Source organism: Amborella trichopoda, chromosome 2 (assembly GCF_054954075.1).
Source record: "Amborella trichopoda isolate Santa Cruz 75 chromosome 2, AtrichopodaSantaCruz75HAP2 v2.0, whole genome shotgun sequence".
Classification (NCBI taxonomy): domain Eukaryota; kingdom Viridiplantae; phylum Streptophyta; class Magnoliopsida; order Amborellales; family Amborellaceae; genus Amborella; species Amborella trichopoda.
In genome coordinates, this window is record NC_142337.1 from 50,346,448 (window position 1) to 50,418,536 (window position 72,089).

A 72,089-nucleotide genomic window follows, 5' to 3' on the forward strand; every position below is an offset into this window, starting at 1 on the left:
ATATCCTAAACAACCTCATTAACTGCATTTTGATGGATATATATTTCAGTCAGTAATACCAACAAAACAAAAAATTCAAAAAAAAGGTCATCCAAATTCTATTATAGGGAAGATTATTATTCCACACAATCTGATTGCCCCTGAGCTCAAAAGAATCAGATAAAACAACATTGGGATTATCCATCCTTTGGAACACAAGTGGAAAAACATATTTCAGAGGTGAATAACGGAACCATTTGTGATTCCAAAAGGAGATATTGCTTCCATCGCCTAAACTCTAATAGATGTCCCTGTGAATCAGAGATTTACAAGAATGAATAGATCTCCAGCAGTAAGATATCCCCCTATTTCCATTCCTCGACCCAACCCACTTTCTAAATCTATCATCTCCATATTTCGAGGTAATCACTTTTATACCAAAGATGATATTTTAAATTTAAACTTCTCCACCACCAGAGTAAAGCTTGGTTTACAAGTTTAGTTTTCCTTATCCCTAAACCACCATCCCTTTTAGGTGTGCACACCAGATCCCATCTAAGAAGATAGTACTTTTTATTATCCAGGAGGGACCTCAAAGAAAGTTCCTCATTAAAGTTTCTATTTTCCTAGCCACCAAAGAAGGGATTTGCAAAATAGACATTTTGTATATTTGTAAGTTCGACAAACATGCCTTTACCAAAGTTATTCTTCCACTCAAAGAAATGTATTTATATTTCCACAAATCAAGCTTTATTTGGAGCATTTGGATAACTTTATCCAAGATAGCTAAAGGGAGTCGACCATTCAACATTGGTAAACCCAGATACGTGATTATAAAATTATCCACCTTACATCCCAACATCTCAGCAATTTTTCGGAACTCAACATCACTACAATTAATGCCAACCACTGTAGTTTTCTCAAAATTAACCTTGAGACCTATGACAACCTTACAACATCTTAAAAGAATAGTAATAATTTGATCTACCTTAGCATCACAGAACAATAAAGTATCATCTGCATATTGCAAAAATAGTGAATAGAAAATGTCCCTCATTTGGCATATGGAAGCTCGAAATATGCCCCCTTCTTTCGACATTTATCATAAGGCTGAAGCATTCTGCATAAATAGTGAATAGAAAAGGGGAAGAGGGTCACCTTGACGAAGACCCCGAGGCGCATTAAAGCAACCAGTTGGACTCCCTTTATACATAAGGGTAAAATGTGTTGAGGACAGGCATCCAAAAATTCAATTTCTCTACTCACCAAAACCCATGTTCTTCATAATTTCCAAAAAAATGCCCCATTCAACCTTGTCATATGCCTTTTTCATGTCCAATTTAATGACCACACCAGCACTACCACTAAGAACTTTTAAATGTATACACTCCTGTGCCACCATAATACTATTTGAAATCAACCTATCCTTGATGAAAACCTTACTGTGGATCCGAGATAATAATCGGTAGTACCATCTTTAGCCATTCCGCAAGAACCTTAGTCACAATTTTATAAAGACTTGTAAGAAGACTAATGGGTCTAATGTCTCCAAGATCAGCAATGAATAACTTCTTAAGAATCAGTGCAATAAAAGTGGAATTGATGCCTTTAAAAAATTCTCCTCTCCTAAGGAACCGCCTAGCCATTTTCAACAACTCTCTACTAATCAAATTCCAGAACTTATGGAAAGAGATTAGAGGAAATCCGTCAGGCCCAGGTGCCTTATTGCCTGGCAGAGAAAAGATTGTTTTTCTTTAACTCATCCATATAGATATCTCTCTCTAGAAAAGTTATTAAATTTGACAGTAAAACTTTGAACCCACCCTATTTGACCGATGGGTAAACTTCACATATGAAGAAAATGCTTTTTGCAAATGATTGGTGATAACATTAGACATCCCATTGCTCTTATCATGATTTACTCCATGGATCAATAGACTAGAAACATCTTTTTGTTCACTTCGTGCATTCGCTATGGCATGAAAAAACTTGGTATTTAGATCCCCCCTTCCTTCGACCATTTCACTCTAGACCTTTCTAAGCTCCTATAACTCATTTGTTTAGAACATCTCTCCATTAGCAACTCCTGAGACAAAACTCAAGAATTTTGCACTATTAAATCTACCTCCTCTATGTTTCTTAGCACTTCCTCAATTTTTCCTCCGACATAATATCTCTTTTCTTTTTTTCCAAGCAATAAGCTTATGCTTTACATTTAAGAGCGTATTGTGAAGTTGGAAATCCAAAGAGCTAAAGGAAATAGTATTCGCTCAAGAGCTTTTAATAATGTCAGTTACTTCCTTCTCCAGTAACCACCCAATTTCGAGCCTAAAAAGTTTAGGTCCCACAGAGAGAACTTTAGAGCTAAGCATAATAGGGTTATGATCAGAAGGCAACCTAGGTAAAGCTTTAACAGAGGCAAGAAGGAAAACTTCTGACCACTCTCCTAAAACCAAAAACCTTTCAATTTTAGACATTGACAAATTCGAAGTATTTCCATTAGTCCACGTAAAGACTGTTCCTGAAATAGGCAGGTCTAAAAGAGCATGCAACTCAATAAATCTATTAAAAAGACGCATAGCACACGTAAAGGGCCCACCATGACTGCTTTCATCCGGCCATATGATAAAATTAAAATCCCTCTTAAACAAATCGGATGGTCAAAATTATGAAGGAAATCCGACATATCACGAATAAAAATTTCTTTCAAAGCATAAATTTGGGGTATATAAACATTCATCAACCCCCATTAGAAATCAACATCTGGCCGCACAAAACCTACCATAAAAAAGTTTTCTTTTCTAACAAAGCAAAAAGATTGTAAAACTGATGGATCCCACAAAATCCATAGTCCCCCAGAAGCCCCAACCGAGTCAATCCCAACAAAATCCACTGACCCAAAACCCCCAATTTCCCTCACACCAGACAAACTAGGACTTGAAAGTTTTGTTTCCTGCAGAATTAGAACAATAGGCTTAAACTTACAAACAAAAAATAGGAAATCTTTCTTCAGTTTGAGGTCGCCCAAATCTCTTAGATTCCATGATAGGATAATCACTAAAAATGTTTAATAGAGGAGGAACCTGGGCCGTCCTTGCTCGTACCGAAGTAAGCTTCTTCCAAGAGCAACGCTTCCTCCATGGCCTCATCAAATGCCTCTTCCATAGCCGTCGATGAATGTGAAGAAGAAGAGCTCACCTCAATAATCTGTTCATCATGGATGACGACTCCTTTAGCAGCACCACCTGTAGGACGAAATCCCCGAGCTTGCAAGCTCGTAGACGACCTCTTACCCTTAACCGAGCTTTAGCCTTTAATTTTCTTCTCACCCCCTTCCTTAGTAGGAGTCTACCCATTAGCACTGAGCTTCTCCTTCCCAATAACTTGGTTTTCCTTTTTTCCGCCTTCTTCTTTTCTATAATTTCTATGAATACCACCCTTATCGGTATTTCAAAGTCCATCCCACTATAAAAAACAATTGAGGCAACTTTGTCCCTTTTCAGGTCTTCCTGAAGCACGTCCTCTGAACTCAAATTAACTGGCATTACCTCTGGAACAGGAGCGTTTCGAACTTCTACCATAGGGTTGACAATGACCATATGAAGTAGCATAGGTCTATCTTCAACTTGGATAACATTCAGAGGGGTGGAATCATCGGCTTCCACCATGGCTAGCCCAGTGTCCTGTACCATGGCATCAGTATCAGAAAGTTGTTTCATGCAACGGGGAACACATTTCTACATTTGCGGTCCCCGTGGTATAAAGCAACCATCTTAAAGATAGATGCCAATAGGTGGTCCATCTAAAAACAATTGAAACTAATGGTCCAAATATTTCTTAATAAATTATTTTTTAAAATTTTTAAAATTTTTAAAATTTTTAAAATTTTTAAAATTTATTTATTTTTCAATTTTCATATTCATGATCTCCATGTTAGCGATTACATGTCCTTAAAAATTAGGTAAAAAAAAATCCATCTCAAAAATTGATTTTTAAGACGTGACTCATTTCTACATTGACTTGTAGAAACCATGTCCTTATTATATTGCATTGAGCGACAATCTCAAATATTGTTTTTGCTTATTCTTTTGGATCCCGTCAATCCCTGGATATAGAAGTTATTGGGATGTGATAGTATTCACATCGTGTCAATGCTAGACCGATGCACAAGTACGCATCAACAATTCTGACTGAATGTAGCCCCATTCAATAGCCACAATGTAATATTTTTCTTAGTTTTTGAATTTATTTTTACAAATAATTTGGGAGTAAATAAATCAATGCACTATGCACCCAATAAAAATGATAAAAATATATTTTCAACAAAACATGTCCAAATTATCCTTAAATGTTTCATGTGTATTTTGGTCAAATTTTTTGTTCAAAATATGTTTTTGTTATTTTTATTTGGGATTATATGCAATGAGATCATTTACCTATCGCACATCGAGGTCACAATTGCTTATAACCGTCTGATGTGAAATTTGATAGCTTGAGTGTGTCACAAAGTTTGAGAAAAATTCTTTTGAACTTTATGCTTAGTCAACGGAATAAATGCAACCACCCAATTTTACATCCAAATATCAAGATTAATTGTAACCACATTGTTCAAAAGATAAATGGTCTCATTATATACTTTTCTTGTATAAAAATGGAGCAGACGTTGGAAGGCCCTCATAAAGATTTTTACTACTAAACATTTTTTCAGACCATCATAATCCATCTCAAAAATTGATTTTCAAATCGTGACTCATTTCTACATTGACTTGTAGAAACCATGTCCTTATTATATTGCATTGAGCGACAATCTCAGATATTGTTTTTGCTTATTCTTTTGGATCCCGTCAATCCCTGGATGTAGAAGTTATTGGGATGTGATAGTATTCACATCGTGTCAACTCTAGACCGATGCACAAGTAAGCATCAACAATTCTGATTGAATGTAGCCCCATTCAATAGCCACAATGTAATATTTTTCTTAGTTTTTGAATTTATTTTTACAAATAATTTGGGAGTAAATAAATCAATGCACTATGCACCCAATAAAATTGATACAAATATATTTTCAACAAAACGTGTCCAAATTATCCTTAAATGTTTCATGTGTATTTTGGTCAAATTTTTTGTTCAAAATATGTTTTTGTTATTTTTATTTGGGATTATATGCAATGAGATCATTTACCTATCGCACATTGAGGTCACAATTGCTTATATCCGTCTGATGTGAAATTTGATAGCTTGAGTGTGTCACAAAGTTTGAGAAAAATTCTTTTGAACTTTATACTTAGTCAATGGAATAAATGCAACCACCCAATTTTACATCCAAATATCAAGATTAATTGTAACCACATTGTTCAAAAGATAAATGGTCTCATTGTATACTTTTCTTATTTATTTTGTGCACCCAATAAAAATGGAGCAGATGTTGGAAGGCCCTCATAAAGATTTTTACTACTAAACATTTTTTCAGGCCATCATAATCCATCTCAAAAATTGATCTTTAAGTCGTGACTCATTTCTACATTGACTCGTAGAAACCATGTCCTTATTATATTGCATTGAGCGACAATCTCAGCTATTATTTTTGCTTAGTCTTTTTGGATCCCGTCAATCCCTGGATATAGAAGTAATTGGGATGTGATAGTATTCACATCGTGTCTACGCTAGACCGATGCACAAGTAAGCATCAACAATTCTGATTGAATGTAGCCCCATTCAATAGCCACAATGTAATATTTTTCTTAGTTTTTGAATTTATTTTTACAAATAATTTGGAGGTAAATAAATCAATGCACTATGCACCCAATAAAAATGATAAAAATATATTTTCAACAAAACATGTCCAAATTATCCTTAAATGTTTCATGTGTATTTTGGTCAAATTTTTTGTTCAAAATATGTTTTTGTTATTTTTATTTGGGATTATATGCAATGAGATCATTTACCTATCGCACATCGAGGTCACAATTGCTTATAACCGTCTGATGTGAAATTTGATAGCTTGAGTGTGTCACAAAGTTTAAGAAAAATTCTTTTGAACTTTATGCTTAGTCAATGGAATAAATGCAACCACCCAATTTTACATCCAAATTTCAAGATTAAGTGTAACCACATTATTCAAAAGATAAATGGTCTCATTGTATACTTTTCTTGTTTATTTTGTGCACCCAATAAAAATGGATATACTCCCGAAATTTTGTACATGAAAATTTTCAATAAAGATAAAATTAAATTCGTCATTGGATTTTGCTCGATAGAGCATATGAGCTGCTAGAAGGGCCTTCTACCGTCCACATGATGTGGATGAGTCATATGTGCATACATAAAGGAAAATCTTTATATAAAGGGTAGGCCCTGAACAATCAAATTAAGGCGTACCTCAAAAGTTCACTAGAAAAGGTTATTTCGATGTCAAAAAACCATCAAATCGACATCTCGATCTTGAGATGTATAGACGTGAATAAAAAAAGTTTCAAGTTGGGGAAATAGTGGATCTTGTAATGCATTTTTTGGGCCTTCAATTTTTAATATTTCCGAGGGCCTCCATAAAATATTTTTTCAGGCCATCCATAAAGATTTTTACTACTAAAAAATCATCTTTCAAAAATATTTACGGTTACACCGTACTTTTGATTGTTTAGAGGTATTTTAATTGCAACAGACGTTGTACAACGATTTAACACCCTGCATAACACGTTATAACTTCTAATTATAGATAATTTCGAGAAACATAAATATGAAAAATTATAGTAACCCTCCGAAATGAACTTTTTAGACATCCTTGATCTTACCTTCTAATACTTTTAGTATGACACTAAAGATTCAAACGCTATTTTTTTGTATTTACCTTCATAAAGTCAATAAAATTAGGACTAAAACGTCCCTTACCATCTCTTGCTTTACCTGTCCTCTCTCTGGGTCTCTTTTTCCTTCTTCTCTACCCACCATCTGTCCACTCTCTCTTTCTATCTCCACCTTCTCTCTCTACCCCCCTCACTCTCTCTAGTTCCATGATGGGCTACAAGACGCACCTCGCTCCCCTCACAGAGGGTCCATCCGACCAAGATGATCCCCAAGACCACGCCCCTTATGCATGCAACTAACTCAAGAAGAAGCAGGGCACGGCACGGCACCTCGTCGTCTTGGATGGAGTGGCTGAGAGAGTAGTTTTTTCCTCTCACTCCTACTCGTGTTTAATCACTCTTCTCTCTCTCTCTCTCTCATACATGTTCGTAGCTGTAGTTTTGCAGGTGTGTTCTTCGGCACAAAACATAATCGGGCAATTTGAGGCGGCATCATACCGCAAAATGGCGGAGGAGGCCGTCAAGAAACATGTACGCAACGGGAAAAGTGAAGATAGAGAGGAAGAGAAAAAGCGAGTGAGAGATAGAGGGGGTAGAGAGAAAGAGTGAGTCATACTAAACCACGGCTTTTTATGTGACCCCGCCCTCATATAGAGTATACCTTTGAAAATTGTAGCGGCATTTTGGTCACTCAATTTTACTTTATTTTTTATTTTCCCAGGTGCACCCTAATTTATGATGGGCCGGCTAAAATCTCATCCAAAAATAATTTGGAGAAAAAAATAAAAAATAAAATAGTGTTTGGCGTGACATTGGGGTATGAACCGTTGTAGCTATTAGATTTAGATCGAACAATTAAAAATTGGGGTCGCATATAACTTATTATGACCTTCTTATATCGAAGGTAAATGACCTCATTATATATAATCCCTATATTGGGTGGTTGTAAAGTGTCATTTACTAGACTCAAAGTTCAAAAGAAAGTTTCTCGAATATCATTGCACAACTCAAGCCATCCAATTGGATATCTAATGATTACAAGTAATTGTGACCTCCTTATAATAAAGATAAATGTCTCGTTGTATACAATCTTCATTTCTTTACTTTGGTTGAAATTTATTTATAGAACTTTAAGAATATTATTAGTGGATTTGTAATTTCAAATTATAGCATCCTTCATGGAAGACCTAATATGTTGGTAACGCTCTTAATCCTTATATTGTAGGATATTATAGAATCTAATAAAATTTTAATTATGGAAGTTGGTGTACTACGTTTTGATAGTAGGATCAAATCATATCATTTTATATCCAAATGACCATCTAATATATGAATCATCAAGGGTATGTTTGATAAAATTGAATTGTAATATATAGATTTTCTTAAAATTTTAATAAGGGTGCAGTTTCTATAAGGTTGCATCTTTAAACAATCCAATTAAAGTGTACCTTAAAATATTATTATAACATGTAATTTTTTTGTACAAAATACTTAGTATTATCTTAAAATCTATTTTCATACCTAATTAGAAAATTTTCAATTCCAAAAATGGTTAAAATCAAGTAGATCTATAAATATATAAAAATCTTGAAAATGGACGTTCTAGATAATGTGTTGCAAGATGCACTATTTTTGGGACTCAAAAACGTTTTTTTTCATATTTATGCATCTCGATATCGAGATGATCGATTAGAGGGTTTTTTCAACAATAAAACAACATTTCCGATAGATTTTTGAGGTGCATATGTGATTCTACATTTTAAGGTTGCAACCTTATATAAACTTTTCCCTTTTGATAAATCTGTTAGTGGCATTTCATATATTTGGATCATATGTTATCCAAATTTATGTTATCTTGTATATGCTTTTGGATTGTAAAGACGATAAGCTTTTGAAACTTCACTGTATCCAACAAAGATATATTTTTCACCTTTTTCATTAATTTTTTTTCTATTTTGAGAAATACTTTTCCTATAAGCAATACATCCAAAAACTCTAAAATAATTTACATTTGATTTTCTCTTATACCATGCCTCAAAAGGTGTTTTATTTTGGAGAGATTTTGTAGGAGACCTGTTCAGGATTTATTAAGACGATTCTTACCTTTCAACATACTCCAAGCCATTTCGACTATTGTTCTGTTCATTCTTTCTGCTACTCTATTTTATTGTATAGTATAGGATGTTGTCAACTCTTTTTTAATTCCATTCTTTTGCAAAAAATCCAAAATTTTATTGATGTAAATTCTCCTCCTCAATCTGTTCTCAAGGCTTTTTAATGGAAAATCACTTTGTTTTTCTGCATCAGTTTTAAACTGAGTAAAAACTAAAAATGCTTCTGATTTTTTAGCCAAGAAATATACCTACATCATTTTAATATAATCATCAACAATTAAAAGAAAATATCTTCTCTTATTAAAAGTTGTTGTTTGAGTCAGTCGGCAGATGTCTGCATGGACCAGTTCCAATGTAGCTCTTGCTCTCCAAGATGACTCTGAAAATAGCAATCTGTGTAGTTTTTCATAGATACACCTTTCACATTTTTTTCTTTCTTCATTTATTGATGGTAGTCCAATTACTATATCCTTCTGACTCTTCAATTTCAAACTTTGAAAATTTAAATGCCTGAATCTTAAATGCTACAAGTAAGATTTATCAATATTTTCAGGAGTAATGATCTTATGAAACCATCCCATACCCATGTATGTAGGACCCCAAAAGATCACCATTAAAGTTGATATAGATCTCTAGAAAAGTTATCACATGGGTGTAGGACTTGATTTTTCTAGAGAATTGTGTCAAATTTAATGATGATCCTTTGGGTACACACATAGGTGTGGAAGGGTCTCATAGGATCATTACTCTATTTTCAAAACTCAATGGCTAATTTTCACATGACGACATCACCATAGGAAAAACTTTATTTGGGGTCGCTACAGTCTGTTTATTTTTCTTATAAAAAATCACACATTCATCTCTATTGAAATTAACTGAATATCCTTTTTTCATCAATTGACCAACACTTAAAAAGATTTTGAATCAAGCCAAGAACATAAAGAACATCAGAAATTTATTTAGGATTACATCATTTTGGTTTTACTGCAATTACTTATTTTCCTTCAACATTTTGGAGCTTCCCATCACCAAGCTGGACTTGAGAAGTGACTTTTTCATCTATCTCAACAAAACTGTTTCGATTTCCTGTCATATGATTGCTACAAGCACTATCCAGATACCAAATATCATGTGAATTCTGTCGAACATTCATGCATGAATAAAACATATGGCCTGTATTATTATTTTTTTCAGAAAAATGTACTTCATTTTTTTGTTAAAACCAACAATCTCTTTGAGAATGATTGGGGCGTCTACATTTCTGACATTTATATCAGCAATCCTTGGATTTATGCCCTGAAGTTTTGCAAATAATACAGTAAGATTCATATTTATCTTTTCCATTTGGATTTATGTGGTAGTGATATTATTTCTTCCTCTTCCTTGGCCTTTGAAAATTTTTTGCCTTCCACGTCCTCTTTGATAAGTTTGAAATGTTTCATTTTCTTTATTTTCTTCAATATTTTTCTTTTTTGAAGTTGTCATTTTTTACTGAAAAGCTTGTTCTATATTCTGGTTTGAAAATATGTTCATTCTTTGCTCATATGCTTCATGAGACGCACTTGATTCTTGTAATGAAAATTTAGATAAATCTTTTAACTCTTATATGGCTGCTACAACATGGTCAAACTTTATAAACAAGCTTCTCAAAATTTTCTGAAATATGTTTTTTATCAAGAATATCATCTCCATAACATCTAATCTGATTTATTATTCCAGCAACTCTAGTAAAAAAAAGTTATGAACATCTTCACTATCTTTCATCATTAAATTATCAAATTATCTCCATAAATTTAGAGTTTGATAGAAATCACTTTTTCGGATATCTAAAATTCATTTTTCAAAATATCTCAGGCTTCTTTTGATTTTGAAGCAATTTTTATTCTAAGAAAGATAGATTTACGTACAGCTTGCTGGATGAAGAGAAGAACTTTTGTATCTTTCTTTTTATTTTCCTTGTATTCATTTTGCTTTGCTTACGTCCACGAATCAAGTGTTGCTGCATTTTCTGATACTGCATAACCTTCTTCAACAACATCCCACAGATCTTGTGAGATAAAGAGAGTATTCATTTGGAGGCTCCATGAGTCGTAATCTTCTCTATCTAGAATGGGTATTAGATTTTGGATATAATTCATACCCGAGGTTGATGCTCTAAGTAAAATGGTCTTTTAGGAAACAAAAATCCGGCTCTGATACCAAATGTTGGAAATTTGCGGAAGTGTTGATATCATAATTTGATCAAAAAACAGCGAATAAAATAATAAGGATGAAGAGGAAGCAGTATTCACGTGCAAAAAAAATTTACTATTGTATTTGAAGTAAAAGATATGACATGTTACAATGAAATGGTGTAATCTGGAATACCACACTCACATTTTACACCCTTTTTTTTTTCCACTCTTTTCTTTTTTTTTTATATACACACCTCACACTGCCCATTTCACACTTCACCTTGATATGCACGAGGTCCTTTCTTTATAGGGGACATTCCATGGACCATGGACCGCCCTTTCATGTCGGTTTTACCACCGCCTTTCTTTGTTTCCTTAATGCACCCACTCTTTTTTTAATGTTGGAAGGGAACATTCTAGAGAGAGAAGAGAGGCGGTGATGGGTTGTAGAGAGAGGGACAAATTATTTTTTAACACATTAGAGTCCTCACCATCGAAAAACACTCATGGACATTGACTCGACCAGTGCACAAAGAAAGATTAGGTTCATGAGAAACAAGCAAACGATTTCCAAAAGAGTCGTTCCACAGATACAGTTTTTCAAACTTCCAGAGAGAACGGGAAATGATTTCAAGTTTTGAAAATAGTGCATCGTTTCACACATTATCTTGATATTTATTTCCAATATTTCCAAGTATTTTATAAATTTGCTTGATCAATGCCAATTTGGAACTTTAAATTTCATAAAATAGCCCCAAAAAAGGCTTTCAAACTATTACAAAAGTTTTCGATATATAAAACTACATCTTTCAAAATGACTTGAAAATGCTTTCATTGTTTAAGGTTGGCGCCTTAAACAAATTGCGCTGTTTTATAAGGGATTGTACCTTTGATATAAGGAAGTCATAATTACTTACAAACATCTGCTGTGAAATCTAGTAGCTTCAGTGTGTCACAAAGTTCGAGGAAATTTATTTTGAAATTTGTTCTTAGTCAATGAAATAAATTTAGCCATCTAATTTTACATCCAACGATCTAGATTAATTGTATCACTTTGTGCTAGCATTTTTTTTTCCCTACGTGTACATGGGTGAAAATGAATATATTTAATACAAGAAAAGTTTATACAAATTCCCAACCTTTCTATTTAAGGAGAGAGGAAGAGGAAATATAAGAGAGAGTGACAGAGAAGAGGTGGGCTTAAAAACAAAGATTGAGAAGATTTATGGAAGGGAAGATAGAGAGAGTGCGTGGATAAGAGATTTATGGATTGAGAAGGGAATTTTAAGGACAAAGAAGACAATGAACTTTGAAAAAGTAAATTTTGTATATGAATTTTTTTGTTGCACGATGTGATGAAAATTGCATAGATCTGAAATTTCCGTCACTTATTAATTAAATCCGAAATATCAATTTTTTTTTTTTTATGAAATTTGGTGTGTTTCAACGATGATTGAAGACTTTACCATGCATGTGTGTTGATTTGTTTGATTATTGGAACATTGATGATTGTTTCTTGCTCGAAATGTTTCTTGATTTTAGGGGCTTCTGAAAAATTGATTTTTTTTTTTAAAAAATTATTTTTCTTAGTAAAATTATGTTTTTTGATGAATACGAGAAGTGGTTTTCTATTTTTCTTAATGAGAATATTTTTAATAAAATTATGTATTTTGGTGAATATAGGAAATGTTTTTCTATTTTGCTTGATAAAATTATTTTTGATAAAATTATGTTTTTTTAATAAAATTATGTTTTTTTGATGAATATGAAATTAGTGTTTTTGATAAAATTATTTGTTCTACTGCTCTTATATGGTACCGCTAAGCAGTAGTAGGATTATGGCCTCAAAGGATGCTACTTTAGTTTGCACTGTTGTAGAATAAATATTTATGTTTCTATTGCTTTCTTAATTGAATATTCTATTTCTAAGCAAAAAGATTTGAAACCCTCTCAAATTTTCTTTTCTTTTTTAAAAAAAAAAATTTTGGCTTTTTTTTAAAAAAAATTTCTATCCGACCGGTTAGTCCGGTTAACCACCTGATTAGTCCAGTTCCGGTGCTAACTGCTCTAAGCCCTATGTCTGGTTAACCGTTTCGATTCGATTTTGCGAATACTAGTTAAACTGCTTTCCAAGTTATTTCAAACACTAGTTAAACCGCTTTCGAGGTCATGTCCGATTAACTGTTCCGATTCGATTTTACAGAAACTGATCTAAGTCCAACAGGCCAACAGGCTGCCACCTGCCGAGCTTAGAGAGACACGCAAACAAGGTCAGTAACAAACAGCCCATTCCCACTCCCTCTCATCCCCTCTAACTCAAACGGAGCACTTGGATTAGGGTTTTGAACTCGATCTGCTCCAATCTGGCCTTAACAAATCCACATGTCTGACTTGCTCTACAGTCAAAACAGTCAGCATCGAACAAAGCTTCTGCATATTCATCACTCCTTTTGTTGCTTCTCCTTTGGCTTCTCTTTAGCGAGAGATAAAGTGAAGCTACGTCAATTCATTTTTGGGGATTCATTTTTTTTTGGTACTGTAACATGTTGCAGCAGAAGAGGTTTTTGATTAATAAAAGGGTGTAGTTTGTATAGAGCCTAGGCTCTAAACAATCAAATGAGAGCCTACCTTCAAATAGTGTTTAGAAATGTTCTTTCAACATTAGAAATCTTTGTGATATCTTTAAAATATATTTTCATATTTATTTATAAATTTTAAAGCTTTAAAAGAAATATAGATCGACAGATCTATGAAAACTTGAAAATTTTGAAAATTGACGGTCCAAAAATATGTTGCAAAATACAATATTTTTAAAACTTGAAATCTATTTGTATTTCATGTCTAGCATGTTGATGTCGAGATAATCAATTTGAAGATATTTGGGCATCAAAACGTCCTCCTCAAGGAAAAATTTTAAGGTAAGCTCAAATTTGATTGTTTAGAGCCTCGGCTTTATATAAACTTTTTCCTTAATAAAATCAGTATGGAAGAAAGACGGTGAGAGAAAGCAGAGAAGAGAGAGATGGTTGTTCGGGTCTTTGGATTATTAATCAAAGAAATTGAAAAATATTAGTTGGTATTTTTTATATAAATTTGGATTTTTTGAAAATTATTAAATTTTTATTTTTGAAAAAACAAAAATTTTAAAAATTTTGATATTTGAAAAGTTGAAAATAGAAATTTCCATCTTTTTTAAAAAATTGTTAGGATAGTAAAAAACAAATATAAGTATAATAACGGAAACTTAGAAGTAATCCTATAATAATATATATATATATATATATATATATATATATATATATATATATATATATATATATATATATATATATATATATATATATATATATATATATATATATATATATATTCGACGACGAAGCCTCATTAGCAATACAATTATTTAATATGAATATCAATAATTCTCAACGACCAGGCAAGAATCTAAAGACTCTAATGGATCTTGTTTCTATCGTAACACCTAGCTCTCCTATATCTATGCACCCACCTTTATCACCAGCCAGATCTCTTAATTACCCTTAACACTCTACCCAAACTCCAACTCCAATATTTACTCCTGTACCAAACCAAAATAAGCCAACTAGTTCTACCTCACAAAAGGCAGTTTTTGAAAAAACAGCCTTTTTAATAGATGTTACTATTGATGATAAACATATCCACATAAACTCAAATAAGCTGACACCTTTGTACCTTCAAAATCATCTTAATCCCTCCAATGGAAACAAAACTCGAGAATGGTATGAAATCGTTCTCATAGAAACATGATCTATATCTCTTGTTCATTTCTTTAATCCTACTACAAAAGTTATTTCCTACTTTAAGATACAAATAAAAAGAATATTATCATATGAAGATTGGGGTTGTACCCCAACTCAAGGAAAAAAGTTGCAAGCACAAGAGTTTCAATACAAATCTTATAGATATTCACAATATATGGATGCTTGGAACAAAATATTTGCCTATCAAAATTTGAATAATTCTCATACATGGTATATCCAATTTAAAATGTCTATTCTTAAAAGATTCTCGAGTTGGTTTCGATATTGGTTCTTAATATGGGGTTCCGGAACCCAAATATTACCTAATGCATTTAAAAATGCTCAGGCTAAATTTGTTGAATATAATAATATAGATACTGATATAGATTATCATTTATATTTTATGGCAATACATCAAATACCTTGGATTCTCAAATGGGAATATGGCCTCTTTGAAAATACCAGCAATAATTATGAGTATATCCCTCGACTGGAAAAATGAATATTTGTTAAATGGTGGGATGTATTCAATATGGATCCGAACTCAATTAGAATGAAACGAATACCTCTTTCTCCTACCAAGTATCAGACTAATAATACTCCTGAATTTGATCCAAATAAATTCGCCGAATATATCAGACAAATGCGTAAGCAAAACCCAAGAGCTACGAAAGAAGAACTTGAAACGCAACTGTTAAGAATAATTGAAGAAGAAGCTTCAGATGCTACCTCTTAGCCCGAACAGATAGAAGATGAGTTCAACCAAAGGCTCGAATAAAGTCAAAGGCCCAAATAAAGCCACTAAGATTCTATACAAAACCTTGTCCATATCTTGTACAAAGACTTCCTGTACAAAGATTTTCAAAAGCAAGATGCTCCTGCCACCTCAAAAGATGTTGTCACCTCAAAAAGAAGCTCACCGCAAAAGAAGCTCCTGCCACCTCAAAAGAAATGCCGTTATACAAGAAAACAACAAAAAAGCTATCAAAGACCGACAAAAGACACTGTGCAAGATACCTTCGTTTTTTTACCTTTTGCTTTATGTCAGGTCTAGCTTTTGTTTTTACGTCTTCTCTTCTTTTTCTATCACATCTTTTCTACTTTACGTTACATCCCTTCTTTTTATCTTTTTATCTCGACTTTACGTCACCTCTCTTATCTTCATCGAATCTTCCACCTCAGCTTCTCCGCGTTTATCTCGACTTTATGTCACCTCTCTTCCTCTTTCAGCTTCATCGAATCTTCCACCTCAGCTCCTCCACTCCTCTATAAAAACCCCTCCAAACCTTCAGTAAAAAACAAGTCGAAACCTCCATCTCTGCGACCTCTTCTCTGCAATCTCTTCTCTCTTCCCTACTTACTCAAAGCAGTCTCCTGAAAGCTCTGCTGACTTTTCTTCTTTGAGGCAAGCCGTTATCGAGTAAGATCTTTTCATACTTCTTTTGTTTATACGATGTACACAGATGTGTGATTGTAATTTACATAAAGTACTTTCGTTCTATCCGGACGAATGGGCTCTTTTTTCAAGTTACTACATTTGTAAATTGTAAATGATTTGTTATAAGTCATCTTTGTTCCTGTACCTATTTGAACTCTATGAAATAAAGCTTGTGTATATGCAGTTTAAATTTAATTTTGGCATAAAAATTCGAAACAGTATTCATACTACTTGGATTATAGTAGACATCTCTGTAATTTCTCTTATCATCATTATGTGCTGCTTTTTATATTATACTACGCTTTACGTTCTCTACTAGACTATACTACAGTATTTTCAATGTTATTAAGATAAAAGTGAATTTAGATCTTGGCGCGTTATTGGTGTGTGTGTGTGTATATATATATATATATATATATATAACTTCTCAAAATTCTTTAAAAAATAAATAATATTTCCTAAACATCTAGGTTTTAGGTTTTTCAAACAAAATAATGGCTTTGAATTATAGTTTTTTGTTATTTTATATAAAATATGAGTGTTTGTGTTCCACTAATTTCACCGCACTATCATTAATTCAGTTTTTTTATCCCAGTTATCTAAATGAATAAATAAATATGTAGCAATAAAAATCTAATTCAACATTGAAATTATTTATTATGCCATCTGAATTTATTCACAATATAAAAAATACATTCGTGTCATTTTAAATTTGGGCATGCATACCATGCTCCTTGTTACTTTTCGGTACAAGATGATATGGAACATGGTTGCATATTTATGGTTATTCAAGTGGAGAACATGCGAACTAAAAGTGCCACATTCCTTATGCCAACACTAATACCGAAGAAGCCAAGTCCATTCATTCATTCCATGGCACACATATATTGCCCCAAGTTTATACGTAGAATACTGTAACATGCCTATCCAAAAAAAAAAAGTAGATTACTGTAACATAATCTGAATTCATTTAAAAGAATTAAATAACCACATTTGAGGTGTGAGCTGTGATTACTCTCCTCACTTTGGAAAGATTTTTTTTTTTTTCGGGAACGATAACCATTAACTTCCATTAAAAAAAATAAAGGATATACAGAAGGAGGAAGAGGAAGATTACAAGAGGAGAAGAAAAAAGAGAGATAAATATAAGTTCAAATAATGTGATGAGCACCACTGAGGATTGATGAAAACACCTTTAGCAAGAGAATCTGCCTCCAAGTTTGTCTCTCTAAAACAATGGCAAATATCAGCTGAGAACCTAGATAATAAAATTCGAATGTCATTAAAAATGGGAATCAGTCTCCACGGTGGTTTAGCTTCCCCTTACTTTGGAAAGATAAATGGTTCCTTTTTTTATGAGGCTAGTTTAATAGTATAGTTTAATGGTAGGAATCGAACTTGAGATGTAGCGTTGCTTGACGTCAACTGCTAACGAATCAAGCCTAAGCCGAATTCCTAGTTAAGTGGTTCCCCTTACTTCAATGGAATTACAACAGGAGGGTCTCTGGGAAAGCTCCCCCACGACTACAAACGAAGAAGACCTCCAATATTTTCCAAACAAACATTGACCGAACTTCGAGCATGAACCAAGGCTTCCATATAGTGAAATTGGGCTCCAGGCTGCAAAGCTTATGTGCTTCAACTCTGAAACACATCTTGCTCCTTATCAAAAAGAGTAGTAACAGTAATAAACTCACCAAAAATCCATGCAAGAGCAAGACCCATCTCTAAAATGGTGGAACCTGTTCTTGTCCCTCATCACAATCTCTCTCCTAAAAACCTTTGATATGAGCTTAGTTGCAAAATGGCAATCACTACAAACCCTCAAGTTCTTAACGATCCTAATCGCCATCCCCTCAGGTGTTTCCAGAAGTCCAAAAGCAATGGCAAGCTTCTCACTATGAACTCCAACTGCTCCCACTTTCTCTTCTTCCTCTATATCAAACATAACCTCTGAAACACTTGGAACATAACCCACATTTCTCAGTTCCCTCATAACTTGATCCAACTTCTCATATATCTTCTCACTCATGGGGTGCACCTTATCCCCCATCAAAAACTCATGTATCTCACCATCCAACTCTATGACACTACACCCTGGAGTTTTTGCAGGTTTCCCGCAACCAATCGAAGGAATTTCACCCCATTTTTCCGCAGTGGCATACATTTTGGTCATCAAAATTTGGGCTGATCCACTCTCCGGCCCAAATTTTGGCAGTTGCTTAAGAACCCATTTGCCCAATTCAATATTGCCATGAAGCCTACAAGAATTGAGCAAGGATCGCCATATAATGGCATTTGGCTTCATGGGCATGCTATGGATCATGGCCATGGCCTCTTGCAAGAGACCTGCTCTCCCCAAGAGGTCCACCATGCACCCATAATGCTCCACCTTGGGCTCAATTCCATAATCCGAGACCATAATCTCAAAGCACCGCTGCCCCTCTTCGACTAGCCCAGCATGGCTACAAGCCGCCAAAACACTAATAAAACACACCTCATCAGGCCTCACCCCATTGCCTACCATACTCCAAAAGGCCCCAACAGCCTTTGCACCCAACCCATGGATCGCATAACCAGCAATCATCGAACTCCATGAAAATAAATCCTTTTCGCCCATAGCCATAAACACCTCTTCTGCACGTTCTAAACAACCACACTTTGCATACATATCGATCAACGCATTGCTCAAATAAACATCGGAACCCAACCCATTTTTCCCTGCATAAACATGGACCCACCTGCCCAAATCCAAGGCACCCAACACCCCACAAGCCAAAAGCAGCCCCACCAAGACCACCCCATCAGGCTTCACCCCATTCAATTGCATCTCTCTAAACAAACCTAAAGCATCCATCGCCAATCCGGCCTGCACATAACCCGTAAGCAATGAACTCCAACAAATCAAATCCCTCTCATCCATTGCATCAAACACCTTGCGTGCGAACTGAACCGACCCCACTTTTGCATAAACATTAACTAATGAGGCCTGAACATACTTATCAGAAGCAAGACCAAGCATAATTACATGAGCGTGGGCCAGGAGAGATGCTGGAGGGTGAGACCTGAGGGCCTTAAGTAAAAAGGTAAATGTGTAATTGTTAGGATGGGTACATGGAGAGGAGAGGAAGCGGTTATACACATGCGCTGCTAAGGCGGGCGCGTTGTAGGGGTGGTGGAGAGCGACGCCACGGAGGGCGGTGTTGAAGGAGAAGGCATTGGGTCGAGGGGCAGAGGCGAGGGTGAGGAGGGCGTGAGCGAGGTTGTTGGCTGGGGGGTTAAGGGCACAAAAGGAGATGATGGCGCCCAAGAGAGTGTTGTTTTTGTAGAGGAGATTGGTTGTGATGAGGTGGGCTTGAATTTGGTAGAGGTGGTGTATGGTGGTGCATTTTTGGAGGAGAGAGAGAAAGGGGTGAGAGTGAGAGGACATGATCTTGGTAAGTGCATCATAGGCGGTGGTTTGATGCTGTAGTTAGTGTTGTGGTCTCTGAGTTTAGTAAGTGGCATATATGCCTGTGACTCTCCTTTACACAGGCGCATGTTTTTTCTTTCTCATGGGGTTCACAAACCCCATTTGGGCGAAGTAAAATAACAAACAACATGGTCCTCTGTACCTATAGTTATCAAAACCTGACCGAACCGGTAGAGCCTCTCATCAGATCTCTATTTGGTTCGACACTGTTTAAAAAAAATTTGGATGGACGCAGTTTTTTTGTTTGGATGTCATTATGATTGTTGATTATAACATAGTATTATAATATTACAATAAAATAATTTAAAATATTAGAATATGTTTCTCTATTATAATATTAAAAATAATGAAATTAGTATCAAGTGAAATATTTATTAATTTTTTTTACTTATCCAAAATTATCACAATCTAACTAACAATAATATTATGCATTGAAATTGAAATTTTTGGTTTATACTTTATAATAATTTTACTATACAAATAAGAATAAATTTAAAATTCAAAAAATAATAAATTATATAATTTATAATAAATAATATATAAGATTTAGTTATTAATATAATAAATATACTTATTAATTTTAATATTATACTAAACGTGATTTAAAAACAAGATGGCCCTTACATATATATTTTGAATTGCTTATATATGTTTTATAATAAACATAATTTATTATAAAAAACTTGGTCTATTAAATAAATATTTTTTATAATAAACATAATTTATTAAAAAGCTCACTTTATTAATTTATAGTAAATATTTTTTATAATAAACTGTTCATGATTATCAATGGTAAGTTTGCGTGCATGCACGCATAAAGGTTTGAAATTTTGTATTCCACATCAAGGAAGATGCACGCTAGGTTAATAGGTTTGTTCTCAAGATAATAAGTTTGCATGCTGTCCTACATCAAAAAATTAAGGAAGAATGCACGTCTATGAAAACTTTGAAAGCCAACTTACTTATTGTTGCCAAATGAATGGGATGTGTGGCTATGTGATTGTGTTAAAATCAGTACTTTGATTTGTCTTAGAAAGTTTTGATTTCTTTGATTTGTCTTATAAGGTTTTGATTTGTAGAAATAATTGATTTGTCTAATAAAGTTTTGATTTGTAGAAATAATATAGGTTTGACTTGTCTTATAAGGTTTTGATTTGCCGAGAAATAATGGATTTGTCTTATAAAGTTTTGATTTGTAGAAATAACATAGGTTTGACTTGTCTTATAAAGTTTTGATTTGTCTAAATAATATAGGTTTGGAAATAATATAGGTTGGGAAGAATCTAGGACTTATTTTAATTAGATCTAGCTGTTATTTGCTTACCAATAACTAGATCATGAATTTTTCTATTCACCAAAAAAAGCGATGCTGTTTTTTATTCATCAAAAAAATGCTTACCAATAACTAGATCATGCAGTTTTCTATTTACCAAAAAAAGATCATGCAGTTTTCCTTCAATTTTTCCAAAAGAACGTTGCACTCTCCTAGTTTTTGGCAAACCACTAGGGAGGCGCCTATTCAAGACCATATCAAAGTGGTTTCACAATGTTGGGATCCCCTTCATCAGAAACAATGATGATATCACATGCCAATGATTTCTATATATATATATATATATATATATATATATATATATATATTGCAAGAAAACGGATGTGCTTTAGCACTACAGTATTTTCGCCTTCCAAGATGAATGAAAGACGTACTTTTTCTATAGAATCCCCACACCACCCTCCATATGAATCAAATTTCCGGGCAACTACAGAAACACATCAAATACGTCCCTAATTATGACGTGAAATTCACATTACATATACAGACAGGGAGATGAGGGAAGGGGGATAGACAGATCCACTCCCTACAATCATATGAAAACCAACCATGCCAAAGCTTTCATATATACAGAAAACAATATGCACGTACGCAATAAAATGGACAACAAAAATTACTCCCCCAAACCCAAGAAGAAAACATACAAAATTCACGTACCCCTTGTGGTCCTCTTACCCCACCACTTTTTCTTCGACTTCTCGACATTTGAGTCCCCAAGCTTGTGAAGCGTGGCCTTGGTCTCTCTTAGCCGAACTTTATAATCCTTCTTCCAACCCTCAAACCGAAGCTTTAGTTTCCTCAGCTCATCTTCAGGGTTAAGTGAGGCCTCAGAGTGCCCTGACTTTACCTCAACTATGAACCCTGCATCATCATTGAAGACTTGTGCCCTTTGATCAAACTCCTTGGCCATGCGGCCAACCACAACAGTGGCCTCTGATGGCCGTCCTACTGTAGGCTTGCTGGGTGTGCCACCTATGTAGTCTGGTGTCCTTGTGCCAATTGAGGTGGATTCCTCCGAGTCATAAGAGTGGGCAAGGGGTGATGCATCGAGCCTTACGGCATCATCGGCGGCAAGGCTCCTCTTGGCTGCTGCAAGGCTCATCTGCTCAATGAAAATAATGACATAGAGCATTTGTTAAGGTGAATAATGTTCACCCGTAATAGTGTGTATGTGTGTGTGTGTGTGTGTGAGAGAGAGAGAGAGAGAGACTTCCCAGAGCCTTTGCTAAACATCTAAATGCTTGTTTCTGTTACACAAAATGAAAATCCCGATACCCACAAAGACAATGAAGGGTATGCCACATCTGAGTGATATGAGGTACATCACAAGAATATCCACGATTCATTCCTGATGCTGGATATTTGGGATCAACTATATTTTGCAATTACAGGCATGCTGGGACTGTTAATCATTCACCACCATCATCAATAACAGGTACAACTGCCGTGGTGTACCTTCTAATACACCATGGTAAAAACTTAAAAGAATCTCAAACAATTCCAAGTGGTCTGGTAAATTTTGAAGTGGGTGTGGTTTGTATAAGGTCGCAGCTTTTAAACAACCAAATTAAGGTGCAACTCCAAACTTTGCCATGAGATGCAATTTTGGTGTAACAAATTCTTGGGATGGTGCGAGAATCTATTTTTATCTCTAATCATAAAATTTTAAACTCCAAAAATGGTGTAAATTAAGTAGATCAATAAACACATGAAAATAGACGATCCAGGTAATGTTTTACATGATGTACTATTTTTATGACTTGAAATCTCTTTTTTCTTCATATATATACATCTCGATGTTGAGATGATCAATGTTTTGGTAACATCAAAACAACATTTTTAAAGGATTTTAGAGGTGCACCTTAATCCTACATTTTAAGGTGTCAACCTTATATAAACTTTATCCAATTTTGAAATCTCTCATCTTTTGGTCATTTTATCATAGTTGCGGGAATCTTGGGGGTAAGGCCAAGGTCCCACCTTAGGAACTCGGATCTTAGAGGCAGCTGGGCTTAGAGGAATAGGGACCTCGCTCCTTATAAAATGGGATCTCGGTCTACATACTTGTAAGATCCCTCCAAGGAGAGGAACTATACTATTAATTAAACATTGCTCCCCTCCTTAGTATTATAGATTTATTTCTTTAGAATGAGTTAAATTGTGGTGTATACATCGTGGTATACTAGAATTACGGTATTTAAAAACTATAGTTTAATATCATAGTAAGTCAATTTATGATATTATTAAATTGTATCATTCTAGTAAATTGGAGTACTATAACTACGACATTGGTAATAAGCTAAGGTGTATGATAATGGATCAAGCAGGCATTGGCTCGACGCTAATTTTATCATATGCTATTAACTGATCTCGTTTTATGTATAGTTGAGCTTAGATCCTTTCAAGTCAAAACCTCGATACCAGTGACATGGGATCTCACTCCCAGGTATCCTAGGATCTTGTTCCTTAACTTGTTGAATGTACGAACGTGGATCCTAAACCAAGGGAGCTTCCACCCTGTAGCAGTTATGTATTTCCCGAACCGAACCCGCTCCTACCTCAAACAACTATGCATTTTATTTTAATAATGTAAAACATCATGTTACCATTCATAAAAAGTGAAACATCATGTTGCACCTCATAGTAACAGGCAAGCTATTGGGGGCCTTGCCACCTGTTTCACCAAAAGACCCAGTTGTCACCAGGCATAAGTGCTGTTATTGTGACTGGAGAAAAGGAATTATTGGGGAGGGCCTTGAAAGTGGCAGTTCGGCCTTTCACAAAAAGACAAGGGATATAGGTCGTTTAACAATATAAGCATCTTTGCAGGTCTAAAATCACGGACATACTTGGAACAAATTAATAGTAATAAAAGATGAAAACTCTTACTCGACAGCTTGGTCAGCAACCAGAAAGCTAATAACTATCAAACGACTTCTCAAAGAAATGTATTTTGATCATTTTCCAAAATCCAGGATAAGCTTCTCTTAAAATTAAGGGCATTTTGGTCAACCTTACCATTCAACAACTTCCATATTCCAGAAACAATACTTTTGCCACCAATACACAAACACAAAGGAGAAACTGATTTGGCCAAAAATGCGCAGGCAGAAAATATGTTTTTGAAATTTGAATTTCCAACTCAAAAAAAGATATTTTTACTAGGCAAAAGAAAGAAGAAGCCCAAAAGCAGCAGAAACAATCAAATTTTAATAAATCTAGTGGCTAGAAAGAAGAGCCCAGAATTGGAAGCAACATCTGAATTTTTTTTTATTTTTGTTTTTTTATTTTTTATCTCTACAGAAGTATTTTTAGTATAGATTTTTAGTAATAGTTTTAGTCGTCCCATCCATCTCTCCCTTGATAACAGATTTAGTTTTTATTGGATATAAAGGAGCGGGGTCCATGTCTTCATTTTGAAACCAAGAATCAACTTCTTCTAAATTATCTTCTTCAATTTTCCAAAAAGGAAAGCCGCAAATTAGAAAAAACAGTGGCCCATAACAAGAAGAAACATCAGAACCATATTGCGGAGAAGAAAAGCTGGATATTCAGGAAAATTGGAGAAGAATGAGTTATAGCTAGGTCACCTGCAATGATGTCATCTGCTTCTGCCAAGTCTCCTCCATGGACCTCATTCTTGTCTCATATTCAGACCATCTCTTCTCATATTGCTGCAGCTGCTGGTTCAGCACTAAATTATCTTCTTCTTTGTTTCGAAGTGCAGCCTCAGCCTTCAAAATCCTCCTCTGGAGCTCAGCTAGGGCAGATGGCTTCACAGACACCGAATCCTGCTCACCACACGGTACACTCTTTATATGTTAGACTGGAACCCAAGGCCAAGGCATGTATATTGTGAAATAGGAGAAAAAAACAGGGATCATTACTGTATTTGTAAAAAGCTAGAGACAATGTATGTACTTCATGTAGAAGTTTCTTATCATGAACACTTTCTTGGACTTGTAATTACACACACATTTCGCACCCTCAAGATTAGGAGTTTCACATAAATGGTCCTTTTTCGAACTGATATGTTCAACTATACATGAAATTTGTACATACACGTACATATGCAATAGATTTTCAAGCAAACAGGCATGGTTTGAAGGACATTTGGTGTGGTACCAGCCAGGTTTCCCAGCCTTGAGACCTAGCTCCATTGTGAAGTTCGTAATTCGTATCTCAAAAGGGATTCGAAAGTCGATGAGTTTTGTCAGGGGCCATTTTGGGCAGGCTAACTTCACCAGAAAAAGAGGGGGCGATATTGAAAGTGACACATTGAAGGTCTCAAATTGGGATCATTTTCAGAAAGGTCTCAGTCAAGTCTTTGCAAAGTAGAATCCTTAATCACTTGCAGGGTGGGAACTTAAGATAACTAAAATATCAGGTATGGACTATGGAGTATTAAGGTCTAGTCAAGGTGCTTACATTTGAATGGCAACCAAAGGGAAAAAAACAGAAGAAGAAGAAGAAGAAGAAAAAGGAGAGTTAAATACTGTTATTGAACTTGTGAATTACATGGAGAGAGGATGACGATATTGTCGATCACCTTTCGTTGCATTAGTCATATGTCAGGTGTATCTTTTCCTTTTGGATTTTTTACTACTCTATGAGTCAAGCCTTCCAGAAAAGTGACATTTTCAAGAAGATTTTCTATCCCAGTAGTCTTTTGGGGAATTTGGAAAGAGAGAAATATAAACTTTGAAAGCATTTACACAAGTAGTGAAGCGGTTGAAGGATGGACCAGGGATTCAATGATTTCATGACGACAAATTCCTAGAGTGTAACAGATGATCAAGGTGGATGATTTTCAATCCTACAATAGTTGTATTCAATCTCTATCAATAGATAAATGCTCCAAATCCTTATACTCAAATGTACAAATTTTCACACGTTGATGCCAATAAATGGTGTGGAAACATTTAAGAAGAAAAAGTTACATACCACAAACTGTAACTCCAAGCAGCCAAAGAATTTAGAGATCACAGCACACTAATTTTAGGATACAGCAATATATATTTTTAACCTCAAAATTTCACCACTGAAAAGCTAAAAAAATAGGAAGGAAGCCTATCTTACAAGTAAAAACTAGAGTACGTAAAAGTACCTTCTTTTCCAGGATCCTTTTAGGCGCCTGCAGTTGGCCATCTGCATGCTGAACATTTGCTTCTCCAAACTCCCGCATAATAGTATAATCTCTTCTAGCCAACCAACCACGAACGACTATAAAAATATAAAGGTACAAGTTGTTATCCAGCTTCATCCAATATATAAGCAGACAGATTTCTTTCACCAAAAAAAAAGAACAAAAGAAATTACATGATTGTACAAATATTGTAGCCCTCAAACCGTCATTATATCGTTTCCTTGTGATCCATCGTTTTATTTGTCTTTGTATGGCAATAACTGCTCGATGTCTCCTTATAAGAAGCTCAAATTCTTTTCTTGCTCTCTCACCCCTGACATCTGTAGAGGCACAGTGCCCATGGGAAGAAAAAAGTCAATATATTGGAATCAAGAGACTAGAGACAATCCCCTCCCCCCCCCCCCCCCCCCCCAAATTCTGTATGACTTTAATGACACTTTGCAGCACTTTTCATAATCAGGGTCCAGAAATAGAGCAGACAAAATGTGTTGTGAAAGCCTTCCATAACTAGTATATAAAAAAAATCACTTTTTGTCAGGATTAGTGCTCCATCCAAGCACACCTTAAAAGTTACTGCCTAATTATAATTAATAATAATATCCAGGCATTTTATAATAAAACAAATGGCCCAAATTGGCATTTGAAATGCAAACAAATCTTGGTTAGGAACCTAGCAGAGTTTTTTAAGGAAGAAATAAACAAATAGTAAACTGCTTATCCAAAAACAGAGAAAAAAAAAGAAAGAAAGCAAATAGGAACATTCAAGTAAAAGGTACAGAATGAATTACATGATTGGAGAAAAGCTACTCCGTTCTTGAGTTCTTGGAAATGACGGCGGGCTTGGCGACCACGAAAGCATTTTTGCACCCCAAGGATGCCTTGCAAAGTTCGGTTTCTTGTATCTTCCAGTGCACCAATCTAGAAAACATCCACAGATCACACATTTAGCAGACCAACGAATAGACAAATCTGAAGCTTCCCATTGAAAGGAAACCACACAGAAAAAAGAATATTTTTTCTTCTTTGGTGGTAATAGATGTAAAACTACCAAATGCATCACCATTTCTCCCTCATTTCTCCACGATGTTACATATTCCTCATGTTTATGGTGGCATTCTTCTAAATTGGCACCTTATGTTCTTGAATTCAAAACCAAAAATTTATTTCTCAAAAGGAGTGTATGTATGAGTAAAGCGTTACCAACCAATAGAGCATAGCTTCAGAAAAGTGTAAATGAAAATACATGGCATAAGACGCAACTGAAGATGGGGAAAACAAAACATACTGGAAGTACATAAACAAAGAGGGTTTACCTGGCCTGTTCGGAAAAAGAGCTTCGTATAACCAACTTGATACATATCAGGTAGTATGTTGAACTGCTGAAGAATAGCAACCGAGACACTAAGTGGATCTTGAGAAGTAACATTCTCCGACAGGAGAAATCCATACCTACAGGAAAGATCCAAATGAATCTAGCAAAACTCTATAATGATTTGACATAAAATAAGATTCATTTGATCAGATATTAAAAAATAATAGAAAAAACTAAAAAGCATGAGATACTAAACTGAATTATTTACCTTCTTGCAAAGTGATGATGAGTCATTCTAGTAGGATAACCAGACCTTGATATCCTAACAACCTCTAGGACGCCACAACATCGAAGCTGCTGCAAGACGAGATCCTTCTCATAGGCACCAGGAAGCTGCTTACTATTTGGTTTTATACAGCGAATAAAGTGGGGTGTGGTATTCTCCAATCGTTGCATCAATTTAAACAGTTGACCCTAGAAGACATTTGCAGACACTCAGTTGCAAACTTCATTATGAGCATATTACAACTTAAAAAATATGTATTATGAGCTCAAATAGATAGTGTAAAGAATATACAAATACATAGGTGTATGTCATGAACCACTTTCTATAGGCAACACTAGGATCTTCCTAGCAGATGTTAAAACTCAAAGCAAATTTCACATGCTTCCAATAACAGAATTGTTGTCGAAAGTAACATGAATGGTATATTCATTACTATACAGTAACTTGTGCATTTCAAGACAAATTATCATTGCATGTCAGCCATATGAAGTTCTGCAACTCAACCCTTAAATTTCATATTTGAATCATCCAACTTCACTGTGAGAATATGAGGAATGAAAAAAAGAAGGCAAGATCAACATACACTACTAAATAATTTAAACTAATAAGTTTATCATAGGTTCAAATATATCACTAAAATAGGTAAAATTTAAGAATGCAGTTTCCTCAAGCTTCAGGAATCACATAACATTTCAGTAGCCATACCTTAAACTTTGTCCCAACACTTTGCTTCTGGGAATCAGCCCCGCCATGCCTCCATAGAGGACTAACTAGCTTCTGGGAGTGATTAAGCATGGTAGAGGCAAACTTCTGAGGTAGTTGGCAATTGCAGGATGAGAGAAGTTGGATAGAATCACAGTGTAGCAAATCCCGGTTCTTCTCCAGGAAGCCAGTTGTGTCATACAAAACCTGTTGGAATCCCACACCAATCTGACTAGAATGCAATAGAAAGAGCTTTGACTTGAATATTCAATAATTTAGCAAAACCAACCTCTCCAGCATAGTGACAAACACAGAAAGCCCTGCCCCTTTCTCCTTTGAAACAAGGATTAGAATTCAAGTGCTGCCTAAGCTTATTTGCAAAAGTTAGGTCGGTACCATTGGGAAAAGTTGACTCCTCATCCAACAAAGACAATAACCCTAAAGGTTTCTGCGAGACACAAGAATAATAGAAGAGATGTAAGCCTTGTAAATAATGGCACCTCACATACAGAAAGTGTCACACAAAAATGTGAGCATATACTTTACCCAAAAGTAAATATCCTAAATCAATTCACGGAATAAGACGTGATATAAATAAGACGCCCACTAATAGGAATATATACAAAATGACTACATACTCCCATTTCCATTTTGATTAGTCTAGCTGGTAATTTTTTAAGGTTGAATAATTCTAATACCTTCTCAAATAGATTCAGGCATTCTTGGTTGTCCTCAAAATCAACTTTTGTCCAATCTATTCCATCTTGTGTATACTCCTGCAACAAATTATTCATGAGAAGTTCGATATATTTCTCCAACCATAAAAAAAAATACTGACAAGCTAATACTAAAATATTAATAATTTCTGAAACTGAGAGTAATTGTGTTTAGCAACAGATAATGACATAACCCATTTGGAAATTGGAATTGACAAGGATTTCATTTACTACCCAATAATGACATATCTAAATAAGGTAATGAGATACTTGATAAAAGATGCTCTGTTTACATTCTGGATTCAGGACCAGTTGAATACCCTGGGGTAAAGAAAGCCTAGGGACTCCATTGTATCTTAAGTTCTCAAACATGCTCAAATGGTAAAAATTGTCTTCAGAGGGCATCCTAGAGGATTTATCTATCTGCTTGGAAAGTCTAAACTCCAATTAGAATAGCACCACTAGAATATTTTTTTTTATCGATAAGTAAAACAGCTTAACTAGTTATCACAAAACATACTAAACTCTATTGGACTTCACATTTCCTTCCACTATTTAAAAATTTGCCAAGTTGACTGAGTACTTGCCCGAGTGGACTTGCTCAGCAACACAGCAAGTCTCTTGAGTTTGTCTTGTTTTTTTTTTTTTTTTCTTTTCTTCTATTAGTTCTATGCTAAATGTGAAATTAGCGTTAAGAGACTCTTATCACTAAAAAACATGGATCAAGTTTGCATGCAATACACCTTTCTTTCTTCGTGCCACTCAGCCACTTTTCTCATGTAAAAGGAGCTCACAAAAAAGAAACAACATTCAGATAAGCACAACATACAAAAAGGTACTCAGCAACAACCAATAAAAAATTGGCCATTCAGTCCAGGATTCTAACACAATGATTCAACTACTTAAGAAATATTGTCCTACATTTTATTTCGCAGAATAATTCCACAAATTTGGGTTTTACATGATTCCACCATACATGATAAAGGACTTCTGCTATAAAAAAACCAATATCCAGATTCAAAAGAAAAATCCATGGAAATTTCACTATCTTGGTATCTGCAAATCCTAAAGTCATACCTCTTGTTCGAGCTTGAATAAATGCCGATTGAAATGCTGTTGTAGCCTCTCATTTGCATAATTTATACAGAATTGCTCAAAGCTATTTTTCTGAAAAGCACAACCAATAATTAGGTAACAGTGAAAATCTACAAATAATTTTAATTGGACAAATCTTCAACATGTGTTAGTAGAAATCATGCATACATGAAAAGATTCAAATCCATAGATGTCCAGTATGCTTATGGACCTCCCAGTACGCCGCTTTCCCACTTCAAGTGACTTGTTAATTTGTTCTACAAGCCAGTCAAACAAGCTAGCATATATTGATTTTGCCAATGCATCCCTCGTGTCAATGGCCTAGGGTAAAATGGAACAAAAACAACTTTAGTGGAGCTTCAACAATTAGAAAAGAGAAATAAACAACAGAAAATATTATAATAAATTTTATAACCTGTGATAATGTTAGCTTTTGAACAATATTATCATTGCCTGCTCGAATTTTACGGGTGGACAATACTAGCTTGAGATCTTCAGCACTGCAACCCATCAATGTCGCTGCATTATTTATCCCTGTAACCAAAAAACATTTCAACATGGTGAGTCCGAATATTGGTAAATTTACATGATTGAACTCCCACAATAAAAATATGGTAGTTTTACATGCCTGAACTCCAACGATAACAATCCAGATTACCAATACATCATCAATAAAATCTATCGAGTCAGTAACAATTAGTTAGTTTGTTTCTCAAGATCTGCATAAATAAGAACTTTTTTCTTTCTACATTGTCTATATAGTTCCAGTAAAAATGGGGGCATATGAGATGGTTTGGAAATGCAGGATTTAGAGATTTGGTACTTTCTGCGGGAATTTCATACGATGTAATGGTTATTATTCTTATTTCCACAAATATACAGTATTTGTGAATAGTAAATTGCATATAGTCAATTCTTGCAAACAAAAAGAAATGTGAACGATAAATAGATGGCCCTAACAATAGGTCCTTCATAATGCTTGAATATTGGTATTAATTAAACTTCCTGCCACATACAACATGATGAATAAAGAGGTTTCAATAAAGAGGATTGCCATTGAAATTATCAGTTACTGACCTTTCCTTTGAGAAAATCAAAGAAATCCCATAAACATATGCAAACAAGATAATTTGGCATGACAATTTCACAAAATAGAAACATCAATACCTTCATTGGTAACAAAATCTACATGATTTTCATTGTCAATCACTTTAAAAGAAACATTCCCCAGCCATAGAACTGCTGCAAGCATTGAAAACACATTATCCTGGTCTTCTTTACATATTTGAACAGTGTTCAAGGCTTCCTGGTCAGAGAAATGCAAGCACATAAATGCTTATGTAATAAATATGTAAAGCACAGACCTAAAACGTTTTTAGAATATAATCTTCATTCTTTCATAGGACATTTTCTAGCTTACTGTTAGCATGCGAAACCTCTGTGCATCATCAACCTCGTCAATTGTCAAGCAGTCACTTTGACGCAAGTACTCATAATCACTTGCCAACTTCAAGTTCAACCGCTCTGCAAGGGAAAACAGAGTTACCTCGATAAATGTTAAATACAACCACAATTATTCTTACAATAGACGGAGAAAGTAAATCTTGCCACTGATTTGAGAAAACAGATTCCCAACTGATCAAAAACAAATCAGTAAGAGGCCAACCTTGAATACCTTTAGGTTGAATAAACTCACAAAACAAAACTATCACTACATATTAAAAAAAAAAAATCTAGAAACACAAGGAAGCTATCTAGTATCTAGGGAAGCACCTTATGTCATTTTCTACTCTTTTTTTAACCCAATTTACAGTGTCTAAAATTGAGAAAATGAAAATACTGCCTAGACACAATGTGTACCTTGACGTCAAGAACCTTTTTTAAAGTCAGTCTGTAAACATATTAATTAAGGGTATCTATTGGAAGAAATATGCCGACCACATCATAAATAAATCAGATTTATAGAAAACTTTGCTAAAGAAATGAAAATATGTGAACTTTATATAGGGTTCTTTATAACTGATAATGAGAGTAATTAGGTTACATAAATATATTCAAAAGTTTGATAGTTATGTCACCCAACATAAAAAAATTAAAATTCAACCGCGAAAGCTGCATTATCCTTGTAAAATTTACTGAATCTCAAAATCTCAATCATCATCATCGTCTGAGCCTTATACCAACTATTTGGGTTCGGCTACATGAATCCTGCTTCGCCATTCCACTCTATCAAGGGTCGTACCCTCAGTCAGACCATAAGTTACCATATCTTTTCTCAGTTCCTCCATCCATCCCTGCCCTTTTAGAACCTTTAACTTGAGCCAAATCACCCCTCATAACTGGTGTTGTTCTAGGTCAACGTTGCACACGACCATACTACCTAAGTCAACTTTTTATTGCCTATTGGAGCTACCCTAAGTCCCTCAAATGTATTCATTCAAATTCTATCATTCCTTGTTTTTCCATTCATCCATCTCAACATCATCATCTCAATTACAGTCATTCTATAGATAAGTTGTTTCTTGACTGCCAACATTCCATCCCATAGCATGGCGGGTCTTATAGTCATCCTATAGAACTTCCCGACGATCGCATAAGACTCCAAAAGCTCATCTCCATTTCGTCCATCAACTCTACTTCTTAAACACCATCATCCTCAATCACTCCTTTCTCATGGATTATTGACCCAAGATATCGAAAATAATCTCTTTCGGGTACTTTTTGGTCATTAATCATAACCAATTCCTCATTTCTGCTCTTATTATTACTAAATTTGCATTCCATATATTTTATCTTAGTATGGCTAATTTTAAAATCTTTATATTCTAAAGCATCCCGCCAAAGTTCCGCTCCATGACAAAATCTCAATAAGGAAATTTTTTAAATGCATAAACAAGTCTTTTCCATTAACCAATATCTCCCACCCATTTTATTTCTTAAATAAAACATCACATTATTGATTTATAACATCTCCAATACCATGAGACTCACAATTTATTTAACTAAACATAAAATAGAAACAACAAGAAGCATACAAAATTAAATGCTAGATGAACACACATTCACAAAACAGACAATTCTTATGAAGGATACTTAAAACAATAACTTTCACATATCAATAAAATGATAACGCTAAACACGACAAAACAAGAATGAAAAAAGCATCCTAAATATCAATTTGCAATCCATTAAGAATGCCACTATTGACTCTGAGTCAAATGTTTTCATCTTGACAATTAGCATAAAATCTTATCTAAAATCACAGGGCCAAACACATTACAATCGAAGACTCATTTAACTAATCCAATTAATAAACCAATCAAGTCTCATCACACTTTATAGTACACTTCCTTTACTTTCCTAATAAGCAATAGCATCTAAAACAACAAGATACAATATCTGCATAGAATTCCTCGTTATCAAGAAAGTCACTTATCCCATAAATCCACCAAACAAGGCATCTCTTTTTAGGAACAAGCTATACTTTTGTAGCATATAATATTTTTTCAATATATATATATATATGGGGTTTTCTACCATTTACACCCATAAAAATCCTTTGTGTGACATATAGAAGGGGTGAACTTTAATTGCCCCTCTTTTTCCTCTTATCTTTAGACCAAGTGCCATTTTATAAAAATTCAACCACCTGCTTTAGGCATTTAACATGTGCTAAAAATCAATTTCCCAAAATCCAATATTTATGGAAAATCGAAAATCAAAACTACACAATACATAATATAAATAAATGAAATGACAAGGGGGTCCCCTCATGGGGTTGACGTCACCCCCATGCCATCTCCACATGGGGAGACATGGGGCCCCATGGGGTTAGCACCTGGACACGCATTGGCCATTTGGGTGTCCCTTGTAGGTCCCAGGGGGCTATCCTTAATTGTCATTACTTCAAAATAATTATGGGAAACAAATTTCCTTGCCCAGAAAAAATTTCATAAATCCATAAAAATCATGTTAATAATTTTTCATCAAAATAAAACATTTTGGTATTTATTAAAAACATTTACAAGGGAAATTAGGATCCTCAGAGTCGAATTATAAAACAAAGCACTCCATTCAACTAGACCCGGAATCCAAAGCCACCTTCCCAGAATGACCCAACAAATTCATGACCCACGGTGTATAATCAGGGGCTCATGATATTAGCCTATCAAAGTCAAACCGATGTTCGACTCTAAATACCTAAGTTTAAGCGGATTTCAGATGCACCCCCTAGAGGACATGCACACAAGGTGTGGGAGTTTCTCTCTTCACACGTGTGCATAACTCTATCCACTGGATCCCTGAAAGAGCGGCTTCCCATGCATTACGACTGTATATGCACATGCTATGAGAAGGTTTGTAGTTGTCAAGGATTTAGGCCAATGCCCTCTACTGGCCCTTTCCTGTACAAAACTTCTAATCATGAAGCTCATACATACATTCTAATGTCCTGGCCCATCACTCAGTCATGAGGCACAAACATACCAATCGACTCTAACTTAGAGGTAACCCTCAACCCTCTCGGTACCTCCCATATATAAAACCTCCACATGACCTAATTGGTTCCATGACTCTTGGTCCAAGTGCGCCAAGATTCTAAAGTTATGTCACTCTCATACTCCCATTGAAGTCAAGAGCCATTGAAAATAAAGGAATTTAGGACCTTAAAAGGACATAATTCCAATAAGAACAACTATTTCAAGCAAAAAACATGAAAACAACTAAATAAGAAGCCGATAATCATAATATGGACTTATAGACTCATAAAAAGAGTACAAACTTATACTCTGCAAGTCTCCAAAACTCTACACTACAGATTTTATGATCCCATAGCCCTTAAAAAGTTAAAAAGTTTGTTACAATTACAATATTACAAACAAAGTGCATATTATACTCAAATATCAAAGCAATTTACTCATTAATCATCATCTTCTCCAGCTTCATTGTCATCTAATTACTCCTAAATATTCTTTAGTTCATTTATGTATTAAAGAAAAATAAAAGCAAATGAAAACAAAAAAAAACGAAGAAACAATTTTTACACACAAAGCAGGAGAAGAATGCACATACGATACAATCTTAGCAAAAAGCCAAAACCAAACAAGATTAAACTTATTCACGCAAACCATGGATAAGAATACAAGAAACAACCATAAACACGACAAAAAATTATTTCTTACGAAAACCCTAAATACTATTTTTTTTCTATTTTTTCCAAGAAGAAAACAAACTATCAAAAAAGGGGTGAACTAAGCTTAAGGCACCAAATATGGGTGCTTTGATGGCCGGATTCCCATTTGAAGATCGCCAAAATTTCGCCCAATTTTTTGTATTCTTTCAGGTATCATATATATAGGGATTGTATACAATGAGACCATTTACCTTTGATACAAGGAGTCACAATTACTTATAACCATCCGATGCGAAATCTGATAGCTCGAGTTTGTAACAAAGTTCGAGAAATTTTCTTTTGAAGTTTGAGCATGGTCAATGAAATAAATGCAACGATCCAATTTCACATCCATGGTCACGATTAATTGTGACCACCTCATACCAAAGGTAAATGGCCTCATTGTATATTTTTTCATATATATTTACATATATGAATATATATATATATATATATATATATATATATATATATATATATATATATATATATACGTGGGTTATTCTAGAATACACCATACTAATGATGAACTTAGAATTTAGTACTCCAAATTTTTTTACATCAAATGCCCTTACAAATAAAAAAAGTATATTAGCAATGGCTTACCTGAAAAGTATATTAGCAATGGTATAGTTGTAATTTTAACTTAACTTTTTAAAGTCCAATCATCATTTTAAATTTGAAATTGAGTTTTGGAGGGATTTTAAAAAGACCAAATATCCTTTCCAAAGCATATGAAATATTTATGGTAAAAAGTCATTTTTGACTATGTAAGGGTATTGTCTGGTAAATAAATTTGGAGTAGTAAATACTAGGTTCACCATTAGTGTGGGGTATTCTAAAATAACCTATATCTATATATATATATCTATATATATATATATATATATATATATATATATAGAGAGAGAGAGAGAGAGACAAATGATCTCTCTCAAAACAATATATTTTACCCCCACAACCCCAAATGATGTACATTATGCAAATGCCCCTAAAGAAATTTAAAAGAACAAAAAAAAAAAAAATGGCCTTTTAAAAAAAAAAGGCTTTCTAGTAATTTTGCAACCTCATTGGGACCAGCTGGTTTGGTTCTGGACCAGTGGACTGGCTGACCCAAACATTGGACAGGCCATTCCACAAGTTCATGACCAATTCAATGGACCAGCTGGTCCTGAGGAACTGAGCGGACTAGGAAAAAGCACATGTCCGGTCTTTCCCATCAATGAATATTCTACTAAAAATTAATCACCATAAAAAATGGACAGATCACTATATAAAACGAGGAATATAAGAAACACCTGGACATCTCGAGCTTGACATTTAAAGTTCGGCAAAAGCATAGATATTCACGAAAGATTATGTAAAGAAATCACACAAGTGAATTTATCTCCCATTCTGGCCATAACGATGTAACAAAAGAATCATATCATATGTAAAGATGACAATAAGCACATAACATACCTCTAAGTGAAGGAGGAGCTCCAGCACAAAGTTGATAAAAGATATGGTATGACCTTTCTCCCTTTGCCCTTTGAACCACTCTTGACTGCACAGAAATATGCATAAATAATTTTAGGAAAATAAAGACATTGACAAACAAATCTGTGGCGGGATGTGAGAGTGAAAATACCTTCTCCAGCAAAACTATCCAACAAGCAAGCGGTAATTTGAACATTGCAGAAACAAAAGAGAATCAAAAGTCAGAATCCATATGAATAAGTAGGCATTGTAATTGAAAAAGAGAAACCATAGCGCTTTGCAATAACTATAGATTTCAGTTTCATGGTGATATTCTCCTTACATGTCTGGATTTTGGCACCACATATCTTTCCAGTATTACCGAAATGTATTTCTATCAGCTTTCCCTATAAAGCACCAGAGATTTGTATCAGATGGATCTGAATGTAAAAGTTACCAACATAATCATCCACATGGTAAATTCTGGATTAGTTGATCAAGTAAACAGCATAACACTGAAACGAATCACAAGGAAACATTCAATATATTGAGAACACAAAAGCATGATGCAAATGACAGAAAATATCTCCCAACTACCCATGAAGATTATACATGTCCAAATGAAAGACCGACATAAACCAATAATATGACAACTGACAATACTAAGGAAAATCTCCTATAAAAATCAAAAGTAAATAAAATTACATGTTCGATTGAAAGATAGTGTGGTCATCACAAAATATTAAAGATGATAGATGGTAAAATATTTTCACAAAAAGGAAAGGAAGAGAATTACAAATCTACTAGAGTTGTCATTTCTTGATGTTTTTGCATTGCCAAAAGCTTCCAGGATTTCATTTGTCTGCAGGACTTCATATTCTATTCCACTGCCTCCTCCCAATGCTGCCAAATATTGCATGGCAATCTTTGCTGTTTCTGTTTTCCCAGCACCACTTTCACCACTGTAGTGAGATATAAAGTGTTACAAGATCGATAACGCCAACTTTTTGAAGATTACCAATATCATTTCTCAAGACCATTGGTTCCTATATACACAATGTGCCCAGAGCATGGTCTAGGGAAAGCTTTCTCTATGCAACTACGCATAGGAAATTAATATATGCCACTCTCTCCCAGCTGTCCGATCTGAATGGATGGTTGGGATACCCTTAGCCATAATGTCACAAGTGAACCCCTGAAGGTTTGACCTAGATCTGATGCCTCAAAGTACTTTTTTTTTTTTAATGCATATCATATGAACATGAAATTTGGTGCATGTCATTAGCTCAATGGGGCGCACCTAAAACAATAGTAAAAATATTTCCAAAAATTAAAATGACCAAACTGCTCCTAAAACTTTCAGGGGCATTTTGGTCATGTTATTTTACCGGAAATATTTTTTTACACTTTTTATATGTGCGAATTTATGAGAGCATTGGATGCCCCAAATTTAGTGTCAATCTGATTTGTATTGAAAAAATTAAAATAGTGTTTAGGCGTGACATTGTGATTGGGGCTATCTCAGCTGTCCATTCAAATCGGATGGCTGTGAGACAGGTGGCATATATGAATCCCCTATACCCAGTAGCAAATTGAAAGCTTTCGCATAGAAAAAGACCAAAAACACTCTTTCATACAGTATAACAAAAAGTAAAGAAAAAAGGTAAAAGTTTGCCAATATACACATGCAAACCTCCTAACAGGACAGTGTAACAAGATAGAAAGAGTAAGGCAAAAGACGAAGCATATATTTTGAAAACGAACCAAAAGTGGAAGATGCTTCAAAATTTCTTTTATCAAAAAAGTAAAACCAAATCCAATACTCTTGCACATGATCTAATCATAGACATTCATCATAAAAAACTAAATCAGATACTTCAAAATCAAAGCAAAAATAGTGAACTGAATTGCTTTGACTCACCTTATTATAATCGATTGATTCACTTCATCTGCAGAAGTCATTGCAAAAGACTGTCAATGCTTGAGGAAAAACATCGGACATGCTTATTCAATAAACACCGATTCTCCAAAAAAAATTCTGAATTACTATTTCAAAATTGAAAATTACAAAACAAAACAATTGCACCAAGGTCAAAATTAAATTTTCAGACAAATTTACTATCACAGTCACCTCTCATCATTTCATTAAAAGCAGTATCTGCAATGGCGTAGACATGTGGATCATCCATAAGTTTCCGCCGATAGGATCCAATAAATTTATTGCCATAAAAAGGCACCTCTTTGAAAGGGTTGATTGCAACCAAAACTGGACCTGCCTTAGTCTGCATAAGAAACAGTAAACTCATAGCTCTTAAGCAAGAGAAATGGGAAATCTTTTTAAGCTGGAAATGAAAGAGACTTACATAAATCATGTCCTTAGAATATCTATACTGCAGATTGTGAAGAACTGATGGTTCATTTAAGTAGCTGAGCTGTATAAGGTCATCCACACCCTCAAGGATATCGGGGTTTGCAGGCAGCACATTGTCCGTCTGCACCTTCACTACCTAAATTTGAAACAGAAGGTAAACAACAGGAACAGTTAACATAACCCAACCAACCACATCGACATACGCACATGCACACTCATATGCACACAGCCACAGATATACATGCATATACACATACATATGTCTATACTGTATGTATTTATGTGCATGTATATTCATATAGTCAAGACTCGACAGTTAAACTTTACCCTTCCATCTGAAAGCAATACAACAGCATCTTCCCCTGAAATCGACTGTATCTTTCCAGACTCCCATTGGCCATCAGGAAGTTGGCACCAAACTCGAAGCTTCTGAAATTTCAAGAAATAGGTTCAACTCAAACAAAGAGATCAATAAAAAAGAGACATTCAAATAAAACAAAGATAGGATCCCAAAAGTGGATAAATAAGGGTAATCAAATGACAACATCCATTAACGGACCACATAAGCTCCAAGACCCATAAAAGGGGCGTATCAGGAAGGTACCTAAAGCACCCACACATGATGAATAATATCAGAATAATACTTGAACCTACTAATTTTCCAAATGACCGATTACCCTGTTTCTGTGTTTAAAGTAACAGGCAAGCATGTTTCCAACCAGGGGTAAACTGTACCCGTCTTGATATTTCAAGATTCTACATTTCCTTCAGGATATAAGAAACTGTTCCAGGTATTGTTCTGATATATTCCCAAACAAATGAGAAACACAATAGAAGTCATAAGAATAACCTTTCAGAGAGAAATGAATCCATAAGTGATAATGCTTCAAGGTCAAGAGGCTAAGATATAGCAGCCTCTTCAATGGTAGTAGCTGCGAACATGGAAGTCTGGCAATCATGGCATTTGAGGATGTTGTTTGAACCAGCATTAGGCTAAAACATCCATAACCAAAATTGTTTTGGAAAATAAAGTTCTAGAAAAATTGAGGAAATATTACTGCATGAGAAATGAAATTGATCAGATGAGAGACAGGCAGGTAGTCCTTTATCCTGCCCTCTTTTTTGATAGCTAGCTTCCATCATGCCCCAAGAGAGACCAATAAAATTGCGAACGATTTGGAAAAAGAGAGGTTGGCCAGAGCAGGGATGACCTTTGGGAATCTCATTCCCACTGCAGTATTTGCCATGCAAAAGTTATTTGATTTGTACCTCTTTATGTACTTTGTGTTTAAAGGATTTACCATAATGCAAATGTTCCTTTTACATTACTTTTTGAATATCTTAATTATTATAGAGTGAATATCCCCTTTCCATTGGAGCAGTGAGAGAGAGTTGATTAGACACATAATTGATAAATAGATATACCTCATGAGGAGAAAGTTGGACAATGCTTAATTATTTTCCAAAAAAAACAAAAGATAAATGTTTACACTTGTGCACATGCATAGGAAGCTGCTGCAGAAGCAAACATAGGAATCTGCTGCGGATGCAAATAGATTCAAATCCAAACAAGACAGGTTAAATATGGTAACTATAACATTTAATATATTATAAGCATGTACTAATCTTTGAGGCCCATCCCTGTTAGCCCTGAGCACGGACCTAATCCACAAGATGGGATGAGCCAAATACACAGGAGACCAAGTGAATGGGCTGGGCCTGGTACTTAAAGACCGCTCCCTTATTAGGAATATTTTGTGCCAAACAACCACATTCTCTAAATAGCTTTATACACATAATTACAAGGGAAAATTATAAAGATCCCCCCAAATTCAACTTTCTAGACGTCCTACCCCGAAAACTTTTTGTATCCCACCCTAAACTCCATTATTATTTTTTTTTATATTTACCCCCCAAATCAAAAAGTCAATAATTTAGGACAAAAATACCCTTACTTTTGCTCTTCTCCCACTTTTGGAGTAACGTGACTCTCTCTCTACCCACACTCTCTCTCTCTCTCAAAGTAAAAACCCATATCCTCTCTTTCCCTCTTTTTCTCATTTTGTCTCTTTAAAAACCTATATCATCTCTCCCTCTCTCTCTCTCGCTCTCTCTCTCTCTCTCTCTCTAGTAATGCAATCCAACACATAGGGTGCCAGACAGAAATTTTTTTGCAGTCCAGCACAAAAAAGTGCCAGACCACAAAAAAAAATTGGGTCCAGCACTTAACTTAAATCTACCCTGTTCGGCACACTGGACATTGGACCGCATTACAAGCCACGTTACTGGAACTCAATGCGGTCCGACACCCTATGTGCCAGACCGCATTACCGCGAATAAGAGAGAGAGAATGAGAGAGGATAGGTTTTTACTTTGGGGGAGAGAGAGAGAGTGTGTGTGTCGGTAGAGAGAGAGTCGCGTGACTCCAAATAAAAGAGAATAAATAAAGTAAGGGCACTCTTGTCTTAAACCCATTTACTTTTTGATTTGGGGGGTAAATATAAAGAAAAATAGTAATGGGGTTTATGGTGGGATACAAAAAGTTTTGGAGAGTCGGATGTTTAGAAAGTTGAATTTGGGGGGTATCTAGAATTTTCCCTAATTACCAAACGTTTGGAGAATTTGGAAGAACAAAAGAAAAGATTGTCCCGAGGTTCATTAGCACTAAAATAGGACACAGTTAGCCTAATGGCAATTATGTGCGAAATTTTGGTCGTAAAAAAGGGCCAAACTCCTCTTAGATCTAATAAAAGAGGCATGATTTCACTTTACTTGCACATTTTGGCCCTAGGGTATATTCCGCCACATCCTCAACCACCCTACCCTACAAAAATCAAGGACCTGGGTGCAGAGGACAAAATTATCATCATCATCCAAGCCTTATCCCAATTATTTGAAGTCGACTACATGAATCTTGTTCCTCCGTTCTTCTCTAGCAAAAACCTTGTTTAAACCGGGTGAAGCCACAAGACAGAAACCCATCTTTTTAGGTTTTTCTTCACAAGAATTTAACAACCTGTGCCAACAACTACACATAGAAGTGTCAAAGCTGAAAGGTTTGACCTTCGCACTGTCTTGCAGGCTATTCAATGTTTACTTTTTGTGTAAGAAACACTAAGCTCTCATCCACTTGATTTAGGATTTAAAAATAAGCATGTCATGCTCTGGACCTTTCCTCATGCATAATTCTAAATCTAGTGATATTATAAGAGCACGTGCTAGAGTAGTAACTACATCTGACATGCACATTCTTTGTTATAAATTGCCCATTGGTATTTGAATGTTATCACTAAAAACACAAGTTGTTGGTGTTTAAGAGAATGTAGCACCTCACAAGCTACATTGCATGGAGAGGGGCATATGTCTCAGTGTCTGACACCTGTACAGGTTATCAAATTCCTCATGCTATGAGGAAGAGGATTTGGTGACACAGCTATATTATGAAGAGACAATCAAATCCAAATGTTTTACTAGTATTCCATTTCATAATGTGGAGCAAGAGATAATCAGTAATACCATAATTTACTCAATTTGCAGATATTTTGGAAGTTTCATAGACATTTTAAAAGTTCAATTTGCCCAATCAGAAAAAAAGAGAAGATCGAGTCTCTAAAATGATGCAATCATGGTTAACAAACAAGCAGAAGAATCCAAAAGAATATAAAACTAGCACGTGTGTTGATACGTGTATGACAAGGTTATGGCACCCAAATGGAAGAATACTTGTAACACAGCTCACAAGAAAGTACTTGTTCAAGTAAGATGGCAAATGACCAACTGTGCAGATAGAATAAGCAGTAAATGATTAAATAAAAAAAAGGAATGAAAATAAGTATTCTTATGGGTCTCAACCAGCTAAGGAAGGTGATGATGTACAAAAAATAGATAATGGCTTCCCCACCTGGTAATGTAAAATCAAATGATGTTCTCAGTAAGAAATGAATTAAGACCACGGGGAAGCAGAGATCTAGGGAGAAGGAAATATAGGTAACGGAGGCTTCATAAGAGCATACCTAGTCACTCATATAACACCCCAGGGCAACACCAAGACACTTGCATTTTCACATTTTTAACTCTGAAAACTATTGATAATTTAAGAAATGGACAAGGAGGTATACAAGAAAATTGAATTACAATATGGAAAGAATCCTGAGCACAAGTTAGATTTTTTTATTTAATTTTCCTTCGCGTTGGTTCATATTATGGTTCCTTTATAAATACTACTCTTGTGCAAATTATTTCAAGTGTTTACTTTGCAATTGACAGGGTAGATCATAGTAAGCAAAATTTTAAAGAGCAGCGCAACAGATACTTCTGAAAAATACAGATGCTAAATAGCTAACTGTTTTGAGAGATTCTGGCAGCCACAACTATTTCAAGAAAGAACAAACCACAGGGAGTTCGATAAATGCAATTAATGAATTCTAGTAAACTGGCTTGCACCTTACAGTGTCCACACTTACACCTAATCCAGCACATGGATCAACAATTGGAAAGCCTGGGCTGGTTTTGGTAAAAACTTGGTTTGGTAGCAATGGATTGAGGACAGAATACCTATTGTACACAATGACCCGCATTCATACATAGCTATCATGCCCTTCATTGTTCAATATTAACCAGTGGAAGAAAATTTTACATTTTCAAATATAGTACAGCTAATTTCATGTGTCAATCTGTATAATTTATTCACTGTATTCAACCCATAGTCTGACAGGAATTGCAAATTTTAGCCATTTTCCTTTACAAACATTAAATAATAACAAACTTTATCCTATATATGGTCCAATATCTGACACTTTGATTGTTGCAGACGTTGCTCCACCGCAAATCTCATAAACAGCATTCTAGCAGTTCCTTAGCCTGTACAGATCTAATACTAACTTTCATCACAAGCCAACCCAGATTAATCATCTGAAAGCATTTTAGGATAAATGCTTCAAGAGACTGTCACTGAGAAAATATCTATATGATGGTGTATAGATGGATAAAAACTTAAAAATTAGCACGAGTATCCCACTGCAAAAATAAAAATAGTCACCCAAATTTGGATTTGTAAGCAAATTTTCTACTAACAGCTACAGCCGCTAAAAATCACAAACACAGGTAAGTATGCAAATATCAATGACAGACCTTTACTTCCAAAGGAATTCTTTTAGTTTTGTGAAACTATTTATCAATCAAAGAATGGAATAGTCTCCTCAATGTTGACAAATCATCATCATCATGATAACAATAATAACAATATAAGGAAACCCTTTACCTTCTTAAGAACAAAACCATCTTCACCATTCCACCTGAATTCCTTAGGCACTGACGAGGCGAGAGGCTCGCTAGTCTCCTCCAACTCATCACTCTCAACCAACCTCTCAATCGACTTCCACCTCTCTCTGTTCCTAATATATGGCGATTCAACAGTTCCCTGTTCAATCAAACTATTATCAATTTTACCCTTGGGCTCGCTCTCCACCTCATCTCCATTACTCAATTTACTTGGCAAAACCAAATCCGAAACCTTTTCTCTCTCTTCGCTTCTGAGCTTCTTAGCACTAGAAATATCTTTAACTGCATCACAAGGAAGGTAATCTGGGGCATCTGCAATTTTGAAATTAATAGGTAAAGACCTTCTTGTTTGAATTGAAGAGGGCAATCTAGCTTTTGAGGTGGGTCTAACAGGCAAAGCAGGCGGTGTATCTTTGGACCTCTCATCCCTTTTCTTAATGGAGTCAAGCATCTCTTCTAAGGAGCTCCTGGTACCAGAACAGGGCACCATTGTCGAAACCATACTTAACCGAAATTCAAAAATTCCTTACAAAAGCTCTAGCTTCTTCAATTCATCATGCATCATCTCATACCGAATAAACCAAAGCTACATAAATAATTGTTTCATATATCTTCAATCTACACCCTTATATCCTCGGTACAAAATGGATGAGCTAAAGTTGAGAACCCCCCATCTATAATCATGGACTTCTTCTGCATGATTTGAAACACACATTCAAATTTTCTCCCAGACTCGTCCAAAATCATAATTTACCGAATATTAATTTACACAGTATCACTACAGGAAACTATTAATCAGTATATAAATTGACAAAAATTCTACACAAAAATCATCCATTAAAAGGTCCTTGATTGACAATCCGCCATTACCATTTCCATGGAAAAAATGATTCAAATATAATATCTTAGTCTCTCTCCAGCTTTTTGGAATTCCCCCAAATATTTCCAACCGTAAAAGGCGAAAATGCTAGCCTCGAATACAGAGATAACAACATGTCGCCATTAAATAGGCAGAGAAAGCTTATTTCACCACAAACAAAGAGAGAATGAGCATTTCAAGTCCAGTCCAAATCCCGCATTGCCTCATGTATGAGAAAAAATCAAACCATTAAAAAGTAATAGTGAAACCAGAGGATCAAATAAGACAGATTCAGGGTTATATTCGCCATTAAAGCCGAGTGAAGGTCGTTTTCATTGGGATTTCTGCCACAAAAACCCTAATTGGATCCCAGCCGACGATTAAGGAGTTCAAAAATTCACCTTCAAACCCCAAATTTTCACCTTGGTTTTTGCTATTATTCTGCACATGGGATCTGGAAAAACCATAGTTTGATGGGAAAAGTTAAGGACCCCAACGGCTTTAAAAATTATTTTGTTCTTACAGTTCAACATGGAAAGTGACCGCAAATAAAGAACCCTTCTTCGGGACAGAATTTCATACAAGGCCTCTCAATTCAAATTTTAACTTCTTAAGGAAAAAGTTTATATAAGGGAGAGGCTCTAAGATTTTACTAGTAGAGGTTGTTTTGATGCTCAAATATCCTCAAATTGATGATCTCGACCTCGAGGTATTTGAAAATAAAGGAAACATTGGATTTCAAGTTTTGAAAATAGTACATCTTGTAATGTATTTTTGGACCGTCAATTTTCAAGATTTTCAAATTTTCATAGATCTGCTCGATCTACAATTATTTTTAAAGCTTTAAATTTTATAATTAGAAATGAAAATATATTTTAAAGATATCACAAAGATTTTCAGTATTGAAACCCCATTTCTCAACACTATTTGAAGGTGTGCTTTATTTTGATTGTTTCGAACCTTGGCCTTATATAAACCGTACCCTTAAAATTATAAATTGTGATTACATACCATGTGACTAGTTATCTTTCTTACAAGGTGGTCACAATTAGTCATAACCATTAAAAGTTAAATTGGATGACATAGGATATGTCATGAAATTTAAGAAATTTTCTTTTCTAAACTCTTAGTCTAGGCCACAACTACTTGATTTGAAATTCAAAGAACAAGAGTGATTGTGACATTTTTGTGTTAAAAATAAATTGTCTCTTTTTCATAAAACATACAACAACGATTTACTAATATACAGTACATGAGACGTCAAAGGAGCAATAGCATTCATCAGTATGCTTTATCTTAAGTTATTCAAAATTAATTAAAAAATTTTATTGCTCCTTTGATGTTGTGCGGACCCCTGATATTTACAATCCTAACTACATAAAATAGTGCAATCATTCTCTCCACCATTCCTATTTTGAAATTGAGACAAATAAATGTTGCCCGAATTAATTGAAAGATGTAGTACGGAAAGGCAATGTATTTGGTGATTCTAAACCGGCATTAAAATTGGTCTTTGATTAAAAATTTAGAGCCTTTCCTGACGCAACAAGTTTTGGATATCGTTCCTCACAATAGAAAGATTTCGTTTTCTTGTCAACTTTTACATGTAATATAGAACCTTTTGCCCCACGTGTACGTTACATATGCTACATGCCATTTCTAATGCATTCATGCAACCTATTCAAATTACTAAAAATGGCTTTGATGTACCTTTGTTGGTGTGTAAAGTTTGTATTCAAATTACTAAAAATGGCTTTGATGTACCTTTGTTGGTGTGTAAAGTTTGTTTTATATATATATATATATATATATATATATATATATATATATATATATATATATTAAATAAACAAATAAAATTTTTGCCCCACGTGTATGTTACATATGCCACACGCCATTTTTAATGCCCTCATGCAACCCTTTCAAATTACTAAAAATGGCTTTGATGTACCTTCGTTGGTGTGTAAAGTTTGTTTTACAACCATATATATATATATATATATAAACAAATAAAGGAAAAACAAAAACAAGTTATCATATTGCTAAGGAGATTTTGATGAAATTTATTTATGGAGCTCTATAAATATCTATCATCTATGTCACATATATGTACCTATACCACGTTTGCTAGAAACTTTATATCAAGGAAAATTGTTTCATGTTGGATGGACCGCATTTCTACATGTGCGGTCCAGACGTATAAAGCATCTATCTTAAATATCGATGCAAATAGGTGGTTTATTTAAAAACAATTGAAACTAACGATCCAAATTTTTTCTTAATAAAATTATTATTATTTTAAAAAAATTTATTTATCATCTTTTCATATTCATGATCTCCATGTTAGAAATTACATGTCCTTAAAAATTAAATAAAAAAATCCATCTCAAAAATAGATTTATTAAGGAGCATGCATTTCTACATGTGCAGCCTTGGCCCGCATGCTAATCACGTCTTTATATAAAATATATCGATATAGTTAAGTTTTACATTATAAGCATTGTTTTATGGTCTAAGAAGGGTGAGGACTTCAAACTTTCTTTAAACTTGTGTCAAGCCCGGGTAGAAGATGTGGGTTGTGTTAGGTACGCAACCATGTTAGATAAACAATTTTTACCTAAAATGTACTAGCATTGTTTTTTGCACAAAAATATACATGATACTTATGTAAATTTTGCTTTTCGACAATGGCACAAAAGGATATTCATTACATTGTAATGATTATAAAATCATTAATTTCAAAAAATGCCTCTCATATGTTGCGCGGGTACACCTATTGACCGTCCTTATTTCCTCAAAAAATCAAAACAAAAGAAACAAGGCGTTTGTATGCTATGCTTCCATACTACTCCAACTTACCTTCTGACATCAACAACATCAACGGTTGGGGAATGCCAGGAATCTGCAGGAAAGCACAAATGATAAAGTTGGAAACTTCTCAAGTAATGGAATGGAAAGAACATAATATTTTGTCCCATCGATTGGCTTCATTTTCTAGATGGGGTTTTGGTGTGTTAGCTAACTCATGCTACAATTTCCAAAATTCATCTACTTTAGATCTAAATTTAACCAGTCCATAATCTCGATTGGCAGTTAATGGGCCTAGGCTAGCTTGCATGCTTTCGGCCCAAGCCCAGCAGGGTTTTGGTTTGTTAGCTGACTCATCCTACAATTTCCAAAGTTTATCTACTTTAGCTCTAAATTTAACAAGTCAATAATCTCGATTCGCAGTTAATGGGCCCAGGCTAGCTTGCAAGCTTTCGGCCTGGGCCCAGTTTCTTGCAGGGTTTGGGGCTGGATGTTAAGGCCCACATACTGGGGAGTCGAAACATAACTTTTTGGGCCCAGACCAGGCATATATGGTTCTGGACTGAGGCTCGGGCTCGGGCAAGCTAAGTTCAAGTCCGGCTTTTAATAGCCCTAATCTCAACAAAATGTTTCTCTACTATTTCTATATCTCCATGGGGTAAAATGATTGGTATTTCAAAATCTAAACCATGAGTTTCTAAACTCAAAAGCTTTAGGTTAACACTAATGGGATGCACATGTGAGAAATTGGAACACCCTAACTTTCATGTCAAAATAACTCATAAAAAAAAAATTTAAAAAAAAAAAATCAATTTGAGCTTATCCCATTAAATATAAGATGCTTAAAGGCTAATTCGTGAGAAGTTGGAACACCCTAAATTTCATGTCAAAATAACTCATAAAAAAAATAAAAAAAAATCATCTGAGCTATCCGATCAAATATAAGATGATCAAAGGTTAATTCGTGACCTTATGACTGAGGCTATCCTAGCCGTCCTCTTAGGTAAAACAGCGTGGAATAACATTGACATAATGTGATATGACATGAAAGATCACGATTTTTTATGGTACTTCACTAAAATACCCAAATTAGGTATCATTTACTGTCTTTTCCCCCTCTTTCTTTTCTTTCTTTTTTTTTTTTTTTTATTTCTGTATTTTATTTTTAAAATTTTTCTTTTCTTTTCTTTTTTTGGGTTGGGGGTTGAAGTTATATAAGGTAAACGTTACTATATAGGAAGGGACGCATATATCTCCAGGGGCATTTTCGTCATCAAAGTTTTTCGATGTAAAATAATAGTGTCCATTCTTCCAACGAGCATTACGTGGTGCATAGGAGACAGGCATCACGATTGGTGGGTTTTCAAATTTATTTTGAAGGAGAAAATTCCGGAGCCGTTGACGTTTTGACGTATTATGAACTTCAATCTTTAGTAATTAATTTAATGTTGAATATCATTCCCTCGTATGATTGCGGCAGTTGATATGGATATCGACAGCCTCACAATATATGCACTTTTCTATAATACTACAATATTGGCTTCAATTTATTATTTCAAAACTACTAAGTAAGGTTCGAAAGTTTGGGCTTTCATTTATTTCAAAATTCAAAATTCACGTAAACCAGTGCTTCAAAACCCAAAACCCAGACCAGGGGGATGGATTATCCACCTCATGGGTCTGTATTGGATCGTTGGTGATCTAGATCCGTTAGAGTTAGTGATTTAAAAAATATAAAAATAAAAATTAAATTAAGAGTTTATGGGGGGTATTTACGGGGGAACTTAAGAAACATTAGATAAACCTAGAAAAAAGAAAAAAATATATGAAAGTGGGGGTTTTAGGAGGGAGATTGGACTGGGGCCAATATTCTCCCAGAATTGACTCCCATTCTGGATTGATAATTCTTTAAATTACTGATATAAACCAAAAAACATGCCTTTGCATTTACTTAAATACAAAACGATAGACTCAATAATGCTTGTAAACAAAAAAATAAATAAATAGAGAAAAAAGAAATGGTCTTTGTGTCGTTTCTCCTGATGAAATCATAAAATCATCCTATTTGGGATATTTAGAGCTAAAAGATTCTCCATACAAGTGTTTAAAAACCTGTGAGGTGGATCATCCACCCCATAGATATGGATCAGATCGCCAGATTGTCGATCTAGATCGATCTTAAATCAATGTTTCAAAAATATTAAAAAATAAAAAAATAAAATAGGGGTTTATGTTTGAAGGGGGGGGGGGGGGGGGTGTTTAAGTGGGGACATATGAAAAAATTAGGCAGGCTCAAAAAAAAACAAAAGAGCCAAAAAGCCTTTAAGGGTGGGGGGATGGGGGATTGGGCATGTCGAATCAGAGTACCAATGGGAGAATTTATCCAAAATAATTTGCTCGTGGAAAAAAGAAATATAAAAGACGTAGTAAATGTTACATCAAAGGGACAATTGTTTTGGAATTTCAATGTTATAAAACTTTTATATAGTCTTTACTTATTTTGTTGTGGGAGAGGTGAGCCAAAAAATTAAAGAGAAAGATTGAAGCCTCTTGTTTCTTCCTCTAGGGTTTTTCAGGTGAAGAAAAGTTACATAGGGATTTTCTTCCAAAAATCTCAAAATATTTGGGGCTTCTTACATGGTGGAAGCTAGTGTACACCAACAAAGTTTGAAAGAAAGTGTTGACTATTCTTTTGAGAATGGGAGGAAGAAGGAAATTAATCCCTCAGAGGTAACCCATTATTTTTCTGTGTTATTTTTCCTAAATTCTCAAATTACAATTAATCACTGAGGAAAGAATAATTCTTATCCTTTTCCTATATAGTGGATCTTAACTGTGGTGGTTTTTTCCTAGTGAGTTAGTGGGGATGATAGGCCCCTACCCGTTTTATTAAAAACGATAAAAGATAATGCGTAGATAACCATTTTATAACCCTTGCGAAGGAGACATTAGCAACACCATATAAAAGTAAAGGACCTAAGTGTTTGGGGGATGTATGTGGTTTTTCCTTTCTTTGAAGGGTTTTCTATGTAAATCCTAGTGTTTGGTTGGTTTCTAATTTCCTACAAATTTGCATATTTTTATTTCTTTAAGGTTTCATAGTTTTCTTTGATTCACATAGATGGGAAGACATAGTTTCTCAATAAGTTGTATCAAAGCCCTAGTTATAAGCATTATTTTTTCAAAAGAAAGCAAATAAAGGTAGAAAAAAATCATATGAATCATGAAAACAAACACATGTAAGATGATTAGCCTGAATGTAATTAGTTGATTTGGAAGCCGAAAAGGAGGATATTCTTTATTGCAAAGATCTATATACAACCGGGTGATTAAACCATATTAGATGAGATGACAGATGAGGAGTGGAAGAAGGAAGAAGTTAGATTGAAAAGCCTTAGGGTACATTAGACATTAGTTAGATGACAGTGTGCTTCACCATGTATCAAATAATACTTTAACACATTCTCTATGAAAAAAGTTGAAAAGGTTGTATGAAAGAAAGATAATTGGCAACAAAAATTTCCTCGCCTAAAAGCTAGCTAATTTGAAGTTTAAAAATAGTACATCAATTATAGAGCATTTAAATGTAACACAAAGCATATGAAACAACTTTATTCCATGAAGATGATGTTGGAGGACAAGTTACTGGCAATGTTACTCATCGGTTCGTTACCCGATAGTTGGAAGACTTTGGTGGTATCTCTTAGCAACTCTGTACTAGATGCACTAGATGGAAAAGTAACAAGGAGTTAGATGGAAAAGTAAGAGGGAGTTAAGTTACAAGTAGTTTATTGAATGATAATACAAAAAGAAAGTCATTGAGTTTCTCTTATTCAGAGACTCTTCTCATAGAAGAAGTACAAGTAGGAATCCTCATAATCATGAAAGTTCAAGAGGTATGTCCAAATCAAGGAAGGAAATAAATTACTGCTATTATGGCATGCCGGGACATATAAAAAAAATTATCAGAAGCTTAATAATGAGAAAAATGAAGGAAAAGGAGAAAAATAAGAAAATAAAGAAACTAATGCACTTACTATTGACAATGATATTATTACTTTCTTAGCATGTGACAAACATTACCTAAGTGTTTTATGTCAAGATACGTATGTCAGTGCTTCCAATTATGCTACCCTACAAATATATTTCTTCACATATTATAAGTCAGGATACTTCAGTGTTGAAAGGATGGAAACAATAAGTCCCTAAAATTTGTGAGAATAGGTAATTTTTGTGTTGAGACCTATGTTGGCTACAAATTGATTCTCAAGGATGTATGGCATGTTCCAGATCTACACCTTAATTTGGTATCTGTTAGCAAATCAAATTAAGAAGGCTGTAATAATCTCACTTTGGTAATGGGCACTCGAAGCTTACCAAAAAATCTCTTTTAGTGGCACGAGGAAATAAGTATTACACTCTTTACAACCCATAAATATAATTATATAGATGAAGTGAACACCATCAAGACAATTTCATTAGCTGACCTATGGCATAAGTGGCTTAGTCGCATGAGTTAGAAGGGGCTACAAATTCTAGTAATGAAACAACTTCTCCAACTTGAAAGATACAATGCTAAATCATTGTTCAAAATATTTGATTGGGAACCAAAATAAACTTTTATTGAAATATATTTGTCAAAGAAAAATAAATATTCTAAAATTGGTTTATACTAATGTATGTGGTTCCATGAAAGTTAAAACTATTACTGGAGCTTTGTATTTTATTACCTTCATTGATGATGTTCTAGAAAAATTTCAAAACCTTCATGTTAAAGTTGAAGGAAAACATGCCTCTAAAGTGTATTCGTACAAATAATAATAGGGAATTATACTTCAAATGTGCTTACGGAGCACTGCAAAAAGTATAGAATCAGACATGAGCAAGTTATTCTCAATACCCCTCAGCACAATGGTGTAGTGTAAAGGATGAATCATACTATTACAAAAAGAACAAGGTGTATACTCTTACTTGCTAAATTGCTAAGAATCTTTTGGGGTGAGACCATGCGTACATCATGCTATTTGTTTACTTTATTCCCTACAGCTCGTTTGGAGGAAAATTATCCACAAAGAGTGTGAACTGAAAAAGATGCCTCATATGAATATCTTAAGGTGTTTGGCTGCAAAGCATTTGTTCATGTACCAAAAGAATAGAGGTCAAAACTTGATAACAAGTCAACAAAGTTTATCTTCTTGGGTTTTGCAGATGAAGAATTTCGCTACAGGTTACGGGATCTAGTAGACAAGAAAATGCTTAGAAGTTAGGATATGGTATTTTTTGAAAATCAAATAATTGAAGATTGCGAAAAACTTGATAAACCACAATCATTTGTGGATGATCTTATAGACCTTAACTCCAGTTCGTCCTCCAATTGCATGTGATAATGGGGGTGATGTAGAAGGTCACGGATAAGTGACTGGTGATGATTCTCCTATACATGGTGATGTTGGGAAGGGGGAGTGGCCCCCTCAAGAACAACCAACAACAACTTAGTTAGGAAGGTCTACCAAGGTAAGGCAATTATCAAAGCCGTACTCTCCACTAAATATGTCGTGCCCATTGATAGGGGAGAGCCTAAACATTTCCAAGAAGCCAAGGTACATGAGCAAAGGACAAGTGGATGAACTTATGCACGATGAAATGAATTCCTTAAGAATGAACATTTAATATGATTTATTTTTTTTAATTACAAAAGGGCCAAAAAGAATTGGAAAACAAGTGGATTTTCAAGTTGAAGAAAAAAATGAGAAGCAAGTGAAATACAATACTTGTTTAGTTGTAAAAGGCTTTAGGCCGGAAAAACGGTATTAACTTCGATGAAATATTTTCACCCGTTGATAAAATGCCATTCACTCGTGTGATTCTAGGTCTAGCTACAATCTTGGATTTAGAGATGGGACAATTAGACTTAAAAATTGTATTTCTTCATGGTGACTTGAAGGAAGAGACTTATTTGGTATAGTAGAAAACACTTGGTTTGTAAGTTGACAAAAAGCTTGGATAGATTGAAACAAGTATATAGGAAATGGTCCAAGAAGATTGATTCATTTATGATGAGTCATAGGTATAAGAGCACTGTTGCAGCTCATTATGTTTATTTTAAAAAAATTTCTAATAATGACTATTATTTTTTTAATTTATGTTGATGACATGCTATTTATTTAACAATATCTTTAGAGGATTGACATATTAAATAAAGAAATAAGCAAGTCCTTTGACATGAAATATTTGGTGCTAAATTTTGGCACGAATATACAACATGATAGGAAAGGAAAGAAGTTGTGGTTGTTACATGAAAAATATTTAGAATGGGTACTTGAAATATTCAATATGAAGAATGCAAAGCTAGTTAGCATGTCACTTCTAGGACACTTTAAGTTGAATGCAAGATATAGTCCTTTAAACGAGAAGGAAAAGAAAGAAATGGAAGATGTTCCTTATACTTCAACAATAGGGAGTTTGATGTATCCTATGATGCATACAAGGCCAAATATTGCACATGCAATGGGCGGGGTGAGTAGATTTCTTGCCAACCCTGGTGAAGAACACTGGGCAACATTAAAATGAATTCTCAAATATCTCAAGGGCACGTTCAAATTATGTTTATGCTTTGGAAGTAAAAGAACTGTTCATGATGGATATATAGATGCAGGCATAGCTTGAGATATTGACACTAGGATGTCCACATCGGGGTACTTGTTCACTTTTGTTGGGGAGCCATATCATCGCAGTCCAAAAGGTAGAAGTGTATTGCTTGTTCCATGCCAGAGGCAGAATATATAGCAAATATAGAAGAAGACAAAGAAATGTTGTGGATGAAGAGGATCTTAAAGGAACTAGGTTTTTAGCAAGACAACTACGTGGTTTCGTTGTGATAGAGTGCTATTGACCTCAGCAAGAATAGAACCATCATGTCAAGACAAAGCATGTAGATGTTTGCTATCACTGGACACAAGGTCTTGGAGAATCAATTGATGCCAATAGAGTGGATTCATACTAATCTCAATCTGTCAGACTTGATGACCAATGCCCTAATGAATGATAAGCAAGAGCTTTATAGGGACTTGGCAAGCATGGGTACGACTCGAGCACAGGGGCATTCGGCACGAGGTCCACTAAGCAGAGGGAGTCATCCTCATAGGTCTAGAGGGGAAGATTGTTATGGAATGTTTCTTTAAAATGGTCTAGCCCCCATGAGGATGGGGACTACTCCTGGAAAAGAAAAAGTTGACAAGGGTAACTTTAGGAAAGAGAAAAATATTAAGAATTAGGTTTTTTTTTATAAAGAAGTCTCTATTATTTTTTTCTACAGGAGAGATGAGCCAAAAAGTTAAAGAGATGTTAAAGTTGTTTGGCTTATCTCTTTAAGTTTTTTGAGCTGCAGAAAAATTTGAGATGTTTTTCTTCAAAAATTCTCAAAAGGGTTTAGACTTCATACATAGTTTAAGCTGGTGTTCTCCAACAAAAAAAGAAATATTAACTACTCTTTTGAGAAAGGGAGGAAGAAGGAAATTAATTCCACAGAGGTACCCTTGTATTTTTCTATGTTCTTTTTTCCAAATCCTCAAGTTACGGTTAATTAACTTGGAAAGAACTATGTGTAGACACGTCGATCTCGACAATTGCATATAGGCTAAAATATCTTAGGCAAACCACCCAGATATTTTGAACCATTAACCCCACCTAAACTCTTACATAAACTGCATCACCTGATATCTCCCCGGTGGGATCAAAGCACCAAAAAGCGAAAACATGGTAGACATACTCAGAATTGCTCGACTTAGAGCATTTGCATAAAGGAAGACTCTAGTGTTGCTTCAACGACCACCAAAGCTTTTCTAAAACTCGAAGACAAGGCGACTAAGGCACCTCAGTCACCAAACAAGTGATTGAAACAACAGAAGTCTGGCGACATTGCCAATGTCTTCAGTGTCATTCGAAATGTCGTCTGGCCCTGAGACCTCAAATGGTGGGAAACAATCTGGCCAACAAGACTGACAGACGTGATGACACGTCAGACCGTACTAGCAGGTTGACATGTCAGATGTCAATACGGATTATGGTTGTCGAATTTCAATTGGTCAACGATCAAAAGACCGTACAGCCAAGACAACGCATCAGCTAACAATTGACGCCATTGCAATTATCTCCGACTCCATTCACAGTAGCTCCGAGCTGTGACTGATCCATCAGATAGAGATCATAATCAGGAGAAGGCAACAAGTGTCCAACTAAGTTTTGAAGGTAGTCGGAAGGCCGCTAGCGCTATTGCCAATGGTGCCAGATTCTGACAAAACAGTATCAACCACATTAAAGAGCAATTAATATTTGTTGATTGTCATTAATATAGTATTAGTGATATTAGCGATAGTCCAAAGGCCTCTAATACTATTCCAAACGTCATCAGAATTCTGATGATCTGGATTTAACACAAAACCAACCTTAGGGCTGTGATGAGTCTGCTCTGCCTATATATATCCCCTTTTGCCTCGAGCTTAAGGTCCGAAATTTTTTCATTTTTGAGCCCAAACTCGGTTGGAGATTTTGATATAGGGTATCTGTTAGAGGTTGTGAGAGAGCCCTAGGTGTGAGCCCACTTGAGCAACTCCGATCCATCCTAAACCCTTGAATCTAACACCCAAGCTCCTAACCCCTTCAAGCTACACTACAAAACCGAAGGCAATCTAGATAATCCAAGCTTCCAGACTCCTTTCTTCCCATTTCTACTTGCGTCATTCTCATTCCCTTTCTCATCTATCTCCTCTCTTTAATGTTTCATTCCCCCTTCATCTCCATGTCATTTAATGCATATCATTCTCTCTCTCTTCTTTTTGCCTTTATTCTCTTGTTTTGTAGCTTAGCTCATGTTCTAGATCTTATTTGTTCTTTTCTTTTATTCAATTAATTAGTTAGAATATATAGTTTCAATGATTTTTACTCTATTGTTCTTTTTGCATTTCATAGTTAGATTTTCCATTAATGTGTATCTTTATTTCCCTAGTCTGTTAAGTTAGTTGCGCTTATCTTCTCTTCTCCCTTTTCTAAATTTATTTCTCTAAAAACCTCTTTTTTGTCTTCAAACCTTTTTTGTAAATCTTCTTGTTGAGTTTTAAGGTTGAAATAAGAGGGAAACCTTCGCCAAGGATCTAAGAGGGATATGGCCTTGTGGCCAAAATCTCCCTCAAAACGTAATTTGACAAGACTCGTTATCTTCCAACTCTTTGATTTATTTGCACCTGAAACCAAGGCGGGGGAGAAGCCCCTTACCCTCATTTTCGAGTATAAACACTGTGGTAGTTATTTTTCTGAACAATAGATTTTATTTGTGGTGCCCCATATTTTTTTCTTATCTGAATGTTTCTCTATGAAAATCTTGGTGTTTGGTTGGTTTTCAACTTCCTAAACATTTAAACATTTTTATTTCTTTGAGGTCTGATATTTTTATTGGATTCAAATATAGACAAGAAGGCACAAATTCCCAACAACTAAAACTAAATTCATGCTTCATGTCCCAACTTACAAAGTGCAATGGTGATAAATTTGCCAAGAGAGAGAGAGAGAGATGGGCGAGGGAGGTGGGGGGTAAGAGAGAGAGGGGGGGTGTGTGTGTTTCACCATTGCGCCTAAGCTAACTTGTGGACATTATGTTCATACTTGTGAACTACTTTGAAATGGATTACAAATAGATATATTACATTGCCGTTCACCTTTAACACATTTCAATATGCATGACAACTTTCAAAGCCTCACACTACAAATGGCAAAAAATAAATGGGTGGTTTTAACTATCTATTGCAGCAGACATCTGTGCCATCTTTCTCTGCTATAATAATGTAGAAATCCTCATATCTCTTTCCTCTTTTTCTGTTGTCCTAGATGCCCATCTTTTTGCTATATGCCCATCTTTTTTATTTTTTTATTTTCTTATGGTAGTTTTCAAAGAAAGGTCCCCTATCCATAATAATAATAGAATTTAAGACGTCACGCTGTGGTATTCCACTACCCTGACCACCTAGCCTTGAGCCCATTCCTCCAGAGCAGCTTAGTGGTAAGAAACTACCTTTAGGGCAGCTTAGAGCTAAGAAACTAACTTGGGACATAGTGTTCGAAATATTTTTTGGGAAAAACATTGTAAACCAAAAGAAGATTCATGGTCAATAATAAGGGAGGCCAAAAGCCAGTTTGGAAGTTTGTTGGTGTTTGAAGAGCGCAGTGGGACTTAAAAGCAATGAGGGGACAACCCTTGCTTCAAACGAGCTTGAAAAGAACTGAAGGCTCCAAGACAACTAAGCCCAAAAGGCAAGCAAACTATGAGACAACCCATGTGGCCGGCCACACAGGTCCCAACCCTAAGAAGTCACCTAATTTGCTACCCTAGCCTAATGATGGCTTGAAGGACAAGTCCACCAAAAGAAAGAGGATTATGTCTCTTGCCCACTCTAGGGTTAAAAGCACCAAGACTACCTGTGCCAAGAAACTTAGAGGCCCTAGTGTGGGTCATCTTGGACAGTTTGGGACACATTCACCTAAGAGAGACAATCAAAGAAGAGACACCTAATTGAATAAGGGAAAGATCCTAGGCAAAACCCCATAAAATGGATAAAACAAGAGAAGTGAGAATGAATGCCTGTTTGTTGTAAGATCAATGCAGCCCCATTGGAATTTTTATCCCCAAGAATTTTGAGTACTATTTTGATGCATCATGGAATATTTTGAGAAGGATTGGGGTTCTATTAGATAAAAGATGGTGCTATTGCATTCCAAAAAATAATTGGAGCATCTAGATTTAAAGCTGTCTTTTTCATTCATCATCATTATCATCATCAAAACTTTTTTTCAATAGCTTTTCATCCATATGTGCTAATTTCACAAGTTGAGTACAATTCCTACCATTGAACTATGCCCCCCCTCAAACAAAAATAAATAAATAAATAAATAGGTGGCATTAGCTATTAGTTTCTTTTTTGTGGCATTTGCAAATCTCAATGCAATGGAACATTTGTCAAGGGCAAGTGTGCGATAAACTAAGCCACGTTTAAATAGTATGGCCGCATGTAGCATCTCTCTTTCAAATGTGGGGTTACGCCTCACCACCCTCGATGAGTCCAAGTGGGAAGGAGGACCAAGAAAAAAACGCAAGGTACGGGACAATTTTCTTTTCCTAAATATTGTGTAGATCTCAATTCCACCTATTCCCATAGACTTCACATATTCAGATAAGTTGTCACGTGTCGACACTTTGAGATACTGCGCAAGAAATAAAATTTATGTAACCCTAAGTATATGTGATTCCGGCTCGCAGAGCCATCCGATTTGAGTAGAGTTGACCCTAGAGCGATAGATCAATGGCTCCGAGTACGTCATTCTTAAATTTGATTTTACAAATCATTTTACAATGAATTTTGGAGCATGACATTTAATAGAAATAATTAAAAATACTCTTTATGATAAACTTTTAGGGCCTTTTTGGTTATTTATTTTTATAGGAAATATTTTTATTTTTTATTTTGGCCGGTGAAAAGGGTATGATCCAAGTTCCATTCCAAAATGTTTTGTAGAAACATGACTAAAAATCAAATAGTATTTGGCATTCCAAAATGTTTTGTAGAAACATGACTAAAAATCAAATAGTATTTGGCGTGACATCATGGCATGAGCGACCCTAATCCTCTTATCAAATTAAACGGCTGAGAAATGGGGTCATAAGTACTTTATATGTTGGTGGGGTCAATATAAAACTTTCCAATCAAAAAAATATTCAATTATAATTATTTTTAATTTTTTTATTGGAAATATTTTATATATAGTTGAGGCTCGAAACAATCAAATTAAGGTACACCTTAAACATTTAGTTGAAGAGGTTGTTTCAATGTCGAAAACCCTCAAATCGATCATCTCAGCTTCGAGATGCATACACATGAAAAAAAATGGATTTCAAGTCTGGGAAATAGTTGCATCTTGCAATGCAATATTTGGGCTGTGAAATTTCAATGTTTTCAAGTGTTTATACATTTGCTCGATATATATTATTTTTTAAGCTTTAAATTTTATAACTAAAGATAAAAACAAATTTCCAGACCGTCAGCAAAAAAATTTGCTGCTGAAAAATTATCTTTCAACACAACTTAGAGGCATACTTTTACTTTGATTGTTTAGGGCCTTAACCTTATACAAAACAACACCCTTCTTTGTTTCCTTTTTGTAAAAAGGTTAGTTTCTTTTTTTGAAAAAAGTTTATATAAGTTGCAACCTTATACTGTGGAAGTAAGGTGTACCTTAAAATTTGAGTAGAAAAGAGGCCTCCAAAATTAGAGAACTTTCTAATTGATGACCTCAGACCTTGAGGTGTCTAGATATAAAGAAAAAAATGAATTCAAGTCTAAAAAATAATGCATTATGTAATAAGTTATCTGAACAATTTATTTTCAAGATTTTCAAGTATTCATAAATCTGCTTGATTTATATCATTTTTGAAAATTTTAATATTATAGCTAATATTCAAATACAAGTTGTCAAATCATTGAAAGATGTCCGACATTAAAACTACATCTCCAAACAAAATTTAGAAGTGCTCCTTAATTCTAGGTTCTAAGGAGGTAACCTTGTATAAACCCCACCCTTCTTTTTTGCTGCATCTATTAAATCCTATAGGATCTAATTACGTATTCAATATCTATTCGGGGAATTATAAAAAAAAGATCCTATTTTTTTCAAAAAAATTGAAAATAAAAACCCAAGCTTTTTGAAAACTACATTCTGACCCCTTTTTTCACTGTTCACTTTTGACCTAAAACACCCTTCATGAATCCAGCAGTCCCGTGGAAGGTCATCGCAGTCCTAGATCGTGAAGCTCATAAGCCTTGTTGTTCTCTTCTTTATTGTCAGTTAGGTTTTCTTCATCTCTAATGCTTTACCAGTTTTCCTTTATAGAGCAATAATGGTTTCAGAAATAGAGCCCCCATTTGATTGTGCAGTGTGTTTATGCAATGATTTTCGTGGGGTTTTTATGCCCGTTTGTAGGGGAGCATCTCCTTTAATTTCCATGGAGTTTTTACTTCTTTAAGGGAAGAAATTGGGGTTTAGAGAGAGAGAGGGGTTTAGAGGAAGTTGTTTTTAGGGGGTAATCAGGGGTTTCAAAAAAGTGGGAATTGGGGTAGAGAGAGAGCAAAGGAATTCGGTTGCCAAACGAAATTGGGGTAGAGAGAGAGCAAAAGAAAATTAATCTTCACTTTACAAAATTTTCTTGTTTGCTTTTTATTTATTTATTTATTTATTGATTTTTTTTTTTAGCGGGGGTGGGGAGGCGGTAATTATATGGAGAAGACAGACGCTACCCGTTTTTTTTCAGTAGATTAAGATTTAGCTTTTTTGAAGGTGTTAGTAGAGTGATGTTATTGGGATACGACCACAAGGACTTAGCCCCTTTCCTACTTTACAAACTTTTTTTATTTTGTAGGAAGTCAATTAAAAATAAAAATACATAGACGTTAAAATATTGTTAAAAAAAGTTTAAAATCCATTCTCTCGAAACACAATCCTTTTTTTTCTCTCTAAAAACCCAATTTTTCTCTCTCTCTAGAAGCCTAATCTCTCTCTCTTTTTCTTTAAAAACTCATTTTCTCTCTAGAAACCCAATGTATCTCTCTCTAAAAACCTAATCTTTCTTTTTCTCTAAAAACTCATTTTCTCTCTAGAAACTCAATGTATCTCTCTCTAAAAACCTAATCTCTCTCTTTTTCATTAAAAACTCATTCTATCTCTAGAAACTCAATATCTCTTTCTTTCTTTAAAAACCCATTTTTTCTCTCTATCTTTGAAAGCCCAGTCTTTCTCTCTTTAGAAACCCAAGCTCTCTATCTAAAGACTCACACTCTCTCTCTAGAATCTCAATATATCTTTCTCTCTCTAAAAATCCATTTTCTCTTTCTATCTCTAAAAACCCTCTCTCTCTAAAACCCACTCTCTCTCTCTCTAAAAAGCCATTCTCTCTAGAAACCCAATATTTCTTTATCGCTCTAAAAATATATTCTCCCTTTATAAACTCAATCTCTCATGCTCTCTCTAAAAACCCATACATTCTCTCTCTAAATCCAATCTCTCTTGCTCTCTCTAAAAACCCATTCTCTTTTTCTAAAAACCAAATCACTCTTGCTCTCTCTAAAAACCTATTATCTTTCTAGAATCCCAATCTCTCTCTAAAAATACTCTTTCTCCCTCTAAAAACCGATTCTCTATCTAAAAACCCAATATCTCATTCTCCTTTTAAAAACTCATCCTCCCTCTCTAGAAACCCAATATCTCTCTAGAACTCAATCTCTCTATCTCTGTCTAAAAGCCCACTATCTCTCTTTAGAAACCCAATCTTCATTTCTCTATCTAAAAATCTATTATCTTTCTGAAGCCCAATCTCTTTTCAAATCCCATTATCTCTATCCAGAAACCCAATCTCTATATCCAAAAACCCATTCTCTCTCTCTCTCTCTCTCTCTCTCTCTCTCTCTCTCTCTCTCTCTCTATCTCGAAACCAATCTCTCTTTCTCTCTAAAATCCAATCTCTCTATCTACAAACTTAATCTCTCTCTCTAAAAATCAATTCTCCTAATATCTTTTTCTCTCTCTAAAAACCCAATATTTCTTTCCAAAAAATATAGAATTACATTGAATGGTTATATTAGAGTACTCAAATTATAGAGTAATTTATAATTGTACTCAATAAAATTTTGACACATATGTACCATTGTACATGGAGTTTTTTATTAAGTTACGATATTTTTTGTCATTAAGAAGGGGTGTGATGTCATCTACATGAGGTATGACATCATCAACATGGAGTATTAAATGTCACTAGCATGCTCCATGAGGATGATGTCATACTCCATGAGATGGGTTATGTTACGATGCTCACACTATAGAGTAATTTATCATTGTACTTAACAAAAATTGGACACTTCTATACCCATGTTTTGTACATTAATCATTTTTTTAATAAATTATTATTTTTCATTAGGAGAGGCGTAATGTAAACCTTATGGGGTGTGATATCACCTACATGCAACATTAAATACAAATAGTGTGCTCCATGTGGATGATGTCACACCTCATGTTGATAACATCACACATTTCCTAATGACCAACAACATCATTATTAAAAAAAACTTCATATACAAAACAAAGTTATATAAATATCCAAATTTTATAAAGTACAATGATATATTACTACACAGTGTGAGCACACTAAACAACCATAATATATATATATATATATATATATATATATATATATATATATATATATATATATATATATATATGGAAAATGCTTATATAAGGTTGCAACCTTAAAATGTAGAAATAAAGATGCGCCTAAAGAATATATCATAAAAGGTTATTTGGATGTTGGAAAACCCTCTAATTGATCATCTCGACATTGAGATATTTGAATATGAAGAGAAAAAAGATTTCAAGTCCGCGAACTAGTGCATCTTGCAACACATTCTGTGGACTGTCCATTTTCAAGATTTTCATGTGTTCATAGATCTACTTGATTTGAGCCATATTTAGAGTTTAAAATTTTATAATTAGATATGAAAGTAGATTATCAAGTCATTTTGAGAATTTTTTATATCAAAATTATATTTATGAAAAATTTAGAGGTGTGCCTTATTTGGATCGTTTAAGGTTGCAACCTTATACAAACCATATTATATATATAGATATGGGAAAAGTTTATATATAGCCAAGGCTCTAAACAATCAAATTTGTGCCTATCTCAAAAATTTCACTAGAAGAGGTTCTTTTGATGTTCAAGTATCTCCAAATTGATCATCTCGACATCAAGAAGCATGGACATGAGAAAAAAAATAGATTTCAAGATTTAGAAATAGTGTATTTTGTAACACATTTTTTAACCGTCAATTTTCAAGATTTTCAAGTTTTCATAGATCTGTCTATCTACACAATTTTTGAAGCTTTAAACTATATAAATAATATAAAAACATATTTTAAGACTATCACAAAGATTTTCAATATTGAAACCACATTTTTTTATACTATTTGAAAGTAGGCTCTAATTTGATTGTTTAGAGCCTAGGCTCTATATAAATCGCACCCTATATATATATATATGAGTGCAGTTTTTATAGAGTCGAGGCTCTAAACAATTAAAGTAAAACACACCTTCAAATAATGGTAAGAAATGTGGTTTCAATACTGGAAATCTTTGTGATAGCTTTAAAATATATTTTCATCTTTAAAGCTTGAAATATAGTGTAGATCGAGCAGATATATGAAAATTTGATAATATTAAAAATTGATGGTCCAAAATACGATACAAGATGCACTATTTTCAAAACTTGAAATCCATTTTTTTCTCATGTCCATGCTTCTTGATGTCAAGAAGATTAATTTGATGACATTTGAGCATCAAAACAACCTTTGCTAGTAAAATTTTGGTGGTGGGCTCTAATTTGATTACTAAGAGTCTCGGCTCTATATAAACTTTATATATATATAAATTGTTTCATGCGGGCTGGAACGTATGACTATATATGCGGTCCACAAAGTGTAAAGCATCCATCTTAAACATGGATGCAAGTAGGTGTTTCATCTAAAAACAATAGAAAATAATGGTCCAAATGTTTTCTTACTAAAATTATTATTTCTAGCTTTTAAAGTTTACTTATTTTTTAATCTTCATGATGAGATTACCTGTCCTTAAAAATTTAGTCAAAAAATCCATCTCAAAAATTGTTTTATTAATAGGGCTCCATTTCTACATATGCGGGCTTTTATATATAGGAAATGATATCTTGTCACCATGTTATTATAATATAATGCAATCATGCTTCTAGGAAAACCATGTTTATGGTATTTGTATGACCCAAAATTTTGTACACACACTCTCTTCATCTCAATAATCAATACTAAGAAAAAGAATTTGCACTCTATATATGGTAAATATGAGTCCCCTCCAACAATGAATCTAAACCGTCCATTTGGTGAATTTAAAGACCTAGGTCTTTATGAATTCAAAATCAATTTTTTTTCTTTACTAATGTTGTTAATCTAATGATAATAAAGTTATCTAAAAAATTTGGAAAGAAAAAAGATCCTTCTGAGACCTAGATCTAAGTATCTCACCAAAATGGACGGCCTATGTTAATTGGGCTAAAAAACACTTTCTAGATTGTGATTTTAATTATTTCATTTTTGTGATTGTTCATTAGAATGAAAAGAGTATAAATTTTAAAATTTGGGTCAAACAAATTTCCCTTGTATGGTTTTAAAAATTGTTTCATTATATTACTATACAACCGTTGCATGAAATCACTCCTATATATATATATACATGGATGTAGTTTGTATAGAGCCGAGAATCTAAACAATCAAAATAAAGTGCACCTTCAAATAGTATTGAGAAATGTGATTTCAATACTAGAAATCTTTGTGATAGCCTTAAAATATATTTTCATCTTTAATTATAAAATTTAAACTTTAAAAAATAGTGTAGATCAAGCAGATTTGAGAAAACTTAAAAATCTTGAAAATTGCCAGTCAAAAAATGTGTTACAAGATGTACTATTTCCAACCCTTGAAATCCATTTTTTTCTCATGTCTATGCATCTTGATGTCGAGATTATCAATTTGACAATATTTGGGCATCAAAACAACATTTTTCTAGTGAAATTTTTGAGGTGGGTTCTAATTTGATTGTTTAAAGCCTTGTCTTTATATAAACTTTTACACACACACACACACACACACACACACACACACACACATATATATATATATATATATATATATATATATATATAGGAAAATACTGAGATTACCCCACTATCTGATATGAACATATGAGCCCAACGGCCCAGATTGAATTTGGGCCGATCTGAAGGTCACGACATCATTTCATATTTTAATCTTAATTTTTGTTTTATGAATCCAAATAACTTGAAATTTTAATTATTATTATTTCAAGTTAGAAAGACATATGCCCCATAAGTCTCTTGACTAGCCCTTGTAAAATAATTGCTAAGATTTTGGCAAGTATGCCAAAAGATGTACTTCCTATAATTATATATGATCCTCAATTTGCTTTCAGATATGATAGATTGATAAAAGATAATATCTTAGTAGCTAAAATGGGAATCCCTTTTTTCTTCTATTCTTTTTGCACTTGTCGCATAGGGCTTTAGTGTGATGCTTAGGAGGGTAGAAAGTTAAAGATACTTTAAAGATTTTAAAGTCTCTAGTGGGGTACTTGTTGGGTTTATGTGACCTTTAAATATCTTATGAGAGCTTGTATGAGCATTTTATATAGTGGAAGATAAACTCAGTAGAAGTGTGATTTTTTTGTGGACCATACTAGGCAAATGTTATTTGCAGATACTCAGACTAGGCTCGACGAGCTAAGCTAGCTGATATTTGAAAAAACCCAAAATATTTGGGCATAGGAATCTACTGAGAAGAGTTTAGTAGGTTATCCCTTGATGAGGTCGGAGTATGCCCAGATGAGAGCCAAGGGACTGTGTGGCCCTTGCGTGTGATGAATAGCCTTCAGAGACAAGGCTGAAACCTCATCATGATATCATCACACGGCATGTACATAGATAGCCATTTTGAGATTCGCCAATGAGGGTAAAATATGTACATGTGCGAGAGATTACCCATATGTACCATAGAGTCATGATTGCATCATGGTCTGAATTACCATGATTTTTTTGTCTTTAAGGGAGAACTTTAAATCTATAAACTGAGATTGCATCCCCTAGTCTATTGGCTGACTTTGGTGGTCTAATCATGAGCCCCTGTAGTGGACTATGGGTCACGAGAATTGCTGGGTTAGTTTGAGAAAGTTCGGCGGAATTTAATTCGCAGTTAAAGGTGGAGTGCTCCCATATATTGATAATTTTCTAGATCTAACGGATCCGATTCCCATCAAAATTAATTAATTTTATATTATGTAATTTTTTAGAATTTTTATTTGAATTTTTGTAAATATTATGATTTGTCATTTGGATTTATAAATTAAGAGAAACTCAATTTTCAATGTTTTAAATAAAATATAAGATTTAAAAATTTTAAATATGAAATAAAAAATATTTTTTAAAAATATATGGGACCTCCATAAAATATGGGGCCCAAAATTTAAATACATGTAGATTAGGTGGGGCCCACACATGGCCACCAAAGGGTGGCGCGCCCTACCCATTCACATATTCTTCTTGGGAAGAATGTTTATCCTTGTTGGCTTATCTTTTGGGTATAGCCAACTTATGTGATAAGGTTGGATATTTGATATATTTATTAAATCTTTGAATCAAAGTTGTTTGATTCAATAATTAAGGATTGGATATATTAAAATATAATTTTTTTATTTAATGGCAATCTTGATTCAATAATTAAGGATTTGATATATTAAAATATAAGCTTTCATTATTTGATGAGAATAGATTTAGGAAATGAAAGATAAGGCTATAGTTCATCTCGTTGAATCTTGATGGTAGATCAAAGAGATGGATGACTCAAATCTCTCACCCCACAAGTCTCCTTAGATCGACGGTTCAGATTTGTCCCTACGAATTGAGGCAAAATCTATGATATAGAAAATCTATAAAAGGAGGTATCCCCTCATAAAATGAGATATGTATTCTCTTCCATCTCTTTAACAATTCTCTCTATCTCTACCCAAAATTTAGCTAGGGAGACACGCCTCAATTTTTTATCTCTCTCCCTACCCTCTCTTCTAAAGAGGACGCACGCCCCAATTTTTTATCGCTCTCCCCAAGTTGCACCATGTTTTGGTGGCACATACCACCTTGCTAGTAGATCTCTCCCTCTCTGCTCATATTCATCTCTCATCTCTTTAAAATCAAGCTAAGAGGGTTGATTAAGATTCAATTATCGAGTAGATTTTTGCCATAATAAGGAAATCAATATACTGATCATAGATCCCAAGCACCATCGGAAGGAGGAGACTCAGCGTGGGGTGTACTAGGTCCGGTTGAGGTAATCTCCGGCAATTTTACCTTTTTAAATATTTACTTCTCTTCCCATAAAGCAATAAAGTCTAGTTTTGTTTCTTGAATAAAGATTTATATTTGAAGATGTAGCAATTGAGAACCAATTTTATTTTTATTTTATTTATTTTAAGAGTGGTTTGATTATAATTGGATATTATAAGTGATATTGCCGGTGTAGGGGTAAAGAATTTTTTTAAAAAAATATATACAACGCGCTTTATCATATAGTATTTTTATTGGTATCAGAACGAGGTTGATATTTGAAGCCATTAGATGTCTTTTCCCTTTATTGAGTTGAGATCAAGCTTGAGAATGAGATGTCAGAAAGCCACTAATATTCGTGGTCAAGTAATACACCCCGATTAAGAATTATTGAAATATTCAAAACACCGAGAAAGGCACTGCACAGAATGGGTATTCTGTGCTATTTTGGACCAGTTATATGAAGAAGATAATGATATATTTTTCTACTGCATACTTCAGTGATTTTATGTGTCTTTGAAAGTAGGATCTACCTACAAAATTTCAGTGGGAGATTCCTAGGGAATTGAAAGTTATGGATACATCAATGAAGGATGTCAGTTTCGACTTTGCAAAATCCAAGATATGTTAAATGAGTTCCGTGATTTTTCTCATCAACCATATGATTTTATTTCTCTCTGAAATTGGACTGTGACTTATAAAATTGAGTCTGCTTTCAAATAAAAAAAATTTTCATCAAGAAATTCCTTGTAGTTTGAAAGATATGATCAATTTCTTGAAGGGTGCGCAAGTGTTGTTTTCTGCAATGAAAATTATTTTCATGACTTGGAAGACATGATTTTATTTCTATTCTTAAAAGAATATTTTATGGCTCACATTAAGTTTTTAGACTTCCATTCTGAGTATAGTTTCTAATGAAATTTATTTGAGAGAGAAATATATATATTTGAAGAGAGGAATAAAAATTTTGGATTGCAGAGAGGCCATCCTGAATTTTCTACAATTATGGTGTTCTCTTCATTGAGACTTAAATAACTATAATTATTAAGCCTACTTAACAGAGTGATATGAGGCTTGTGGAAATACATGTGCTGTCATTATGTATCTACTTTGAAACAAAATTAGTTTGAAAGTAAAACGCCCCAAGGGTAGAGAGAAATTATAATTTTACTAGACAGTGTTCATCTTAGAATTTTGTAGTATGAGTTATTTTGTGATGTGTATGTCACTTTATTTATTTCTTCGAAAGAAGGTAGTATTTGAGATTCATACCATGAAGTTATGATTTGGTTTTGAGTATAGTTTTCAATACAAGATATTTCAAGAAGGAATTCTTTGAAGCTTGAGATAAAACAATTTTTATTGAGAGATGCTTAACCTGATTTTTTGCTAAAAAAATTGCATTGTGACATAAAAATCACTAAATTGCGTGACTAAGGGATGGAACTGAGCATTATTTTATACTTTCAAGTCTATTTCAATACTCAAAAGGATTTAAAGATTGGATCCCACATCCTATTGGGGGTCCATGACTCGCACAAGCATGTTATTCGGTTCTATTCTGCAGTAGATTAAAAGATGTATCACGTTAAGGCACATCTTTGGATTCCCAGTACTGGAGATCTTTTTAGTGCTCATTAAAAACTTTAGAGAGAGGTAATATAGAGTTGGCAAGGTACGACACTCTAAGTAAAGAATGTCCGATCAGGAAATAGCATAAAGAAGAAGAAACACAACACCTATAAAAGCATTTTAGTTTCTTCGAAATAAAGGGATACGTAGAGAGGCTTGGAGGTAGCAAAGAAACGCTCAAAGATCAGTAGAAGAAACAAATTTGTGATATTTGAAATAATGAGATGAAGAAGATTTTTCTTCACGATGTGAAAAATGGAGAATCCAAGTGTCGAAAAGATGCACACTTCGTGACATGTGAAACCGATGTCCAATATATTCTTCATCGGTTACATGCTAAGTAAAAACAATGAATCAAGAAAGCCCAGGTACTACGCTACATGATTTTGACGTATGAAATCTATCGCACATTACATTATAAGGTCATATAGGGAAAGATGATTCAGTAACTTTTTATATGCTTTGGTTATATTTTGGCTAATTGTTTTATGAATATGTATAGAGTATATGGACATTGAGTGATATGCGGTAACAAATTTGAAAGAGCATGTTTATGAATACCATTTGTTGTGGTGCCTCAAAGTGTTCAGAGTATGAATTACTTAAGGTAGTGATACACATGGAGATGTGATTTTATCAAAAGCTTTGAGTCCTATGTATGAGATACGAGTTATATGCATGACTCATTCAAATATGTAAGCACAAAGGGAGCGTTCTGATAAACTCGATCTTAGTGACCATCCTCCCAATAATGTCTAGTAATATGATGTGTTGCAAGTAATGATAATATTTTCATAAAGTCTCCATATTTGCCAAAAAGAAATTTTTGTCAAGATTTTGATAACAATTCTTTAGTTATGATTTATTTTAGATAAGATTGTAATATGGACATTATGGCTTGTTTTTGTAGTTGTAAACATGCCTTGGTAGGTGAATGCAGTAAAATGATTTTTGAAGACTAAACATATATTTTACTATTAAATTGGATGTTTTGAAAAAAAAAAAAAAAAAACCTAAATCTATGAATATGTTTTTTTTAATATTAGAAAACCCTATAACCATGTTAGGTCCACTAAGTCTTTATGAAAAATCATTTTAAACCATCATATTATTATCTAACCATTGCTTGTGATATATTTACCAAATTAATTTTTTTAAAAGGGAGAAAACCATTATGCCTTCAAAGTATTTATAAATTGAGAGAAAGACAATCATGCACGGGTTTTTAAATACTCATATGCCTTGACTCATGTTGTAATTATTTAGAATCCCCGATTACCTAAAGCCTTGAACCATAGGGAATATTGTAGGAAGGTCATCTTGCTAGGCTTCCTTGACACATGTTAGGTTGATTAGACAACTTGGTTTGTATGGATTTACTACAAAGATGACTAGTGTGGTTGAACTTTTGTGGTTTATAAAAGGTTTTGCATATTGTGAAACCAATGGGCATTGAATTACTTATTGCATGAGACGTGCTATGCTACCTCATGATATAGACATAAAAATGTTGAGAATGTACATATTGTATGTGCAATAATTGAGTGAGAGCTACTACAATCCCACATTTTTTTAGCTTCTTGGATATTCAAATATACAGATGCAAGCTATCTCAAGAATCCAGATGATGTGAAGTCTACATTTGTATACATGTTCATGTTTGGAGGGAGTACAGTTTCTTGAAAATCAAAGAAACATGATGTGGTGGCATTGTCCAACCTGAAGGCAGAATACATGGCATGCTGTTTAGCAGCCAAGAAGGACATATGGATTGAGAAATTTCTTAATCGACGTGACTTTCAACTCGTGTGTTGTGAGACAGTAAGAATTTTCTACGACAACACAGCGGCGATATACGTGTAAAAGGGAGCCACGATTCCATAATAACTCCAAGCATATAAAACTAAATATTCCAATGGGAGCACCTAGTGTTTGACATGCCAGCTGGAACAACAAATTATGGTGTTGTTCACCCATGGAACCCAGATGTGTGGTGCTAGTTATATGGCTACAGAAAGAAGCGGCTTGTTTGAAGAACTCATTTAAGCCAATGAAGATACATTCCCATATGATGAAGATACATGGTGATTTTCTATGACAGTAGATCAATGATTTGCGATGCGATATGAAAGATGGACTATGACTACTTTCGA

General features: G+C 34.4%; 1 protein-coding gene and 1 pseudogene across 3 annotated transcripts; both read right to left on the reverse strand.

Moving 5' to 3' along the window:
- Positions 1-17,411: 17,411 nt before the first annotated feature.
- Positions 17,412-20,009, reverse strand: LOC105420453 (pentatricopeptide repeat-containing protein At4g21065 pseudogene; annotated as a pseudogene). Its single transcript, XR_016049491.1, has one exon. The product of XR_016049491.1 is annotated as a pentatricopeptide repeat-containing protein At4g21065 pseudogene (transcript).
- A 1,441-nt stretch (positions 20,010-21,450) lies between these two features.
- Positions 21,451-46,010, reverse strand: LOC18431605 (myosin-1). Of its 2 annotated transcripts, XM_020665536.2 has the most exons (25): positions 45,499-45,963; positions 44,609-45,321; positions 39,676-39,777; positions 39,341-39,484; positions 39,109-39,259; positions 38,899-38,926; positions 37,774-37,939; positions 37,321-37,384; positions 37,150-37,163; positions 36,981-37,065; positions 31,770-31,873; positions 31,517-31,655; positions 30,765-30,883; positions 30,518-30,670; positions 30,332-30,421; positions 29,237-29,314; positions 28,828-28,986; positions 28,542-28,745; positions 27,819-28,024; positions 27,552-27,687; positions 27,027-27,156; positions 26,412-26,558; positions 26,200-26,315; positions 24,683-24,883; positions 21,451-22,194 (listed from the first exon to the last, which is right to left on the reverse strand). In XM_020665536.2, exons 2-25 carry the CDS (start codon positions 45,128-45,130, stop codon positions 21,742-21,744), a joined length of 3,711 nt encoding a protein of 1,236 aa, XP_020521195.2. In that variant the 5' UTR covers positions 45,131-45,321; positions 45,499-45,963; the 3' UTR covers positions 21,451-21,741. The 2 variants fall into 2 exon arrangements, with proteins under 2 accessions (XP_020521195.2, XP_006841789.3); XM_006841726.4 differs by having other exon boundaries at positions 44,609-46,010.
- Positions 46,011-72,089: the final 26,079 nt, after the last annotated feature.

What these genes read in the sequence shown, in the direction of transcription:
- LOC18431605 (XM_006841726.4), bottom strand. Translation starts at nt 45,130, where the DNA reads ATGGTTTCGACAATGGTGCCCTGTTCTGGTACCAGGAGCTCCTTAGAA. An exon ending in ATTCTAAGGACATGATTTAT is followed by an intron (nt 39,260 to 39,340) that starts GTAAGTCTCTTT and finishes TTTCTTATGCAG; the next exon opens with ACTAAGGCAGGTCCAGTTTT. An exon ending in AGAGGTTTCGCATGCTAACA is followed by an intron (nt 31,656 to 31,769) that starts GTAAGCTAGAAA and finishes TTCTCTGACCAG; the next exon opens with GAAGCCTTGAACACTGTTCA.